This window comes from Pimephales promelas, chromosome 4, assembly GCF_988280905.1.
Source record: "Pimephales promelas chromosome 4, fPimPro1.hap1.1, whole genome shotgun sequence".
NCBI classification, from domain to species: domain Eukaryota; kingdom Metazoa; phylum Chordata; class Actinopteri; order Cypriniformes; family Leuciscidae; genus Pimephales; species Pimephales promelas.
The window spans coordinates 11099075-11171163 of record NC_142772.1 but is presented as its reverse complement, the minus strand read 5'-3'; the positions used below and the strand labels follow the sequence as shown (position 1 = coordinate 11171163).

Genomic DNA, 72089 nt, shown 5'->3' with positions numbered 1-72089 from the left:
AGTCCACGAGATATTCCAAGCGGCCGCCCCGTCGTCGGGAGTCGAGGATCTCATGGACTCGATAGATGTTATCGTCTTCGGGATCTGCAGGAGGAGGGGGCACCTCCGCAGCACCAGACCCTGGGGAAGAAGGAGAGAGAGGGTTAGTGTAGGGCTTCAGCAGGGAGACGTGGAAGGTGGGGGCGATGCGGTAGTGAGCGGGGAGGACCAGCCGGTAGGTGACGGGGTTGATCTGCCTCTGTATCGCGAAAGGTCCGATGTATCTGGGACTCAGCTTCCGACAGGGCTGTCGGAGACGGATGTCCCGGGTGGAGAGCCAGACCAGTTGTCCGGGAAGGTAGTGAGGGGTGTCGGCGCGGCGAAGGTTGGCCTGGTTCTGGTGTCTCCGAACAGCCCGCTGGAGGTGAGTATGGGCTGAGTCCCAGACTCTCTCGCTCGTCTGGAACCAATGGTGGACTGCTGGGACGTCTGATGGTTCTCCTGACCAGGGGAAGAGTGGAGGTTGGTAGCCGAGTATGCACTGGAATGGGGTGAGTCCGGTGGTGGTTTGTCGGAGAGAGTTCTGTGCATACTCGGCCCAGGGCAGGTAACGACTCCAACAGTCCTGATGATCGTGGCAGTATGACCGCAGGTACCTCCCTATCTCCTGGATCTTCCGCTCAGTCTGGCCGTTTGACTGGGGATAATAACCCGAAGTGAGGCTGACGGTCACTCCCAGAAGGTTGAAGAAGGCCCTCCAGACACGGGAGATGAATTGGGGTCCTCGATCGGAGACAACGTCCTCTGGGATACCGAAGTTCCGGAAAATGTGCTGGAACAGCGCCTCCGCTGTTTCAAAGGCTGTAGGTAGGCCAGGAAGGGGGATTAGCTTGCACGCTTTAGAGAAGCGGTCTACTACTACTAGGATGCAGGTGTGATTGTCAGACACGGGCAGGTCGGTGACAAAGTCCACTCCGAGGTGGGACCAGGGTCGAGTGGGTATGGGAAGAGGGACCAGTTTACCTTCTGGGAGATGACGGGGAACTTTGGCCATGGCACAGACTGAGCATCCTTTGACGAACCGGGAGACATCCTGGGCCATACCCGGCCACCAGTAGCGCTGTTGGACGAGCGAGAGAGTGGACTGGCTGCCTGGGTGTCCAGAGCCCGGAGAGGAGTGAACTGAGTCCATGAGGGACAGGCGTAAACGAGTTGGGACATAGACCCGTCCCTCAGGACCTCCCGGCGGAGCAGGTTCAAGCTGTGTGGCTTCGGCGATGTGATCATCCATGCTCCACTGAATGGGGCTGACCACCACGGCTGGAGGGAGAATGGTTTCGGACTCAAAAGGAGGGACCTCGGGTTGGAACTGACGCGAGAGAGCGTCTGCTTTCACATTCTTATCTCCGGGGCGATAGGTGACTGAGAAATTGAAGCGTGTGAAGAACAGGGCCCAGCGGGCTTGACGGGGATTGAGTCTCTTGGCCTCGCGGAGGTACTCGAGGTTACGGTGGTCCGTGATCACTGTAAAAGGGTGTTGGGCTCCCTCCAGCCAGTGCCGCCATTCCTCCAGCGCGAGTTTGATGGCCAGTAACTCCCGGTTGCCGATGTCATAATTCTGCTCCGCCGGGGACAGTTTCTTGGAGTAGAAGGCGCATGGGTGGAGTTGAGGTGGGTTCCCCTGCCGCTGAGAGAGGACCGCTCCTACCCCCGAGATGGAGGCATCCACTTCGACGAGGAACGGTAGGGCCGGGTCCGGAAGGGCCAGGGTAGGAGCGGAGCTGAAGGCGAACTTAAGGTCTTGAAAGGCGCGGGTGGCTTGGTCGTTCCAGGATAGAGACTTGGCCCCACTCTTGAGAAGGTTGGTGAGGGAAGAGCTGATGGGACTGAAGTTCTGGATGAACCGGCGGTAGAAATTGGCAAACCCCAGGAAGCGTTGAAGCTCCTTACGGGTGGTGGGTTGTGGCCAGTGGAGTACCGCTTCCACCTTCCTCTGGTCCATGGTGATTCCGTGGGGAGTGATGATGTAACCGAGGAATTGGATGGTGCTTTGGTGGAATTCACATTTCTCCAGTTTGAGATAGAGGTGATAATCTCGGAGCCGGGTGAGTACTGTTTGAACGTGATGGATATGAGAGGTCAGGTCGGGGGAGTAGATGAGGATATCGTCGATGTAAATGATGACAAACTGGTTGAGGAGATCGCGGAATATCTCATTCATGAAACCTTGGAAGATGGCGGGTGAGTTGGACAATCCGAAGGGCATCACGAGATATTCGTAGTGCCCCGCGGGGGTGATGAAGGCGGTCTTCCACTCATCTCCTTCCCGGACGCGGATGAGGTTGTAGGCACTACGAAGATCTAGCTTGGTGTAAATGGATGCCCCTCGGAGTTGTTCCAGGGCGGCTGGGACCAGAGGAAGAGGATAGCGGAATTTGACAGTAGCTTGATTGAGGGTACGGTAGTCGATGCAGGGGCGCAAGCCTCCATCCTTTTTCCCCACGAAGAAGAAGCTCGAAGCGGCAGGGGACACAGATGGTCGGATGAATCCGTGGTCGAGGGCCTCCTGGATATACTCCACCATGGCCTTCTGTTCCGGGATGGACAGAGGGTAGATCTTACCTCGCGGTAGGACCGCCCCGGGCAGCAGATCGATCGCGCAGTCCCAAGGCCGATGTGGAGGTAGGGTGGTCGCTTGGTGTTTATCGAAGACATCCTGGAACGCCCGGTAGGGAGAGGGGATCTCGGGAGGATGTTCCACAGGTGGGCTCTCCACGGAGGTGGTGGAGAGGGGAACGAACGGAGTGGTGGCAGGAACGGAGGTTCTCGTCACAGATGGCAGGCAATGATGGAAGCAGTCCTTACCCCACCGTAGAATCTCCCCGGTGGACCATTGGACATGCGGGGAGTGGATCTCCAACCAGGGGCGTCCCAGGATGATCTCGGCCGTGGAGCCCTCCAGCACCAGGAAAGATATCTCCTCCTTATGGAGCCAGCCGATCTCCAGTCCCAGGTCGGGGCTACGATGTCCTACCCGGCCACGCCCCAGAGGTTGACCGAGGATGGTCTGTACCTGCAATTTGTGAGGGATGGATCGTTGCCTGGTTTGCAGCCGGTCTAAGGTGGACAGAGCGATGAAATTGGCCGCTGATCCGGAGTCGATCAGCGCCTGAACTGGAATGGAACGGTTCATATAAGTGATAGTGGCCGTAGTATATTTCAAGGAGGAAATGGGTAGTGGTAGGTGGACTGTACTCACAGCGGGTCGGGGTGGACGTATGGGGCAGGAGGCGAGTAGGTGGCCGGAGGCTCCGCAGTACAGGCACAGACCGCTGGTGATGCGCCGATTTCTCTCGGACACGGGCAGTCGCGAGGCTCCAATGTCCATCGGCTCTGGTGCTGGAGGACTGTGATGACGGGGCGCTGGACGAGGAGGTGGAAGTGCAGGGCTGTCGAGCTGGCATGCAGTGCGTCGCTGGTCGATGCGAATGGATCGCTGAATGATGCTCTCTATTCCGACGGTGTCGTCATAAATCGCGAGCTGGAGGCGGATGTCAGGATTCAGGCCATGACGGTATGCGGTGATGAGCGCGCTCTCGTTCCAGCCGAGAGTGGCGGCGAGGGTGCGGAACTGCAGTGCATATGAAGCGACGGACGATCTCCCTTGCCGCAGCCGGTACAGCTGATCTTGGACCGAGATGGAATGTGCAGACTGCGAGAACACTTCGATGAAGTGACCGGAGAAAGCGGAAAACGTCCGAGTAACTGGACCTCGATCCTTCCAAAGGGCATGAGCCCAATTGAGCGCTCGGCCTCGCAGGAGCGAGATGAAGAAGGCGACTTTAGATCGTTCGGTGGGGAAGGCTGATGGATTCATCTCCATGTAGAGCTCGCACTGCAAGAGGAAGCCGCTGCACTCCTCCTCCTCGCCAGAGAAGGGCGCTGGTTGGGCCATGGGACTGACAGAGGCAGATGGGGAAGAAGTGGTGACGGTGGATGTGGCGAGTGCTGGAGCGCTAGTCCGGGGAATGGTAGGAGAAGGTGGGGTCGGTGTAGCGCTGGTGCTCGGGGTAGCTTGCAGCATGTTGTTGGTCTGGTCTTCTGTCACAGACTAGAAGGACAAAGATGGATGAGGGTACACCAGGTTTATTGAAACAGGTGATATGGTAGACAGCAGGTGAGTAGATAATGGGAAAAGTTCAGTAATGGAACGGGAAACAGTCTGATGATGTATATCTTATCTTGAGCAGGACTGGAAGATGGAGAGCTGAGGCAGCGGACAGATGAGCAGAGGAAGACCGGGGACCAGGAGCAGATGAGGAGCAGTCAGGACGAAAGTCAGCGGGTAAGTATTTCTCAAAGCCAGGGAGTAGAGTAGCGGGAGTCTGTAGCCGATGTGTCGACGAGACCAGACGGTGAGTGACTGTGAGGAGTGAGTTTATAAAGGGAGGATGATTGGGACGGTGATTGATGCGGGCAGGTGACGGTGATTAGAAGGCTGGGGAGCTGGAACGAGTGGGCGGAGTGAAGGTGTCTGGTGCTGACGCAGATGGATCCGTGACAATAACAAGTTGTAAAAATCACTGTTTTGGCATAAACAATAAAAACAAAATGGCTGCCAAAAAACATGCATTTATTGCAGTTTAAACATTAAACATTAGAACTAAACTGTGCATTCTCAGAATATTTAAATATGTAAACAATGAAAAAACAACATTAACATGAAAGGGACGGTTTTTAATGTTTAAATGGCTGCTGGAACTCTGAAATTTCAACAAAATCAAGCAACAATAGTGTGATCACAGATATTCCAAATGTTATTCGTACATACAAGTATCATTGGACTTTCTGCATTTGCAGTATGCAGCGCATGGATTAGGCTTGCAGCCGCATCGGGTTTTCTTTCACCCAGTGGTGCAGGCACAGGTGATTAACTCCTAACAGGCACTTGGATCTGGGGGTAGTGATATGAGTTGGGGAGTAAGGGAATTCTACATAACTGGGTTTCGTTAAACAAACATAATTTGTTCATGTATCTTCAACATCATGGAAGTCATTTTAAGCCATCCAATCAAACTCTGAGATGAGTGTTAAATGAACACTGAAGCAGTGTTAAAGTTAATGAGATAATTAAGTGAATAATTGAGTGATGATTGAGCGTTTTTGAAGACACCTGATGATAACAAGCAGAATCACTGAAGGAGAAAACGGGAATTTAAAGTCACCATTATGGAGATGATTGTTTGTTTTAGTTGGGCTCTTGACCCCCACATTAATAACTGTAGTTTATGTTTGTCTACACGAAAGGTATAACAGCCAGATGATCACATAGAAAAGGTGATCTGATGATGTTGGATGTGTGTTTTAACATATTCATTATATATTAAAACATGACATCTTGACACTTGGTCAGGTGGAACTGGGGATTGAACCACCAACCTTCCGGTTTGTAGACAACCAACATGAGCCACTGCCACTGTTAAGTTTACCTTATGGATCATAGCATTTAGCCATTTCAAAGGAATCTAAATCATCAAATCAATGAAAAAGAAACTTCTAAAAAAATAAATTAGTTTATGTAGGCACACACAGACATCAAGAATCAGCCTGTGAATGTCAACAGTGCAGACTATTATAAAGCATGTTGCAGTGCATTCTGGTTGCCACCAATCAAAACTCATTTATGGCTCCCATCATGAATTGCTGCATGAATACATAATTATCTTATGTTCAGAGGTGTTCTGTTTGTCACCATTGCTGAGGTCCATATGCTAAATATTGATGTCTGTGTGTGCATGCATACAAATAGGCTACTTTTTGTTTTTAGGGTTTTTTTGATCGTTTGGATTGGCAAAAAAATGTATGCTTCTGTATGAGTTCAGTGATTTAGGTCAAATGACTGTGATATAATGATAATGTCAATACACAACCAACATCCACAGATCACATTTTCTAGTTGATTATCTGGCTGTTATAATCAGATTCAGATACAGCAGCCAGACAAAATATAAAGTTAATAATGTGGGGGTCAAGAGCCCAACTAAAACAAACACACATCTCCATAATGGTGACTTTAAATTCCGATTTTCTCCTTCAGTGATTCTTTTTTTTTTTTTTTAACAACAGAATCCTCCACATGACCTGAAGAGTGATTTTGTGGGCTCAAATTCTTTTGTTGTAACACTTCCCTGCGATAACATTTCAATTCTGATATAAAAGTTGAACACATATTTTAATACAAAGATAATGCCTCATTTGCATATGTAAACATGCCATTTCAGAAAACTTGCAATACAAAAAATGTCTGTCTCTATATAACTGAAAAACTGGAAAAGTTTTATGGTTGTCCCTATAACTTCGGGACAACCATTGTTTCGGCTGTGAATAATGCACCTATTGTTTCGATAACAATTACATGAAAAAGGGACCCTTATTTCAATGTTTTATGTTGGATCCTAATTCAGGACACATTGAACTTTCTAAAAATATGGTATAACAACTTTTCCTCAAAAATGCCTACAGGGTTACACAATCTTGGAGATTTGGACCTGACTACTTGGCTGGAAACTGAGAACAAGGAGACAGGAAACTGACGAGTGCAAACTAAAAGTCCATGAAAATGAAACTAACTGAATATGGTGACAAATCAACAGTCATTGTACCTAAAATATACACTGCTCCTTTTTTAATTTTAACAAAATGTACATGCTATTTGTCAACAACCTATTGTCATGTGGATGCAGGTGATGAACCCAAGGTTTATTGGTGACAAATAGGAAAACAAAACCCAGGAGGGGGCAAAAAAAGACAAAACAAACGGGAGATAACTAAACTAGAACACACTTGACAAGACTATTAACTAACAACAAATACAAGATCAAGACATTCTTCAAAGACAAGGTATTCACAGGTAGATACTCACAAAGAGAAACACTCAATGAGAAACACAATGAACCAACACAGGACAGCAAACACAAGGGGATAATAAAGGGAGAAACTAATGAGGGGAACAGGTGACACAGACTAGGTAATAATGACATGATGAGAATAACAAGGGGGCGGGGTATTAAACAAGACAACACAAGCACATGGCCAAAACACAAGGCCATGTGCTTGCACACAAAACATGGTTCTGCCATGATCCTGCCACTAGACTAGAAAAGTCAATGACATGATGGCAGAATCATGACATGCTTCCAGATGCTCCTCAAGGGGACATTAAAACATGGGACATGACAGACTGTGACACACACGAACCAACAATACATGACAAAAACTAACAAAGACATACAAGAAAAATCAACAGGGTTGGGATGGAACAATAAACATGGTAGAGGAGGTGGAGGAATAACAGAGTTCATAGGGGGTGGTCCAGGGTGGATGGGTGTGCTGGGGGTCCTAGGTCCATGGCATAATAGCAAGGAACGTGTAATCCGGGCAGGTTTGGAGGAAGACACACAAGGACGGGACTTGGGCGAAACAGTCTGGGGTTTCGTGGTGACAGGGGGAACAGTCCGGGGATGAGACATGACAGACGAGACAGGGGAAACAAACGGATGACCGGAGACAGCGGGGACTGCAACAGCAGGTAGTGGAACGGAGACAAGGGGATTATCAGACAGGGGCAGTGGGACAGGAACAGTGCTCCCAGAGGTAGAGCAAGAATCAACGCTCCACAACTCTGAGTCGGTGACTGCCATAGGCTCTGGAACTGCACCCCTCGCGGCTGCAGGCTCGGGTGCAGCGCTCTCGGCGGCAGGCTCGGGTACTGAGGACAAGACAGGATGGACAGGGACTTCGAGGATCTTTGCTAGACATGACAAATAATCAGACAGGGTCCTGGCAGCAATGATAACAGGCATTTCATGTTGTGACGAAACAGACTGCAGAATTGCATCAGCCGTGGCTCATAGCAGGCATCCCTGTAACAGACTTCACCCTCTCAACCGCAGGCTCAGGAATCATGCTTCCAGCAGCAGGTACAGGACAAGCGCTCTCAGCTGCTGCCTCAGGAACAGCGGTCACGGTTGCAGACTCTGGAACAATGCTTACTGTTGCAGCCTCAGGAACAGCGGTCACGGCTGCAGATTCAGGAACAGCGCTTACAGTTGCAGCCTCAGGAACAACGGTCGTGGCTGCAGACTCAGGAACAGTGCTTACAGTTGCAGCCTCAGGAAGAGCGGTCATGGCTGCAGACTCAGGAACAGCGCTTACAGTTGCAGCCTCAGGAAGAGCGGTCATGGCTGCAGCTCCATTAACAGCAGTCGCGGCAGCAGACTCAGGAGAAGATGGCGATTGGAAACAGGAAGCTCCCCTCTTTCTCCTCGGCCGTGGGGCAATGGTCATCACAACAGGGCTCACGATTGGCTGGCCAGGCTCAACGGAAGACGAAACGGGGACAGGGAAGACCACTTCTGGTTGGGTGAGCTCAGATGACGATGAGTCCGAGGGGGAATCCCAAGAAATACATTTCCCCCATTTACCACAGAGGTCTGCAGGTGTGGAAGATGCCTCTTGAGTCGAAACGAGGGGAGCCTGGTTCTCTTGCGTGACCACCGCTAATGCACGACCCTCAGGAATCATTGGCAGCGTGTGGGTTGAAGATGACATGGTGGGAGCCTGAGAATCCTTCCTCGACAAGCAGGCCACCATATCCGGGAACGGGCGGCGAACCAGACTTTCCGGTTCAGCCAGAGGCAGAACGATTTACCAGAATCTCAGGCAAGAAGAACTGTCTCTCCTCCACCACCCGAGCATACTGTCTCAAGGTCCGCTCACCCTGGGAAGGAAACGGAAGCTTTCCATTCCTGGAATCGGAAATCGGCTCCTGCCACCAATGTACAAGATCGTCAGGCATACTGTCTGCTGGGTTCAGTTGTGGTTGGTTCATTCTCTTATGTGGATGCAGGTGATGAACCCAAACGCAGGCAGAATGCAATGAACGCAAGGTTTATTGGTGACAAACAGGAAGACAAAACCCACGAGGGGGCAAAAAAGACAAAACAAACAGGAGGTAACTAAACTAGAAAACACTTGACAAGACGATTAACTAACAGCAAAAACAAGATCAAGACGTTCATCAAAGACAAGGTATTCATGAGTAGACACTCACAAAGACAAACACTCACAAAGAGAAACACTCGAGAAACACACAATGAACCAACACAGTACAGCAAACACAAGGGGATAATAAAGGGAGAAACTAATGAGGAGAACAGGTGACACAGACTAGGTAATAATGACATGATGAGGATAACAAGGGGGCGGGGTATTAAACGAGACAACACAAGCAAATGGCACAAACAACAGGCCATGCGCTTGCACACAAAACATGGTTCTGCCATGATCCTGCCACAAGACTAGAAAAATCAATGACATGATGTCAGAATTATGACACCTATGCACAGTGTGCTTATTTTTAGTGATTTCTTTTCCAGTACATCTGTCATGTTTGTATTTATACTGTAGAAGTATCAGTATCAGTATTTCCCGATCTTGCCTAGAGCCCCACAAATCCATGGGCTGGCCCTGCGAACATCAATGCTTTTATAGCAGAATAGCAGAAACCAAAATCAAAATTACAAAATACATTGTTCCAAAGGTCAATAAATAGAGCATTTCAACCAGTGGCGTAGCAAGTCATACCCAATATATATAGACATACCAATATATATATATATATATTAGGGCTGTGCAAAAATTAATTGCGATTAATCGCATCCAAAATAAAAGTCTGTGTTTACATAATATATTTGTGTGTGCTGTATATAATTATTTTGTATATATAAATAATGTATATATTTAAGAATTATTTGCGCTTAAATTCTATATATATATATATATATATATATATATATATATATATATATACAGTATATACAGTATATATATATATATATATATATATATACATAATCTAAATATAAATATTTTATATATGAATAACACATTTTATTAAATACATACATGCATGTGTGTGTATTTATATATACAAAATAATTATATACAGCACACACAAATATATTATGTAAACACAGACTTTTATTTTGGATGCGATTAATCGCAATTAATTTTTGCACAGCCCTAATATATATATATATATATATATATATTATATATATATATATTGTGTGTGTGTGTGTGTGTGTGTATGCTGACATTAAAAATGTTGGCTGACACTGGATGATGTACTGCTGAATTAAAGTTAGTGTTAAAAGCTTTTATATGCTTTGGATTGATCAGGTTTTTTTCAAGCTAAGTGGAGAGTCTGCCTTCTGAAAGTAGGTTGAGAGCTACCAGGAAGTGCAAAGTCTCGAATGAATATTTAACAGTGAGAGATTACAGCTCGACAGAATGATGTTTATGACGCTCATGTAGATCTGAGCCTCTCAGCTTTACTAACAGATCAGCAGCTTAGTTGAAGATACATTTCACCAACCAAACCGTTAAAATGAGATGTAGAATGTGTTGAGACCTCCAGTTTAAATTTGTCTGCTTTGTATTTACTAATTTAGTACAAATTAACAATACAATTTGTGTTTAATTAAGAAATGAACATGAATGTTTCTTTTTCTTTAATGAAAGCAGCACTCAAACTGCATGAACTCCTCAAGATTGTGTACAAACCTGATCATCATGTTGTCAGGCATGATTTAAGAATGATCCAAAGCACATCTTGTGCTTCAATGGAAGTAAGAACATCTGACCATCTGTACAAAGTTCACATGGTCAATACCACAAATTCGATCTATAAATGATGCATTGATATATATATATATATATATATATATATATATACAGTTCCATTTCCTTGAACCTCTTTGTCACTAGGCTGGTCCATTTCCTCAACACAAACAAAAACATTTCAAGTTCTCATCTTAATTAAAAATTTAACTTTAACAATGTTAGTTATGTTTTTAACATTATATTTTAACCAAATAGGATTAGACCTAATAGATTTTTAATGGGTTTTAGTGTTTTTAACCTTGTTTGACTTGTGTACAAGGCCCTATTTGGTCTCAGACCCAAATATATTGACCTTTTACACCCTGACTCTCCAACTAGAGCACTCAGGTCTTCTGACCAAAACCATGCGTTTTCGGCAAAAGGTCCGAAATTATGTAATAGTCTTCCTTTCCATTTGATGTCATCTTCATCACTATTCATTTTTATGTCTTCTTTTAAAACATCTCTGTTTTATTTGGCTTTTGATTAGATGAAATGGGTTTTTGAAGCTAACAGAATATGATGTACTTAAATGCGTTTATTTAGTCTTGCTTGATCTGTGAAGCACTTCAACTTCTTTTGTTTTTAAATGTGCTATAAAAATGGTTGACTTGACTTGACTTAAGCCAAATAATAAAGCCTGCGCACTCACTGACTGAGTACAATGACAAATAAAGATATTAAAACAAACTAATACAGCAATGTTTTTTTTTTTTTTTTTTATTTATTGATTAATGCAAAAGTTCAATCTATAAGAGTCACGTGTGGCATAAATTCTGGCCATCGTGGCAGAAAATGCATGGCATGCATCCTTATCAGAAAATTTGATTTAATGATCTGAGAGTACGAGTGTACACTCTTCTCTTTTTTCAGCATTTGACACTGCTCATGTCTGTGGTTTACTGTTTCCGTCTCACAAACTCTTGCTACAGAGTTTGTAAAGAACTGCATGGTCAACCAGATCCTTTAGTACAACAGAAAATAGGTCACAACTTTCAAAGCCACTTCTCAATCTTGCAATATCAAAGTAATTCTTTTTTTTCTTGAGCAATTCAAAGGGTAAGAGCTGCAGTAATTGTTGCTGTTGTCAATCACATTTGAAAACATCTGACTTTCGGTTTACACACTATTGTAAGAGGGGGATATGAATGCAGTGTCTGTGCTATTTAAATCGAAATATTTCTAATAAATCTAAATAATTGATCCTCTTTCAGCAGTTCATTAACATGACTTTGGAGTATTTCAGGGACACAAGAAGTTGGCAGACCATTTTTGCCGTTATGAACGTGTGGCAGATTAATGTCTTTTGTATGCATACTGTAATTTTTTTTTCTCTCATCAGAACAGTAAAAAATAAAAAATAAAAACGTTACGCAAACAAAAGGCATTTAATCATTTGTATTTTCTTTATAGAAATGTGCATTACATTTGTTGTTTTAAGAAATTGTATATATTTTTTTTTGTATCATTTGATCAGTTTATAGAAAATATTGTCTTTATTATGTTAAATATCTTGAATATGTACAGATATTTAAAGTAATAATGGTATACAATGTGACTTTTGTGTACATATTAAAAAATACCTTTATGTAATTTTAGCCATAATTGATTTCTGTAATTGCCTCTATAATTACACCCATGTAGACCCATACCTTTCACGTTAACCTACCCTTAAACCAACCATAAAAGAAACCTTTCCCTAACTGCAGAAGTTTAACATAACTAATACAAAGTGTTACTGAAAATATTTCAACCCAGTGAGTTTCAGTTGGAGGGTCACAGGTAGCAAATATAAAATAAAATATAAAATGACGTTCAATATATTGGTCCTCTGTCAATAGTATATATATTTTAATGTTTCCTCATTGATCAATATTGGATGTTCTTTCTCCTACTTTTATGTTTAGATTACCATTGGCGTTGCCATCCTCTAACACTCAAAAGTTAATAACAATTAAAAATAATTTATCATACACTGTATCAACTATTTATAAATATTAAAGTTTGATTCAGTATTTATTGTTTTTATTTTGTTATATTTTATTAAATATTTTAATATTGTCCATAACACGAAAAAAATGATCAGCTTATCCAACCAGATCACTTAAGTCAATTTAATTGCGTCACTTCTTTACATTGCAAAATTAAGCATTTGATACAATGTACTAGTTCACCTGTCACTTGTTTGAAGCTAGTCACATTGTTAATTTTCCTGTTTTTCTTTTATTATGTAGATAATTATGCATTATTGGGCTAATGTAGATCATGTTAATATCAACACACTTTAGTATTTCAAAAAAGATTTCAAAAATGAAACACTGAAGTTTGTTGTTGGATTGTCACCATTGAAAATATCGGAAGAACCAGTAAGGCACTTTAGTGAAATAACTTCACGAATTGTTGGCCAGGAAATAACTGAAAAAAGTAAAAAGCAACTGTGAGAACAAAATGTTCTATAACCTTCAGCCTATTTGGTGACTGGTGAAATCAATGTTGTGCATCATAGCACACCACAACATTTGCATAACCTCAAGTCTCTTAAACTGGTGTTCAACAGTAAAATGCTATATCTATAGAATCAGACAAAAAATTATCATAAAACACTTTTTTTTTCTAAAACATATTTATTTATCTTAAAAAAGCCAATACAGATCTGAAGGTTTTTTTTTTAGAACTGTAACACACTGGGTTAATCTCAATTTCAACATTGTGTTAACAATGACTGTAAATCAACACTATACAATTTTAAAAAGAAAAAACTGGATTCACAAAATGAACAACTCTTAGAACAGGGGCAGCAGAGAGAAGACTATCGCGATAATGTGAAACATGGAAGTTTGTTGGCTTTAGCGTGAATAAAAAAAAATAGCACAAAACATTGAACAACAGAAAAATGGGAGACAGAAAAGGAAAAAGCCCCAGTTAAAATACCATGAAAGACACTTTTTTTTCATGGAAATTGAGTGTAGGTTTAGAGGGACATTTGCAGAGATTCAACTGAAATAAATTCAAAGAATTCAATTCTTAGATTTTATAAATCACAAGCTGTAAAAGTTTGAAAAGAATTGGCATGTGAAGTTTCAATATTTACCTCAAATCAAAATCTAGTTTACTTGGTTTAATAACCTTGTCATTTGAGAACTCGTTGGGAAAAACATAATAGTGTATGACTATTATGCGTATAGACGTGCCATCAAAAACCATTACCATTCCATCAATTATTTCAATTTAAGAAATTCAAAATGGTGGAGTCAACAGTCATGTCTTCTTAAACGTATAACTGACTAATTTTAAGGCAATCGGGCCTAGTTAAAACAAGGAGTCAAACGATTTCAAAATATCTTAATGAAATTAATTACTGACGTCACATTGATGTTTAGTTATGCAAAACATCAAATGCATGCCAAGTGAGATGAGAGCAGACGACAAAAGCAATACCGACGTCGCTGATAATAAAGTGAAAATACTGTAGCTAGCCGTAAATGTCAAGCTGGTAGGCTCCCCAGATTTTGCAGCAAAATTTTGAGTTTTAGAGATTGTGGCACAAACTATAACGTTGGGTACTAGTCGAACTGAGCTGATCTATCTATGTAAACACTATTAACGATTTTCTGATACAGAAAAAAATACTGTTGACAAGTAAGGAATGAGAGGGAGTCATGTCTATCATGAAATGATAGACCCCCCCACCCTCCCTATCCCTCTCCCTCTCATCACTCCAGAAGATCAAATCAATACGCTGTTGAATTTGTGAAGAATATCACGAAATAAATGTCTTATTTAAATTGGGAACCTGCAGTATTGATCATTCAGTTGCAGTTATTTCAGATGTCATGGTTTATTCATTAATGTTTGCTCTAGTTCAGATATATATCACTATTAATGAAGACAGAAGCAGCACTAATGTCCTCCAGGCTCTGCCCAAGAGAAAATTAGCTCCAAGTGAAAAAGACTAATAAAATACTCTCTTTAATTTTACCAGCGGCTGATAAAGAAATATGTAATAAAGTACTTTTTCCTCACTTCTTCTGTAAAACTGAAGTCACCTTTCTTGGCATTTTGAGACTTAAAATATCATCTTAGATGCATACAAAAAGACTTTAAGCAATAAAAACAAGTTTATATTATGGGTAGCAACATGTAAAATAAAATCACAACTCTGCAGAGAAGACGGAAAATACAGAATTTGCATAGCAGATTAGAATACAACTGAGAAGGAACTGCATTTTTTGGTACAATATGGTGTCGTCACGTAGCTTTTGATGTATGTACAGCGTAAAATTCCTTTCATGCCAATACATAAAAGCAGAAATGGATTTAGAGTCCGTCACTATAATGCTTGCAGAGGAAATGCCAAGCATCTCATTTGCTTCTCGTCACGCCATTACAGACGAGACGTGTCATTTCAAAGGTTGAGTAGAAGTCTCTTACAGGAAAACTAGTAGATACTGTTTCGAAAGTGCCATCTTGCTACATTTGATCAGCTGATTCCATGGTCTGTTCGTGAAAGTTTAACACCAACATGTTGAACATCCCGATAGCTTTCAGATACTGTGAGTTTTGGTCACATCACATTCTCTCGTACACACGCAAACACACACATACACACAAAAGGGGACCTGAACTGTGCAGGTAAAGGTGTAGAAGAGGTACAAAAAAAGAAAAAAAAACACTCCAGAGGTTTTAATCAATGTTCCACATTCCAGCAGCGGGTAAAGCTTTGAAATGAACAAGCACCATTTGGAAAAGGCCTCCGAAGTCCTCCATTTTGGGAGAGTGAGTTTAAAACTACATTCAGACTGGCAAAAAGTCTCAGTGGCTGAAATGTTCGTTTTGGGTTTTGCTTTCTTGTCTTTCTGACAAGCCGTTTCAAGGCAAAAAGCAGCCCTCGGTAGCAGCCTTTCTGGAGGCATCTCCATTTGAAGGGGAGGCCCTTCCTCAACTCCCGTGTTTGTAATGAGTCCCAAGGGTGTGTTCACAAGTCCTCACCGCCTCTGGTGTGCGTAGACTGGGTATGCTAACGTGACATTCAAAGAGTCATTGTGCTGAACCAGAGATGTGTGCTGGTAGTGCAAGACCAGTTCTTTTAGAGAGCTGTAAAGGTTGTAGGGCTCAGCGAAGCCATATCCTGTTGGTGTCTTGTTGATGACGCAGTGCTTGACCTCACCATCCACACTGTGAGAAGACAAAGAGATGGTTTTAGTCATCATTGCCTTTTGAAATTTCCCTTTTCAACAACTCTCATAGTCTCAGCTTAGTAGTCAATGAATTGCAAAGAATGTCAACAGATGTCGGTAATAACAACCAACATATGTTCTCTCCAATAATTAAAGCCTCAACATCAAACAAGCTAAAAAAAAAGTGATACATACACAACACTGCAGGCGTAACATCCAGGTTTGCTGCTGTCCCTGACCAGGAATGTTCCATCTCTCTTGCCCCGCAGAAGAGCCTCAGCCTGGTTGCGGTTAATGTTACCCAGCTTCCAGGCGCGTTCATCATGGTGTGGCAAATCCTCATCATCATCCACCATTGAGTACTGACTGTAGGAAAGAAGTGAAAAATTACATTTTTGAACGCAGGAAGACTTGAATATCTAACAGCTATAATGTGATAAGAATACTTACTCGTCCAGGTTTTCATTTTTGATTCCCAACCATTCATTGAGTTTCTTCTGTCTGACCCCTTTCTGTGTCAACCACCTGTGCAGAAACAGAAATCGTAATGAATGCAATGAATCCTGTGTGGTATATTTGAAGTGCAGAAACTATAGATGAGATACTTACATGAGGTACTGATCCCTGGTCTTTCTGAGCTGGATGAGATCAGGCTTAATGCTGTTCATCCGCTTGTCAATCTCTCTGTAGTCCGCCGCCTGCTTCTTCAGATCTTCCTCAAGACGTCGCTTGCTATCCACAATTTCACTGATACGCGATTTCAACTTCTCATAGTTGACCATGATCCTGCAATGAAACATTGCAGAGATGTTGCATTACATTTCTAAAAATGTTCTCCAAAGACTACTTTAGAGGTTTTCAGCTTCAGAACTCACCTTTGGATTTCCTTCTCGTTGCCTTCTCTTCTAAACTTCTCAATATATTCTTTGCTGTATCGTTCTTGCGTCTGGCACTGCTCTTCAAATATTTTTATGGTCTCATTAAAAGCTTCAATAGCAGTCCTTTTCATTTGTATTTCCTAGTGAGCAGACAAAAACCATGTCAGAATGTACACACTTCACAGATTGCTTTACTGAAATGCATATAGTCAAGTCATCAAATATATTTAGGGAGAGCAAACCTGTGATGTTCTAGTGTATTCCTCATAGAGTCTGTCATACTCTTTGTTCTTTTCTTGGAACTGCTGGTGGTATTCGTGCAACTTTTTCCCAACAGCTTCAATGTTATCCTCCTTTACCACTTGATCCTATTAATAATTAAATAAACATATCCAATAAAATGTTTGTTATAAACTAGATGATCCAGAGTAAAGTTCTGCAGGAGGAAACTCCATTACCTGTTGGTGCTTAGATACAGGATACAGTAGCTTCACATCTAGTTTGGGGTTGTACTGGGCAAGAGACTCGTGCCGATAGTGGTTGATCAACTCAACCACAGAGTTGAAAGTCAGGGGGTCTGAGAAGCCGTATTTCCCATCCCGGTGGAAGATTTTGATTAGCTTGTTGTTGCCTCCCTTCCTGTATGGTCAATGAAAATAAGGATTTAGAGCAATCCTTAAAGTTGGCAATGTCAAGGCAAGCACCCTAAATAAAAAGAAATTCAGAGACACACTAGGGTTTACAAAGGAGAATGTACCTCAGTGTGAGCGTGTAATCCCCATGCATTTTAGTGGAGGCATCTCGAACCAAAAAAGTACCATCAGCAGTGTCCCTAAGCTTTTCGTTGACCTCCTCCCTGCAACAGAAAGAGGTTCAAACTATTACAAGAAGGAAAATTATTTATTAATAATAATAATAAAATCATGCTTCTGACCAAACACTAGGTTTGATGAGTACTTGCCTGGAGATGTCCCCCCAGTACCATTCAGCATCTTGCAGAGCCATGTTGTTGTTCATACCGTTGTTAGTGACAGACGTTGGTTTGGGTGGCTTGGGAGGTAGTGCTGTAAAGAGAAAAGAGAGAAACTGATTGAGAACTTAATTGCTGATGAACTAGCAGCACTCAAGGTCATTTACATATAAAACGTGCAGTCATGCCAAAATATCCTGACATTTCTGTGTTTTCAATATGAAAATACAAAAAAAAAAAAAAAAAAAAAAAAAACAGTCCAACCTAAGAATGCTAATCTTCCGAAGAAAAATGAAAACCCTCAAAACATCCTTTGTGTTGAAAGTGATGCAGGTTTCCTTTCAATGCGACAGTCATGTATTAAAAGCATGACACAGTTACTGCAGTTTCCCAGATCTCTTGCCTCCTCCCCTCCCAGTGTCTTCCATTTCATTAAATGCAGCTGAACACATGCCTCTTGAGCGCTCAGCAGGGAGTCGGACTCTTGACTCAGGGAGAATGCATTTCATTTCCCCTTCAAAAAAACCCCCTAATTTCATCACCATTTCCTGATCTGCTCAGTATTATACCACATAATCTATTCGTGAGATTCACCGAATAATTCAGGGAATAATTTGGATTTTAAATCAGTTATTTGATGCATCATTTCACTTTTACAACAAGTGTTTCTGAACTGAATTAACACTGTTTCTAGAAGCAACACTGGACAGCAAGATACAAGATTAAACACACTAATAGGTTTTTCAAACCAATGCATTGTGCACAATCATGCAAGAATCCTCAACCATTGAGAACATGTTGCTTCGCTGGATAGAGGCAGAGAATGCATTTGATTGGCTGCTAGGCCGTGTGACGGGAAGCAGCGGGGGCAGTGCAGTCTCCGTGGAGCATGAGGCAGAGCTGAAGCGGTGGGCTATTTTTAGCTTCCAACCAACCAACCCCCCCCCCCCCCCCCATATACCATATCATGCACACTCACTGTCTCTTCGTTTGTTCACTTCAGTCACTATCATCGCTAAGCGTTTTCTGCCTAGTGCAATCACAGGGTATAAAACTCGAGACAAAGATATTAAAACAGATACAAGAATCTAACCAACAAATCATATCATGCTTTGTGGTACCTCCATTAAAACATACACAATATTCTGCCTAGTGCAATCACATGGTATAAAACTCGCAGACAAAGATATTAAAACAGATACAAAAATCTAACCAACAAATCACACCATGCTTTGTAATACCTCCATTAAAACATACAACGACTAATGTATCTGTTACAATAAGGAATCATCAAACGGTAAACCCAATTTGAGACCAACAAATGCATCCAAGACCACAGACAGAGATGTCACCAATCACATTTAGACTTATGAATGACATTTGTAACGCACCAACTTCAACAGTTACCTGGCGCATCTATTTCTATGTAAAACAGGAGGTCTGATCCAGATCCTGATCCAGTGTCAAGTCGTGGACTCTCTAAATCCGCCATGCCTAATGATGTGTTGCATATCTGGAAGGATACGCATGCAGTTCCTTTGCAAACCTCCTTTTGAATGTATACTATAAATCCAGGTTCTTCGCACTCATCAGTTTGAGACCAATTTTTGAATAGCCTTGGAGAGTGGGGTCAGTGAAAGCCATTACATCACTTACCCCAGCCAATGGTGCTGCAGGACTGTTGCTGGCCACTCCTGCCTCATCACCTGCCTCTATTTCTTCCAAGTCGTAAGTGCAATGATGTCATTGCAACAGTGCTTTGTCTGTTCTAAAGTCGACAACGAAGCGCATCAAAAGAAAGCTGTATCTGCTCTTTTTTGTGTGATCCAGCGATATCCTTTATCCGTGGGGAACAAGTGTTCTCAAAGCCGTTTTGATGCTGCCAAACAGAGGGAGTTATATCACAGACAAGGTGCACTGCAGCACGGCGTCTTTCGAATGAGAAAAAGAACTGAAGCTTTACGGTCTTTCTCCATCACCCCCTCCCTTCCTGTATCTGTGATGCAGCTTTGCTAAGCCCCGCCTCACTGAGCATAAGCATTCAGCACGGCCTCTCTGCTGGTAGGCAGACAAAATCGCTGCTGCAGAGGCACGTAAGCAGTCCCTACGTCAAAGACAAGGCCAGGTCAGGAGGCAGGCACGGCTTGCAAATACTTCTTATAATCCCCACATGCAACTCACAGAGGACTGTAGGAGGGTAGATCAGCTATACAAGCTTGAGAGGGTATCTGAAATAGCCACATTTCTCAGTAGGGTTAAAATGGTCACAGGAACGTGGGCTATTGTCATGCTTGGTACTCTAATGACAGGTCAAAAAGGCACTTCAGCTGAGGTGCTTAACAGGGGCTCACTTGGACAGATTACTGGGAAATAAATTAAAACATCAATTTTTAATTTTAGTGGACTTTAAAAGTGTTTTTTAGAGGATTTTAAAGTAATTCTATACCCTAACTTTTATTGGAGCCGATGAATAATGCAACACATTCACCTTCGCATGCTCAGACATGCCAGTGTCAGTCAAACAAGTTAACCCACTTTTCGTAGAAGGTCGCACTCCGAGTGCTAGTCTTGATAAACACAAGCATCAAGTACACACTCATACAGAAGAGTAGCACTGATATTCAAGACTGTCAGAGCTTTAGTGGAAGAGCTAGAACAGGACACAAAATAGGACCTTCTAAAAGAACCACTATCATGCGCTATGAAAAACAAAGTAACTCCCAGAAGTGATGACATACTGCTTTAGTTTGATACATTTTCTGTCTACCTAACTGCTTTTGATAAAAGTAACCCAATCATTACACCAAACTTCCTGAGACACCAAAACCACACACTTACATTGCAAGTTGTGCATGTTCAGCAGAAGTCAAGCAGCCTTTAGTTCAGCAAGTCTGTCTGGTAAGCATTACTCGTGATTCTTGGTAAATCCAAAAAGATGGTACTCTTGTGGTCTTGAAAATTTTTCCCACTTGACTGGTGCAGGAGTCTCAAAATCACTGCAGCAGTCTGAAGAAATCCAGCACAATCCGAGTTGGAAAAGAAAAGAGTTGGTGTGAAGGGTTGCTAAAGAAGGTCTGAGAGGGGTGGAGAATGACGCCTGCTCCAGGACTGCTAGGTAAATGATTGGTGGGGTCGCACTGCTGCTAACTGACTCTCTCTCTCTCTCTGCTCATTCACTCTCCCTGGCTTCAAGGGTTCAGTCTCATGATTAACTCGCTCAGGTTCAAATATTTGCTGAGCTGTGCACCCGTATGTTTTGGGAGGGGAATGTGGCACAGGCCGGAGGGGGCTAAGGGGTGGAGTAAAGTCCTCGGAAGTGATCGTTGAAAGTGTGTGTGTGTGTTAGAATGCCTGCAAGACAGAACAGCCGCCGCAAACTAACAAGAGAGCTCTGTGGAGCAGACCGCACTTGAAGCCAGCCCAATTCCATGTGGGCCTTTTGCCACCTGCTTAAATTAGCCACCTAGTAACATGTGCACACACACATTCACACACTCATATTAACACACACATCAACAGCTACACACTGCCACATGTGCAGGAATCAAGTATGGGCAGGTTGGTAAGGCAACAAGAAACCGTAAAAGGTGGCACTTGTGTGACCCATGTTTGTGTAAAAGCTTGTACAGGAAGAAACTGAGCTGCCCAAGCAGTAAGGAGGCAAGTGTGCTTTTGAGTCTGGACTCGTCTCGCCCAACCCAGCCTCCTGCAGGTGCAAATTACTGACAGCTGAGCTTGCTCCATGCCAGGGTAAGGTATAAATAGGCCCCAACAGGTAATAAAACATTTAAACGGTCACACAGCCAGACTTGGGATAGAGATTGACAGATAAAGACAGGGAGAGAAGCAGGGAGAGAGACTTTACTAGTGCTATAAAAGCCCAACTAGACAACTGGTCTGTGTTCAGGGCAGCGTGCGTACACACACACAAATACAAACACACAGTCCGACACAGCAGAAGTGTCTATGTGGTCTGTCCCATCTCTAAATTAATCTGACCCAGAAAAGCAAGGGAGTGGAAAACAGATTTTTCGACAAAACACTTTTTTCGCCAAAGGTACCTTTCCCTATAGAGCATGGGAAACTACGTCATGGCGCGGTGCACTCTGGGTAGCGGTGGTCATATTTTATGAGACGGTTGTCGTAACTAAGGTAAACAAACACACATGGACTGTGCGAAGATCAAGCACAAGGTTATCTACCGAGATGACCTGAACAAGGAAGCAAAGGAGCGCTACTTAGAGAAAATAAAGGCAATTAACGGGCTCGATCCGTACGAACACAAAGAGTGGTCGACTGATCTGAACAAGCTACCGCAAACAACATTTCCTGACGTGTTTTCTTACCTTGTTTTTGGTGTGAGCGCATACACATTTGAACCAGACATGCCTCTCTGTCACCAACAACAACACTGCAAGTAAACTCTGCGTCGTATATATTTTCTTTTTTACTTAGGCAACATTTTAGTTAAGTTGTTTACTTTTACTAAATGTAATTTCCAGGCGAAACGCTGTTGTTTTTGTTGTTTCTGCAATGTTCTAGATAAATGTTCTAATAAATCAGAATCCGGTTTATTTCCAGGTTTTCACATACGAGGAGTTTACCTTGGTATATTGGTGCTTAACCATACACACATAAACATAAATAAAGAACTAGTAAATAGATCAAAAATACATGTCTACAAAAAATATACTGCAGATTTGACTATGATTTGACGTTTCTCACGCAACCTCCGTGTCCTAAAATCCCACAATGCCTTGCGTTTCTGGGATCCGCTGACGTCACGTTCCTGTGGTCTATTGTTGCCATCTACTCCAATACATAATTAAATGTGCAAGTGTGAAAACGGTGCTTATTTGGACAACACTGGTTTGAATCCCATTGCCTAAACTGTATGCAAAGCTTTAGAGAAATGTTTCTCAACCCTTTTGACTCCATGACCCGGCATTATTCAAATAAGACATCGGTTAAATGTTGTACTTTTGTCTTTTTTCTCGCCAGCATTAAGATTCTTAAAGGGTCACTTCACCCATTTGCATTAAGCTTTGTATCTTTAGAAACCCAGTCATATTTTTGAATGGTCATGGTTTATTCCCTTATTTTCCCCTGACATGGGAGAAATAAGGATTTAAGTGTTTTACTTCCTGCTTATAGAGCTGGTAAGTCCCACTCCTTCCGCTAACCCCCTTGGACCTCTAGGTTGAAAAATCATCAATGCAAGTAAATGAGAGAAAATAATTATTTTCTAATCCCGTTTGAATTTTGCAATGAATGTGAACATATGTTGTCTGTGAATTTTTTATATAATTTCTCATATAACGATTTTGACAGTTTATTGTTCTTTGGCTAGTAGTTGTGGAATAGACATAATGAGAAAGACTACACGTCGCATATGTAACATCAACACAACACATTTTATATAATTTTTCGTGTAAAGAAAGCTACAATTTAGCAGGTAGAATTTGCATACGGTTAGACTTTGTGTGAGAGCACTTTGTGGACTACAACTCTTCCTGCTTTCGACGCGTTTGATATACGTCACCACCACTAGCACACGGATCCCGCTAAACAAACCATTGTTTGAATGGTGACATTTGGGTACAAAACACACAAGCATCTCGATCTAATTCCTAAGATTATCGCACTGTGATTTGTGGAGGGAAAATGTGTTATGTGTTGACGTTACATATGCGACGTGTAGTCTTTCTCATTATGTCTATTTCACAACTACTAGCCAAAGAATCATACAATAAACTGTCAATAAAAAAATTCGCATACAACATATGATCACATTCATGGCACAATTCAAAAGTGATCAGAAAATAATAATTTTCTCTCATTCACTTGCATTGACGCTTTTTCAACCTAGAGGTCCACTTGGAGTTTTATGGATGGGTGGGACTTACCAGCTCTATCATGACGTAAAAATCGTCATTTTGCGTCACGATAAGCAGGAAGTCTTATTTCATTAAAATCTGTATTGACTACAAACATTAGCTCATTATTATTCAAGGTGTAGGACCCACTCACCCTACAAGCCTATTACAGATCAGTGGGTGGGACTTCACTTGCAGAAACTGAAATCAATATCCATCTTCTTGTTTGGAACCTAAGCTAACAAGCGCTGTGGAGATAGTAAGTTATGACAATGACGGAAGAAACTAAACATGATATGGAAGAAGAGGATTTTGACGTTCTGCTGGTGGCTATCTTTACGAGCCGCAGTATAGTGAAGAGCAGCTGTAACTGATTGAGGAAGAGGAGGCGGCAGCCTTTCGGTCGAGGACCCCGGACTGGGTCGAGCAAGGCGGACTGCTGTTGCCTGTGCTCTCGCTGCGTGCTACGGCCTACGGACACATGGTCCGTCTGCTGCAGAGAATTTCAACGATGGCAATTTCTCCTGGAGGAAATATCTGAATCAGACTAGCACAATGACGTTTGTGTTGAGATAGTTTCGCCTGACAGAACATCAAGGTATCATGCAGTAATTCCCCATATAGAAATAAATACAAACGGGGAGTAATTCACTAATGTGTTTGCCAATGTAACGTTAACAGGGTTTGTTGTTGTGGGAAGGAGGAGGCGGGAACCGGCGAACATTTAAACATTTTAATAGTATAATGAACAAATACAAAACAAAAGTATAAGCCAGCAGCCTCTCATTGACTGCTGTAACGTTACACACAACAGAAACAAAACGACTTAAAATCAGGCCTGTTTCTCTCTCGATCTGCCGTTGTCGATGCTCATTTTATGCTTTCGCTCCTCCGTGAGAGACGCGAGACCGGCGCGCGCCTCACAGGTGTCTTTCGTTATTACTCATGCCACCGGCCTCCTCTTACATCCCTCGCCCTCGATCGTTCCTGTTCGTCACAGCCAACTAACTAGACATTTTGTGTGAAATGAATTTCAAACTCTAGTGACAGCTAATGTTAGCCTTGTAGACGGAAGAGTGAATTCTCTATTTGCGCTGTTCCGGATTAGTGGGTGTGGCTTGCGGAGCTGTGCAATGTGGTGGATTGTGGGACTTGTAGTTCTTCACACAAATGCAGCCCTTGGTTATTTTCTGTCTTTTCTCGGTACCAAATAAGACGGTACCAAATAAAAAATGATTTCGACTACATACATATGATCCACTTTCAATAAAGATTAATGTTGCAATGGGTGAAATGCTCCTTTAAGATAACTAAATTTAAATAATTTAAAGGTTGGTTGAGAACTGGTTGACTTACCAGGAGCTGCCTGACTGTCACTCCATTCGCTAGTCACCAAGACTTCAATTATCCTGATGTGTGCCTCTGGGCTGGGCTCACAACTGGGAAGGGAAAAAGAAACCGTTTTGTTTTTTGTTTTTTTTGCTAGCAGGCTAGCTGGCAGTACCATGATTCATTAGCATATGTGTCGGGAAGTACCTGGTGGGCTGATGTCTGAAGAGTGCCGGACTGAAGATCTCAGCTAGGGCCCGAGCACTGAGCAGGTTAGCTGCTGAGGCCTGGCATATACGATAAAAGTGGCGCAACAAACACTGCAGGGTCAGCCAGTACTGGGGGGGAAGTGCAGAGGAGCTGGCCACCAGCCGCAGGTGATGTGCGCATTCGTCTGCACCCTGCACTTCTGAAGAGACACATAGACAGAAGAGTGTAAAACAAGGGCTCTTTAACACCCCCCTAGAAACACTAAAAGTAGCGTCATGTGATAAACATTTATAGTGAGCTAAACATACCAATAATCAGTTAGGCCATATGCAAAAAAAGTGTGGAAAATTGCACTCGTGTGCAACTAACCGCACAAGATCTTAAGCGAGACAATGACAGAGTGAGTAAGGCATTCTGAGAGATGATTGGTTGACAGCCCTGATGTGGCAGATAAGTTTTCAGGTTTGCTTTAGGTCTATTAACCACAGATATCCTGTTTCCAGCCACGTGACTTGACACTACCCAAAAGAGAAGTGCAAAGCAAGAAAAAAAAAAACCAACACTGTTCTCTCTCAAATTCGATACTGAACATTCTGTACATATGCAGAACAAACTTTTGGCAGACACACAGCGAGAGCAGATAAATTCAACGGCCAATACAACACCTGGAATACTTTTCACAGTTTGTGAATTGGCTGGGGTTGGTGGACATAAAACCAGATAAGTGTTGGAACATGTGTACTGATAAAAGTATGTGCTGTGATGATTCAACGATACAATCTTAGTGAGCCTTGTCTGCTGCTTTTAAAAGGTCACGGGACCTTGACACCTTGTGTTACTTTACTACCATTGTAAGAGGCTCACCATCTGTCAAACAAAAATCTTGGGAACAATAGCACCATCCTGTGGCTCTTATAATGAAATGAGATCAATGAAAAATGCATCATTTGGTTTTAATGCCCTTCAAGGGATACTCCACTTTTTTGGAAATAGGCTCTTTTTACCACTCCCCTAGAGTCAAACAGTTGGGTTTTAACGTTTTCAAATCCATTCAGCTGATTTTAAAATATTTACAAGAATATCAGTAACCAGACAGTTTCTGGTCTCATTGACTTCCATAGTAGGAAAAAATATACTTTGGAAGATCAGTGTTGGGAGTAACGCATTACAAAAGTAATACATTACAGTAACATATTACTTTTTGCTGTAACACAGTAGTGTAAGTCATTACTAATAAATTTTCAGTAATATTTTACTCGTTACATGTTCAGTCAGGCTTGTATTACAGTTGTATTACAGTGTATTTTACTTCTTAAAGGCAACAGACTATGTGAAAGTTTTAAAGCAGTCTTTTTGTGCCAGTTCAGAGCGGTCTCATCTGTAACATTGTTTTTTCCTCATAAATGCGAACACGAAAACTAAAATGCCAACCCCTCCTCATCCGATTTGCGCAGTGTAATTAACAGAATTAAAAAAAATATATTTTGCCTCCTATTTTTTTTTTGTCACGCATGAATGTGTGTCTTTTCCCTAATATTATATAAATTATAGAAGTAATGCATGTTTATAGTCTTATAATGTCTGTTAACGTTGCAATATATTTACCAGTAGGGCTGCACGATTAATCGAATTTTAATCACGATCACGATTTTGGCTTCCCACGATCAAATTCGCATGATCGAGCAAAATATTTAAAATGCGTCATTCCATTCACAGAACGCTCCATATTTCTCAAAGGTTTTTTTTTTTTTTTTTGCAAAGCCAATCTAGCACTCCGTAAACCACTGTCTGATCACGTGCCTCCACGAGTTCCAGTGCGCAAGAGAGACCGAAGCTGTGTCCCAATGTGAAGGCTGCATCCTCCGAAGGCCGTATTTGAAGGCCGATTGCATCACAGAGTGTGTCTGCGTGCGAGCTACAGTGAACAAGAGAGACGAGTAGGGTTGGGTATCGAGTATCGATTGGAACCGAGACTAACTTTTCGTTTTTCCCGGAATCGTTCAAAAGTTAAAATTTCGATTCCTAGTTTCGATATTCACAGTCCGGCAAGCGGAAGAAGAAACCGTTGAACAACACCAACGAAGAAACGTCTACCGGAAGTGTTGGCATAACCACGCGAGTCGAACATGAGTAGCTTACGTCGGCGATCCAAAGTGTGGCTTCACTTTTCTAAAAATAACGAAATCTCGGCAAAACGCAAAATTTGTGACAAAAGGAGTATTTTTACAGAAGTGGTATTTCCTTCAGAAAGGATTATTTCCTTCAGAAAGGCCATTGATTAGCAAGGTTAGCTAAACTTTTTTGACCCTGCCTCTTAAAAGAATCTGAATCGAGAATCGTTAGGAACCGGAATCGAAACAAGGAATCGGAATCAGAATCGTTCAAATTCAAACGATACCCAACCCTAGAGACGAGTGTCCAAACGCGCTCAATAGTGCGCGAAGGATAGCATCCTCGAAATGAATTCCGGCTTCCGAGGATCCTTCCTTGACATTGAGAAACACCTCGAGTGTATCTGCGTGCGAGCGACACGGACGCGAGAGATACCGGTTGTGTCTGAGACTGAGTGACAGTACGCGTGAGAGACCGAGTGTGAGCATTAGTAAATTGGTACATACATACTACATAGTAATATATAATTACTATATAAGAGGCATGAAAGTTCGATTAATGGACTCCAATAATCAGTAGGCTAATACAAACATCTTGTTTTGAACTATTGTTTAACTATTGTTTAATAAATAGAAATAATTCGACCAGATAAACTTTCATATGGAGGATTAAATAGATTAAAATGTATGCAGGAAGATTTCACAACTAATGACTGACACATTTTACTTTTCTTAAGTGTCAAATAACAACTCTGAATTTCATCCATTAATCGAACTTCCATAGTGGATAGTTCTGCCTTGACATGTTCTCATTTGGTTACATTCTGTTATGGAATATTTGTGTTTTATTGATTGTATATTTTGTATAGTTTTATTCACATCCATTATGCAGGTACAATGCAAGTTTATATTTTGCTTCCTAAAATATATTTACACACTGTAAAATGTAAAATAGTGCCCTGTTGAAGTTTTGCTACATTTTATTTATTGTTTTCTCTATTTTTATTTATTCTTTAAAGAGATGCACCGAATTTTGGTGAATGAGAGCACCTGTTTTATTTGAAAGCACATAGTTGTACATTAGCAGGAATGTCGCACAATATGGATGTGAAAGCAGTTATAATTAGCCTATGTGACAATAAAATTAGTTTTGGTTAAAATCAACAAATAAGCGTGATAATTAATCGTGATCTCAATATTGATCAAAATAATAGTGATTATCATTTTGGCCCAAATCGTGCAGCCCTATTTACCAGTATTTTACATTATTTTTGAATGTAATTATAAAATGGTGACACACACCACTCTCTCAACAACGCAAGTTTGACCTGCTGCAAATTATTTTCTGGAAAATAATATAATTGTGCTGTATTGTTTATAAAAAAACAAAACAAAAAACAAACAAAAAAAAAACTTTTAGCACCAATAAAACAAGCATATTGTGTTCATTACTCCCACCCACATTAACTTTGGTCACTGTTATTATTATGAGGGGGTCCTAGGAAATGTATCTCCCCTGTAAGAGATCCCAGGCTCCACAAAGTTTGAAAACCCCTTACTAAGAGATGACAACTGAGTGAAACGATTAAAAAAAAAAAATCTTGATAAACAGACTTGATAAACAGCATTTCATTTCAGTTTAAACAGTTTAGGAACAAACTGAGAATGGGAAACTAATCCCAGTGTAAATCCAAAGATTCACATGGCAATACACATGGCAATTAACATAGATTAATACTACGTCATAGAAATCCCATGAGAGTATAGGGCTGTTGACCTAATGTTGATGTGCAGTAATCCTATGGAAACTCACCTTGAGCGATGCGCATCATCTCAGTGTAAATCATAGATGGGATGACAGGCTGAGGTAGATCTTGAAGATACCTCCTTAGACCATCACACAACATCTGAAGGTCCATCTGCTCAAGATCCACCATGGCAGGGTCTGATTCACAGAACACAAACATCAGTAAGACAGGAAGGAATGAAGCTAGCACCGTATACTATCTTTTGGACCAAATATTTTTTTCCTAACCAGATTCATGTGATAACCGATTTCGACAGAAGTTCAGTTTCTATTTGTAGCATCACTTTGAAAGTGGTGCTCAATGTTACAATGCTAGGTTGTTCTGGGTGGTTGCCAGGGTGTTGATATGTGGTTTCTAAAATAATTCTGAACGGCTGAGAAATTGTATGAGACAAGATGTCACTTTTAATACTTTGGGTTGGAGTATTAGTACAGTTTACTAAGGAATTTAATTTATTGTACTAAGGAAAATTAGTACAGTAGGAATACAGACATGCTGGATAAAGGCTGTGATTTTGTTCCATTTTGCACTCAGCATGGACAGAACAGTCAACAGTGGTTACAGCTAATGGATTGCGTCACTTACCATTATCAAAGCATTGTCTGACATCCAGCCCTCCTCCAGCAGTGAAATTTCTATAGAGAGTAGGGTTGTCTAGACCTGTACAGAATTTAAAAATGCGAATTACATCAGCACAAATAATAAATAAATAATTACGACCAAAAAAAAAAAAATAATATATATATATATATATATATATATGCATAAAGGATTCACCTTTCCTTTCGATGGCCTCAAGGAGCTTGAGGAGTAGAAGCGGTGCCATTTCTGGAGGAGTAAACTGCTCAGTCAGGTCTAACAGAGTGCTTGAGGCTAAAGGAAAGAAAGTTAAACAATCATACCAAAAATGCACCAGGTACCTTTGAACAACTCTACTAGCTTTTCATTAAGCACCAAACATCATAATTTCAAAGCCTCCAAAGAAAACAAGAACTTTAAAGCATGCCCCACAGTCACAGGACGCATAGATCAATAGTCATCTTCATGCATTTATGTGGTGCAGCAAGGAGCACGTTTGGACGGAACATCTAAGTGTGTTTAAGGCTGGTGCTGACCGGTAGGATATGATTAAGTGTGCAATGGAGGTGGACGAGAAGGATAAAGTAAACAGACCGAAATATGCAGCCTCTGGTGTTGGGTGGAGGATTACGGAGATCTACAAGTCCAGGTGTGAGCATGAAAGGGCTGCGGGACTGGCGTGAGCTTTATTTGGATTCGGTGCACAGCATTTTAAAAGGCTTGGATTTCTAAAAGGCTTGACTGTTAGCAGCGTTCGAGGCCACAGATCCAAACACAGCATATTATGAATGGATTCCCTTTACACAGTTTTTTTTTTTTTTTTAACAGGAGGTATCAAGAGGATCTTTACAGTTAGCAGAGTATCTTAGAAGGAATTAAGTTAAAAGCTTGGAGGTTGCCTAAATGAAAAAAATAAAAAATAAAACACACACACACACACACACACACACACACACGAGGAAATGGGTGTTTAAGCCATTGGAAATAATAGTCTTGTTTAGTCCAAAGGATCTGGGAATTTTTTCTTTTGCTAGCCTGAAAGATAAGTAAAAAAAGCTATCTTGGTCATATCACACCCCTTCTCTTGAACTCAACTTTGAAAGGCAACAGCCATCTGGAGTCCATTATTGGCAAAGCAACATTAAGCATAAAGAGTTATTCATTTTCTGAGAACTCGAGGCAGGGGGAGTGAACGACAGATTCCTCATATAGAAATTTAGAGAGAAGTGCCACTTTGGTACGCCGCACTGAGGGGTAACCTTGTGCCCAGACGGACACCTTATCCAGCCAGCTACTTAGAATCCAAATTCAAAGCGCTGGGCTAATTATACATTAGCTCAAAATGTTCTGGTCAAAAGTGACAAATATAGTTCTGGAATATAATGGATTCTTCACATTTACCATATTAGTTTGGTGAATTAACTTAAGTCACTATGCTGTCTTGCAGTTGAGACTGCCTCAGTTTAAGTCACACTATGGTGGTCTGTAATAACAAAATAATTAGACAATTGCATCATAAGTCATAATGCACACCCCATTTCATCATAGAATTGAATATTCCAAGAGTCTTGTGTTTATTTACATGGGCATTTCCACAGAGGGTGGCAGGCTGGAAGGGGAGGGGGGATTGAGTTGCTTCTAAGTAACTCAGTGTGACTTGATAGCACTGGCCTTCCATGGGGCTATATTCAATGACATTCAGGATTGATGATAGTGGAATAGTGGAACCATCTCGAGTAAATGAAGAACTAGACTAATTCCTAGGTGTACGACAATGCAAAATACACCACAGTAGAAGGATGAGCCTATCCTAAAGTTATACCCAGAGTCTGTTCTTCATTTTAAGTCAGGCTGAGGCTACGTAAACACTCTCCTTAAAAAGCTGTGTGTCCATGCTAAGTATTAGCAAGCAACACTATCAACTGGGCAGTTTATCAAGAGTGTTGTGATCACACAACATTATACTCTCCTCTTATCAACCTACTGCGAGTACCAATAGTGGTAACTTAGTGAGTGTTATTGTGAACAATATTCTAGAAACATCCTAAAACACCTTTCCAACTACAATGCTTAATTTATCCAAGCTGGCGATCGACGATCGATTAATTGTCGATAATACATTTAATCGATAAAACTTAGACCATCGATTAAGCAGGATCATGCGCGTGCGTGCTGCTCAACCGCGAAACATGTAAGAGAGCGCGCAGGTGTGGTGAAGCGTTGAGTCCCACTGAATGACACACACCGAAGTTGTTTGGGACTATTTTACACCTTCATCATGACTAAGTTTACGTGTGAATTCGCAGCCTTTTGTTTTGTACAAATGTAAGTTGTAATAGTTTATTTTGTGTAAGCCTATCAAGATTTGATTTATCTCATATTGGATGCATCTGGTTAAGAATTGACATGATCCTTAGCGTGCTCAGCTCAAATGACAATGCACGACTAATAATGACTATTGGGACTGTGATATTACACACGATTATAAAGAGAACAATATTGTAATAAAACATAGTGAATTATTTGGGTTTAGATAGATGCCATGTCGCGTTGTTCCAGGAAGAGCGCGTCCACCACAACATGAGTCATTCTGAATGGCACATTACTTAGTTTAAGTTCACTTGTGCATTCACATCATTTTGTGCAGATATAATTTTGAAATATTATGTTTATTCTCAATATATATAATTAATATCAAAATAGGATGTGTTTCTTTGAGTTAAATAAACGCTAACAAAGAGCTCAACGGTTTTTCATTCAGCGTGCACCGCTCAAGCAGAATGCACAACTAATAATAACAATGGTTAATTTGGGACTGCCATATTACATAACATGAGAACACTATTTTATTAAATGGTTGTGAATTCATTGGGTTTAGTTTCCATTTTCAGAGTATGGTTCCAGCACGTCCACAAGTCACACATTCTGACAAGCGTGCATCTGAGGTGGCGTAGGTGACACATTGTTTGTATTTGTAGATATATTTATATATTAAATAATTACATTTATCAACCACATCAAAATATTTTACAATCCTACTAACCCTTTATTTAGATAAAAAAAACATTCTTATTAATTTGGTGAGGAACATAGCTTTTTGAGCAGCATTTGCAGACCCTGTTATGCTGTTTGCCATTAATGCTAACGATTAATCGATTAATTGATCATTAATTTAAACGATGATCAATCATGGGAATTTGTGAAAATTGATATCCCTAGTTCAGATCACACAATCAACCAGGCAACGATTAAACGGAAACGCTTAAAGATGCATTCATGTTCAAGCTCAAGTGCAGTAAGACTTTATGGGTAAAGGGTAAAAAAAAAAGCTTAAAAAGCCTCTAGTTCTCTGCAAGAAAATTAAACAAACAGGCCAAAGAAAAAAAAAAAAAACAGCTAAGATTCAGACAGCCAATCGGTGACTGAAGATTTTGGTTGCCACAGCAACTCTTGGAAGAGGAAGAGAGGGTCCATGTGCAAGTTTGAACATGCATAGTAAGGTCTTAAATGTGTTGGTCCTGTTTTTCAGTATGCCATGGGATGCAAGGAACCACAGGTTAAGGAGGGAAAAGCAGCTGTCTGGGTTTTGTGGAACAATCTCAGCAGCATGTCTGAACCACAAGAGCCAGATCAGAGGAGTTGCATACTAAAGATAGTTTCCTCAGCAGTTATTTTAGGGGTCTACTTGTGTATCTGGGCGTTAAACCTTCTGGACAACGTGAGCGACAGTTTAGCCAATCACAACACACCGGGCCAAACTAACCAATCTGAGCCCACTACGTGTTTCTGAGGGAGTGTTTTCATAGAATCAGGAAGTCAACCGCTCGTTCAGGGGACAGAGGAGTGCGCGGCTGACAATAAAGCTGAAGTTAATGAAAAATAAGACTTTAAAAAAAAAAGAAAAACCACGAATACATGTTATATTGCACCCCATAAATACAATTATGCAAAGAAAAAAAGCAGTCAACCCCCCCTTTAAAATGTTGGTGTTCCAGTAAAATAAATAAATAAATAAATAAAATTAAAACAAATCAACTGACATTAGTTTAAAGGAGCTAAATGCAAGTATCTGAGTTTTTGCAGAACTACGTCCCCTCTGGCGACAAGTAAAACTGCGTGCGCGCTCACACACACATCACGTACGTTTGCACAAGCTGTTCATAACCAAAGGAGCATCAGCTGCACACTGTGTGTGTGTGTGAGAGGGGAAAACAGGGGTAGTAGAAAACTTCGGTTTTTGTTTCCATCTATCTCTATATTGAACTGTTTTATGTGCTTACTGTACCTATCCACATATGATTGTATAATTATGGAAACACGTTCATGAACAATATAAGTTATTACTTTGTATAGGACCCGTTTGAGCCCTAGAACAGACCGGAGATCTCTCAGTTTGTTGAAAGCTTCCCGATGTTGACTCCCGTCTTATTCCGACAACTGGCACTGGACAGACAGAAGTTGTATTTTCTTTGTCTCACGTGGAGTTTGCGTTGTGATTTGGAATGAACTACAAGCCGGTCTCTTTGGGGCTGTTTACACCTGGCCACAATGCGTTTTCTCAGATCCGATAGCTATCTGATTTATCAAAACGATTTCATTACACCGCTCACATAAATGTGTTTTTGCAAAACGGATATAATTTGATCTTCAATTCCCGCGCTATATAGGCTACAGAATTCATGAAGTGCACGTCACCGAAAGCAACAGAAGAGCTGCATTTTATTAATCATCGGCTAATTTCAAAATCAGCAAAGACAGCAATAAGAGAGAGCGGCAACAGCCCTGGTTGCCTGGTAAGATCATTTAATTTCTTTACTTTTAATGAAGATGGTAGTGTTAAGCGTCTGCGACTTAATTTCACTTGTATTTGCGATAGATTGCGGCGCGCTGGCTTTATGAATAGACGCTCAGCTGCTCATCTGAGGTGATGCGCATCGTCATATATGACTAAAATAACATGACATAACCAATAGCCTGCTTTCAACAACCAGATGCATTTACACTTGTCCAGTTTTGTCTGGAATACGGCCCAGACCACGTCCTCAAGTGATTTGAGCGATCGATTCAAATCCTTCTCGAAAGCATTTCGGAGGGCAACCTGGTCTTTTCATGATCGAATAAGCTATCCAATCACAGAAAACACATGAAGTGACCAGGTGTAGGCTAAACAGCTCCTTTGAATCCATTTTCTACTTTTGTGGAAAGTTGACTAAAGTTGTGTCGCTCGAGTTGTCATATCTCTGATACGGAGAATGGCGGCGAATACACTACCTGCAAGACATAGGCACATAGCCAGGCGAGCGTGAACGCGCATGACGTCACTGCCAGTCTCAGATTCGAGTCCGAATCCCTCTTATTTATTTTACTGTACAGGATTATAGAGGCGATCTGTGCAGATCTGGGCATTTACAGCCAAGTTACTACAACTTCCTGTTTCATTGCGAATCAGACACCACGGACATGTCCATCAACGAAAACGCGCAGATAGCACAACTTTACATCGTCAATGCCTTTAGAATGTACAGCAGAAATTTGAAGTTGATACGACTAAATCCCTAGGGGGAGTTTGTTAAAGTACGGAGTGTGTAAAGCATCCCAAATCGGTCGCCAAATTCAAAATGGCGGACTTCCTGTCGAGTTTAGGGTATGGGTCCTTGAGGCTTTTTTGTGCATCTTCAAATGATACACATCCCCACCAAATTTCGTGCATGTAGGTTGAACGTGGACGAGGGGCTAATTTTTTCCAATTTTCTAGGTGGCGATAGCGAGCCATTTTGCCCCGCCCATCCGCGAAACCCACAAAATACAAAATTTTTCACCAGTCCTGACATGCGTGCCAAATTTGGTGAGTTTCTGAGCATGTTGCGGCCCCGAAAATGGCGCTTACTTTGCAGAAAAAAGAAAAAAATTATATAGCTGTGAACAGCGATTGCGGGCCCAAGCCGGTGGCACCGAAACCCCGGCGCCTTTAGTTACCTAAAGGCACCGGGATGGCGGTAGCGCCAGCTTTGGCCCTTCATCGCTGCTCGCAGCTATAGGTGCCTTTAGTGTTATTCTGCATGACATGCAAAAACTTAACCCCCGCTTTTTTAAGTATATGAAGAGTTCAGATGCAAAAGCCTCTAAATGGCATTTTAAATTTTCTTCAAGAATCATAATTTTTATCAAGCTTGTATATTTAAATTCAGTAATTTCACTTAAATGGTAATGAAGATTACCTATGAATTGCCATTTAAGTGAAATTACTTATTGCCATTTAAGTGAAATTACTGAATTTAAATATACAAGCTTGATAAAAGTGATTATTCTAGAAGAGAATTTCAAATGGCACTTAGAGGCTTTTGCATCTGAACTCTTCATAAATATATATATATATATATATATATATATATATATATAAAGAGGGTTATTCTGCACGACGTGCAAAAACTTAACCCCCGCTTGGACTGTCGAAGAGAAGTGTGCTGAAGAGCTGGCATCAGTGAGGGCTTTGCAAAATATATATACAAACAAACACACACACATAAATGAGGTTAGTGTTTTACAATATTAAGGAAAGCAAATATATTGAAATATAGCACATGAATTTTAAATTCATTCAGCTTCAATTACCAATTTTTAGTTTACCAATTTATCTTACTTTTATTTAAAGCAAACTATACATTTAAAAGATTAGGGTTATATGCATATTTTGTCATAAAAAAAGGACTTGGAGGAAATATCTACAGTCAGCCACACACACACACATAAACACAGACACCAGCACCCCCCCCTCCTCCCCACACAGACACTGATAGAGACAAGATACACATCCAAACTGCAATATCTGACTTTCTTTTGGTCTGAGCTTCTTACTGTTAATTAGAAAGTTGATCGGCTTGACAAGAACAATATACGTGACAATATACGTAATATAAGTTTTGTAACTGTAGGTAAAACGAGCAAAGTTAACACATTTTATGTGTCCTTTTTTAGTTAATATTGCGAGTATTTGTCGCGTTGTACAGTAATGCTGTTGAGACGGAGGTGACAGGACTGCAACTGACTGAATGCACGATATAGCTGCTACATATTTTTACAAAAGCAGTCAGCAGCTTGCTTGGAGCAAGGATCATAGCGCAAATTTGAAATATATCGATATATCGCCCAGCCCTGGTGACCTAACTGTGATGTTCTTGTCAACTGACAACGATACCAGCGCGAGAGCGACTGAGATACGAAATTGAGCAGGTGAACAAGCTGAACCAATTAGACATTCTCTGGCTGAACGCAAATACGTCCTTGCTGATACTTTGAAAGGGACTTTCTGTACGCACGTCAGCCAGTTATGGGTTATGTCCTCATATACTCTCCTTTTCACTCCGGCTGCCGACACCCGTCCCCCTCTTTTTTTTTTTTTTTACAGATCTGGATGATTCACGCAGGTCACATTTTCAGGTCGGAAAATCCGGAATTCCGGATTAATCCGGAAAAATCACATCCCTGATATATATATATATATATATAAGCCAGTGGCACTGCCACCATGGTGCCTTGAGGGTTATTGTGCACGACATGCAAAACGTAACCCTGCTTTGACTGATGCAAGCTCGACACCACAGTTCTTTTCGACAGTGTGGGTGCAAAAGTGCGCATCGAGGGCATATATAAACCACAAAGTATGCGTGAGTAACCTTCTGAAACCTAAAATGAAAAATGAGATTTAACGGACACATGATATAAGTACACAAGACTGAAAATGCATATGAAGTTAGCCATTTGGGACAGGACCTATGATTGTGAACACAGTTCAATTCCCTTTAATTTTTTTACTTGCGGAGATTTTTTCTATTTGGCTCACATTTTTCGCCACCTGAGCAAAAATACCTGTACAGCACGTAGAAACACAATGGTTTCAACATTCAGTTTTAACTTTTAACTTGAATGTGCCATTTATATTTTATTTGACCCTTGATGTAACTTATTGGTATTAAATCATATTTGTGAAAACAAGCAGTTAGTTAAGAAGTCACTAAATGAAGCACATTTTAGGTTATCTGATATTTTTTTCCAGTGCTGTTAACTGTACAGTCTTTACCAATAAATACTATGAAAAATGATTTACATTATTTAAATCTTTTGCAGGACAGTTCAATTGTTTACAATAAAAGAATATTGTAAGAAAGAAAAGTAAGCAGTTACACTGAGATGGTTTGGGAAAACCATAAAGTGTTTTTGTACAGGAAGCATTAAACCATCAAAGTTAAATGATTGTTTGTTGCTTATGAATTTCCAATATTTTCTTTAACAAGGGGTTTAATGGCAATGAGCCCTAAACAATACCCCTGTGAGGTTCTTTATTTAGCCTTAAAATATAATAAAATATATGCCTAATTCAACCTAAACAATACCTTTGTTAGATTCTTTATTTAGGCTCATAATATAATACAAAAGAGACCTAATATAATATAATATAATATAAAAAAACGAAATTGAAGTATTTGAAGTGATATAATATATCAGTTGAAATGCTTCAATTTGTGCACATATTACATTATTATAATATGAAAACAAACTGAAGCATTTAAATAGATCTAATAGCTTAATATGTTCAAGAAAAGTGAATTGCGAACTCTTTAAAAGTAATACAACCATACCTAAAACTCCCCCACACACAAAAACATATTAAACTAATGATGTATTTTGACTTCACGTGGGTGGGTGTGTAATTTGTACTGTTCTGTGCCCATCAACCGTTATTTCCACCACTTTAATCAAACCACTCTTCTTTAAACATTATGTTGTGATTTTATTTCACGCCTTTTTGTTTCTCGTTGCCTCTCACACAGGACTCACTGCCAATCACACGTTCTCACATCATTCTCTTTCTATGAAAGCTGTAAACTGCACCAGTTTTCACTCTACAGTGGTTAACCAGAGCACTGAAATTATTTCTCACTTAAACTACAATCAAATGGATTTCCACACCTTCCGCGTCGGTCCTCTGCGTGGCATTTTCTTATTTTCTGCGCGGCAGTGGCTTCAGAAGTGCACACGCTCAGAGGGAACTTTAACACACACACGCTCAGTTCAATCGCCCCCCCTCTCTCTCTCTCACCCACACACTTCGACGCGCGTGCCTCTCTCAAGCCGGAGTGTGTGTGTGTGTGTGCGTGTGTGTGTGTGTGTGTGAACAGTGGAAACAGGAAACATAATCCGTTATTTTGTTCATACAGGACAACATTCAGACTGCAAACTGTTTACCTATATTTGTGTACACTCGCAATAAAACAACATCCTCTGTCACATATGTAATAAATATAGAAAAATAATGACACAATAGGGCGTTATAGCCCTATTTATGATTTTGAGTTTAACCACTTAACTGTCACCGTCCCACAGGTGGGACGTTTGCCACTATATTTTTAAAACAATAATATCTTAGTAAATACCTTAAATAATATTGACAAACTATATATCATTTGAAAGCTTACAATCTCTAGTTTCCATATTTGGTGACTGATTTTCAAAATATATTACAGAGGAGCCATAATTTATAAATATAAAACAAGAATATTTTCATACTCATAAGGCGTGTTCAGACCTTTATTTTAAAATAACATTAAACATGAAAAATCATGAAAAAATTGTAGATACCTCAGTTTGTTTTCATGCCAAAAGTTCAAAAGATAGAATCCATTCAATTATTTTGGGAAAAAAAAGGTCTGAAAAGTTTGAAATATCAAGAATAAAATAATAAATTCACCATTTGTGACGTGGCAGCTATCTATGACTTACATGCGTGTTCTTTGTATGTGTTTCTTAGAGGTTCAATTCATATCAAAATCTGCCAAACTTCCCATGCTACTTCTGAATAGGATCTCTACTTCAGAAATTGTATGAAAATTGTGAAAATAATGGTTCATATCACTCAAAACACGAATGGAAATGCAGGCGCCCTTATATGGGCAGTAATGGAGTCTGATTGTGCCCTAGTGAAAAAGTTTGGTACTGCGCTCAAACAAAATCTTACTGAAAGCTCATTTTTTGAGATATCAACCTAAAATTTGAAACACAACTTGTTCAGATTTTTGGCTTTGATTTTTCTGCCATTTTAGAGTAGCCCAGGTTTCGAAAATATATATTTTATGTAAAATATGAATTATTAGTATTTTTGCATTGTACATTTCCATAAACTCAAACCTCTATAACTTTTTTTCTGTTTCACTTTCTTAATTTATTTCACTTCTACAAAAATCTGCCAAATGTCTTCTTTAAAACAAGACCAATCATATGTCTATATTCCAAAGCATTCTTGAATTACAACCATTTAAGTTCGAAATGTGCATTTTCATGTCTATTCAAAAAAGGGGGGGTGACAGTTAACAGGTTAAACTATCGCCCGAAGTGATTCTGAAAGAATGGTAAAGTTTATGCCACGACAACAGTATCAAAGATATCAAGAATCCATTCACAGGGCTTCATCTGCCATGTATTTACATTATACAGATGAAGTTTGAAGCAAATCGGGTAAAAATAAAAGGGTGATTTCAAAGGATCAGTTAATGTATGCAGAAGTTATAACACTCTTCCTGTTTCATGTTTCTCGCCATAATTTTGTTTCCTCGCCACGGCCAAACCGTTCGAGATATCAAAAATCCCCTGGCAATTTTTTATTCTCAATGTCTTGACTTCACGCTGATCGAGTTTTGTGGCATTTCTTTGAATTCTCTAGAGAAGTACTATAAATTATTCCATTGCATGTTTTTTTTTTTTTACAAATAACCCTAAATAGCCAACTTCCTGTTGGGCTGGGGTAAAAAGTAAGAGTGAGAAGTATATATGAACCGATGAGATCCATATGTTTACCGAGTTTCATATTATTACAAGCAAGTGTGTTTGATTTATGGACCAAATTTTCAGACCAAGTTTACGGACCAAGTTAATCTGATTAATAAACTAATTATATAAAAAATATTGTCAATGCACTACAATTAAACTAGTTATATGCCTATACTTATAAAAAATAAAAATAAAAATAAAAAATACCAGGCTTAAGAAATGTATTTTCTTTATGCAGGTCATACACAGCAGTGAAATGGTTAAGCCCCCTCCCCCTGCACACACACACACACACACACAGACAGGCACACACACACACACACACACACACACAGACAGCCAAAGACACAGAGACACAGAGACATGCAGGCTCAGAGTGAGCATGACCATATTCAAACAAAAATATCTGACTTTCTGTGGGTCCTAGCTAATAAGTGTAAATTAGAAAGTTGTCCGGCTCGAGGAGTACAATATACATACCAATTTTTGTAACTCTAGTTAAAACTAACAACCCCACTTTTGTCAAAAGGTGGCGCTACTGAGCCCTCACCACGCCCGTTTCTGAAACTTTGCACGTCTACTGGCTAATAAATGTGATGTGTCTGTCGAGTTTCATGCAATTTGAAGCATGCTAAGGGTCTCAAAAGCATCCTAAAAGAATGGTAAAGTTGGATGCGTTGCCACGGCAACAGTTTCAAAGATATCAAGAATCCATTCACAGGTCTTCATCTGCCGTGTATTTACATAATACAGATGAAGTTTGAAGAAAATCGGGTTAAAATAAGAGGGTGATTTCAAAGCATTTTGAAAGTGACACACTTACTGGTCCTAATAATAAATAATCCTAAGGAAAACAATAGGGCCTTCGCCCTTTCAGGGCTTGGGCCCTAATAATCCTAAGGAAAAAATAGGGCCTACGCCCTTTCAGGGCTTGGGCCCTAATAATCCTAAGGAAAACAATAGGGCCTTCGCCCTTTCAGGGCTTGGGTCCTAATAATAAATAATCCTAAGGAAAACAATAGGGCCTTCGCCCTTTCAGGGCTTGGGCCCTAATAATCCTAAGGAAAAAATAGTGCCTTCGCCCTTTCAGGGCTTGGGCCCTAATAATCCCAAGGAAAACAATAGGGCCTTTGCCCTTTCAGGGCTTGGGCCCAAATAATAATAGAAAAGAATAACCCTAATGAAAACAATAGGGCCTTCGCCCTTTCAGGGCTTGGGCACTAAAAAAAAGAACCCTAACAGTTTCAATAGGGTCCTCGCACTGTTAGTGCTCGGGCCCTAAAAAAAAAAAATAATAATAATAATCCCAACATTTTCAATGGGGCCTCGCACAGTTAGTGCTCGGGCCCTAAAAAATAATCCCAACAGTTTCAATAGGGCCTCGCATTGTTAGTGCTCGGGCCCTAAAAAATAATCCTAACAGTTTCAATAGGGCCTCGCACAGTTAGTGCTCAGGCCCTAAATAGGCAACCAAAAGCTAATTAAAATAGCCTAGATGAGGAACATTCAGAGTTGTCCCCTATTGGTTACAAAAATATAACACTTCAAATCAAAAGAAGAAAGGTTTTAAACAACCCATACTTCAACAGTGACTTTGACACTGAAGACAAAAAGGCACTGCTGTAGTGCTTATGGATCGAAACATTTACTCTATTGGCAATTTGACATTTTACAGTAATTTAACTGAAACATTCAATGTAAAAGGAGGAGGACAGAGTCTCCCCCAGAGCAGTGTGTGAAAATGCTCGATCTCAGACATCACACACACCAAACAATTACAGCACACATGACATATCTGAGGCTACTAATCCAGTGTTACATAACGCAGTGAAGCAGATGGGTTAGGTTTTCAATATTTATGCCCTGAAAAACAGAATAATGATCTTGCATAAAGAAAAAAAGGCTTTATGTTTTTCCAGTTGCTTTAAGAGCTGTATTTATGGTTTAGTTTGCATGCATGGTTTACCTGCTCAGTGTTTGTTCACGGATGGCAAATCAATATTATATCAGTCAACACAACACACTCCTGTTGCTGCTAAAAGGGATGGGCATCTTTGGTCACAGGGCCACTGTTCTGCAGAGTTTAGCTACCTATAGCTTTCTATTTATCCTTAAGACATTGATTACAAACACACCTGAACAAGCTAATCAATGCCGTCAGGTAAGGCTGGGCGATATGACGATATATATCGTTACCGCGGTAGAAAACGTCAGTCGTTTTTATTCCGTGTATACCGCGAAATGTAAATAAGTGGGCGTGGTTAACTCCCATGCAGCGCGCGTGAGACTGATGCTGAGATTTGTCAAAGAAACCTGGAGAAAGCAGATCACGAGGATCCACAAAGGAATTACGTTTTCTAAAGGGTTGTTGTTAACGTGACATGTTCGGGGGGAAAGGCAGCCGTCAACTAGAGCAGAGCAGCAGCACCCAGGCTATAGTTTAGAGGAGTGCACGTTCGCAACGGTGAAAGTATGAAGTTACTTGATAACATTTCATAGGCTATATCAATATCATTACAAATAGAAATAACCTTAAATAATGTATAGTTATCCGCATCTTTCCTTCTGTTATGTATAGTTACTTTTTAAACATGAATATCACATTCAGCATGAATGAACATCCTGCTTGTTAAAACGAATATAATCCTGTTTCTGAGGCAAAATTACTAAATATGCAGCACAAGTTATATATTTTTTTAACTCCAAACAATTGCTCATTAAACCAGTTGATAAAATTTTCCTTTGGTTCGATCCGTGATTACAACTTGACTCTCAAATTAATCGATCACATTTTGTTGATGCAAAAGACGTACGCGTGTACGTGCACTGAGAGGGAGCGCGCGGTGTTCACCGAGCTATGGTCTAATAATGACGCACTGTTATAAGGTGTGTATAATTTAAACTACTTAGTCAACACTAACAGTAGCTGCTGTTTGGTTTTCATATTGCTGCTCTCCTTCTAGTCACTTCTTGATGAACTTGACACTTCTGAACTCCTCTTGATTAAAGCTCAGGGTGACGGGTTGCCAGATATCACGAAGAGAGCAAAACAAGCCCCTTAAAAACGCAGCATAATAACCATATGTGGTAAAAATATATTATAATTATATATATATATATATATATATATATATATATATATATATATATATATTATAATTATATTATAAACTGATTGATGACTGATTGCAATGCATGATATTGAAAAATTATTTAAAGTTGAAATGCACCTATGAGTTGTATTTAATATCAATCTGTTGTGGGAAGTTCATCTAAAAGTTGTTATCGGGAGATATTTATTTACCATATAAATAATTTACCAAATAAAATACAAATAAAAGAAGGTGACATACTATATAACTATATAAATAACTATATTGTGAAATATATCGTTACCATGAAATAAAATTAGTCATATTGTGAAACACAATTTTGGTCATATCGCCCACCCCTACCGTCAGGAATACTAGAACACTTCAGACAGGACCACAATTGCCAATAGCAGTAGTGCAGGCATTTGGAGTATGTCAGAAATAGAATGGGGCATCATTTTATTGTCGGGAACTTGTGTTGTGTTCCAGTGTAGCCATCCAGTGTAGCATCACTGATTACAATATTCGATCTGCTTTTGTCAAGCCGGATGCGTCTGTGTAGACATGGTGTTATGCTACATAACAGTTGTATAATTTGGATTAGTTCTGTAAAACATTGATGTCCAACAATTTGATGTCCTTTAAATTTGTAATGCATTAAAATCATCCACAACTAATCTACTCGCAAAGTGTTAGTAAATCATTGTACTGTAACGCCTGGTTCAGATTACACGATTTTGGCATGATTCGTTTGACGTAGGGTGTCGTGGGGATTCGTAAACGACAACGGCCATCGGGACGCAAGATTTGATCGTATCATCTCGTATAGTGCGTCATAGTGGGCAACAACCTACATCGCATCTGCGATGCTTCACGACATCACGACAAAAACACTAGCATGTTTAATTTTTTTAACGGTCATCCACGACGGCTCCGTCACATGTATGAGGTTGACCAATAGCACAAGCTTTTCCTTATACAACTTTCAAAAAAGACAAAAACGAAAGAGAAACGATGGTGCTAATGTTAAAACTAGAAGTAAAAATATATAATAAAACAATATTTTACCTCAAGTTCTCTTTGGAGGATTGACAGCCCATACTGTCCTCTTCGAGCAGGGTTCAAGTCTCACGCAATGGCCGTGAGACACGCAATTCAACCAGTTCACACACTCACACGCCACACCGTGTATTTCTCACGCTGAAAAGGCAATGCCGGGCAATCCAGGAACACACTCGCTACGAGTTTCGCCTTCTCGATGACATCACGCGCGCCGTTAAACACGGCATGTGATGACTGGTCAGGAAGTAACGTGTAGTCTGACATGTGTCTTGTCCACGACAAGATTTTAGGAGCCAAAATCACGTAATCTGACACAGTGACTATCGTAACAGACAAAAAAAAAATTTTGTAATCTGAACCAGGCATAAGGGGGGACTTTGCTTTTGAGAAAATATACACCGTGTAATGTGTCAGAGAGAGTTATAACCAGCGCAAATTTTTCTTAAAACAATCTAAAAAGAAAGATATACAAAGTATACATTTCCTTAAACATACTGTACATTTTAACCTAATAACTCTTGAAATTTTGATATAGGAGTATAAGGACATGTCAACTACCCACTAAAAACCACATATTTAACAATCCAGAGAAACAGAATTAAACAAGTTGGACTCTACTTTATGCTCTTGCTCCACCTCTTGCAATGTGTTGCTAATCCGCCCAGCAGACATGCTTGTCCTTCAGTAAGACGATTTGCCAATTCAGCCCTGTCTCTCTGAAGGCAGCCATTAATGAAGACCACATACACGCTCACACGCACATCTCATTAAACACCGGCTTTCACCACAGCACCACCTTCAGATCACGTCAACCCTACTGAAGTCCATATCTTACAGTTTGACAAAGGTTTTGTTTCAGGTTTTGCTCCACTTCAATTTTAACTTTTGACCCAGAGGCTTCAACAGATCTGATCTCTTGTGAATTATGCAATGCAGCACTTAATCCTTCAGAAAGTGTTATCTGGGCTCAGAGAAAGTCAATTTAAAACAGTGGATGTTTAATGGCTGCTCCATACCCTGGAAAACATGGTCAAACCGGATCAGCATTCTTTTCGCTATAGAGCACTTTTACGTTGCCTACTGCACCAGTAAAGGCGATTGTAGTGATTCGTCATGATGCTAAATATAGTGACCGGGAAAAGGCTGTTCAAGCTAAGCCACAGGAACGTGCACCATTACGCTTAATGACACAAACCAGTTCTGCCCTGGTTAGAACCACCACAATCTAATGAGTGCCTTTACCCTGCATAGGGGATGAAGTCTTAAACAGGGCAATAAACCTGGCTGGGCTTTGTCTATCATTTGTTGTCCACCGATGGAGTATATAATGGAGTGTGAGTGTATATTCAACGGCTTACAAAAATTGGAAAATGACAGACTAGAAAAATGATGCCTGGTCTGATGAGTGTAGACTATAAAGACTCCCCCCTCAGTATCAGCAATATGGATAGTGCTATTTGTTAGTGTCTTATTATTCTAACTGAACTAGTCAAAATAAAATAAAAAATAAAAAAGACAAGAAAGAAGACATTTAATAAGGTTAGGAAAAAATTATAAAAGGTAAAAAAGTGCCCCCGAAAATGTATTTAAATGTGGCAAATGTATATTCATATTTTTTTATGTACTTTGGCATATATATTGGCTTACTGCTTGGTTAGGGCAAACTGCACATTCTTTACAAAACCCAGCAACAATTCCCTCTCAAGCCCCTTTTCCACCAAAGCATTTTGAGAGCCGGTTCGGAGCCGGTGCCTGCGCGCAAACCAGTTCTTTGTGTTTCGACAGCCAAAGAACCGGTTCTCGGCCAGGAGAACTGGTTCCAAAGCGGCACCAACTCTTTGCTGGACTAGAACCGTTCTTTTACCACAACATGCTTACGTCGGGGGCTGGGGCGGGTTTAGATGTGTTCCAAACATCTTTTCTGACCATAATAAAGGATCGCAAAGCCAGGAGAAACATTTGCAGAAACACGATGGAGTCCGCCTTTGTAATTGTTATGCTTGAAGTTGGCGCAAGTGTTTCTATTTTTATTTTTTTATTTAAAATATTATAAGCAAAGAAGAAAACAGTCACAATATAGAATAAATTAATGGAAATAAAAAAGACACAAGACAGGGGTAGCCTACATAACTAATCAGAAAAGATTACATATCAAAGGAAAAGATTAAAAGACTTACATATTTCAATTGTTTTTAAAGCCTTCTTGGTATACGAGATAGAGATAATTCCAAAGTAATGTTGTACTTGCAAGCGTTTCTAGTTAAGACGTATGGAGACGTACACACACTGACGTAACGACGTCGTTCCCTGGGCGCTCTAGTCAGTGGAAAAACAAAGAGGTTCTCAAAAGGTTCGCAAGTTGAACCAACTCCGAACCAACTTTGAACCAGCACCAGTTCCGAACCAGTTCTTTTTTGGTGGAAAAGGGGTATCAGAGAACTGCTCCATGCAGCAGATGTTCCACGAGTGCTGAAGAGGCCCCTCAAAAAAGGAGTAAAGCACATTATCTCAAACACCAGCAATGCCTTCCCCCAACCATGTCAAACTCTTAGTTAACTGTCACAGCTCTCCCTGACAGTTTTCATGCGCACTATCTCGGATAACTTTTGTTGTTTGAAACATTTGTATGGTTGATTCATTTGTTATGTCCTGCATTTATTGCTGGTTTTAATTTTGTGTGTGCAATATGCATTATTCAAACACCATTGCATAGCTAAAAAAACCCCCAAAACAACAAAAACAATCCTGCATTCAACGGATATGAAGAGCGCTATAGCCCCTTTTCCACCAAAGCATTTTGAGAGCCGGTTCAGAGCCGGTGCCTGCGCGCGAACCAGTTCTTTGTGTTTCAACAGCCAAAGAACTGGTTTGCGGCCGGGAAAACTGGTTCCAAAGTGGCACCAACTCTTTGCTGGACTAGAACCGTTCTTTTAGCATGTCATGTTTACGTCGGGGGCTGGGGCGGGTATAGATGTGTTCTAATCTAAACATATTTTCTGACCATCGCAAAGCCAGGAGAAACTGCAGAAACACGCAAGCGTTTTTATTTTTTTATTTGAAACATAAGCAAAGAAGAAAACAGTCACGAAATAGAACAAATAAATGGAAAGAAAAAAAGACACAAGACAGGGGTACATAACTTATCAGAAAAGATTACATATCAAACAAAAAGATTAAAATACTTATATATTTCAATTGTTTTTAAAGCTTTCTTGGTACACGAGTTAGAGATAATTCCAAAGCAATGTACTTGCAAGCGTTTCTAGCGACGTGCACAGTGACGTAACGACGTCGTTCCCTGGGCGCTCTAGTCAGTGGAAAAACAAACAGGTTCTGAACGGGTTCGCAAGTTGAACCAACTCCGAACCAACTTTGAACCAGCACCAGTTCCGAACCAGTTCTTTTTTTTGGTGGAAAAGGGGTATATGTAGTGTGTACCCAGTATCAGCATTGGCTCCGATTCAAATTTTTTTTCTGAATATGGTATTAGTCAGATGGGAACGATCGAAATCCAATACTGTACAGACTCATTGTACTGTTAAGCTCTACCAAAGTCCTTTTAAGCAAGTCATGCCACTTGGCCACCATCTTGGCAACACCTCCGGGCAGCTATTTCGGAATTTTGGTCACCAGGACATAACAACTGCATGTATAGTAACAGCAGTAAAATATGATTTAAAAACAAACAAACAAACAAACAAAAAAAAAAACGCTGAAATAATTTGATGACTTTGCCCCAAAATAAGGTTTAAAACACCCTTTTCCCCACAGGTTATACTTTTACTACGCATGCGCAAGGTTCTCTCGCTCTCTGATGTGCGCACGCTACACGGTTTGAAACACAGTATGTGCGAGCATCTTGCTCGCTCTAGATTCTGGGAGATTTGAACTAATTTGCGGGCATCAGGGAGCTGCTATCAATCTGCGAGAGACTCCCGGAACCTCAGGGAGACTTAGAATGTCTGATATTTACACAACTCACGCACTGCACATCAAATCTGCCGCCTTTTCAAACAGAAACGTATTTTCGACTGTTGCAAACCTCAACTGTGCGCATGCGTCAGTGAAACCAGAGGATAGGCTTAAATGTTTCCCAGCTTGACTGTTAAAAGCAGACGATTGGCTTTCCAGCAGGAGGGGCGGGACATGTGCATACATCCGCCATCTTTGGTGTCATGGGTTTTCCCTATATAGTTGTATTAAGGATTGAGGAAGTGGCATGTCTCTATATAAATAGGCTCTGGCTCTACAAAAGGCAAAAAGGCATTATGAATCACCATGTTTTTGAAATCTGCATGTTCTACGCATAGATGTGGATGCAAACCTCACAGTTTCGTCTACTACACACATAAACTGAAGCACGTGTGACGCTCATGTTTTTTTTGTTTTTTTTAAGCATCTGTCGTCTCATTATGGTCCTCATAATGAGATGATATGCTAAAAAAAAAAAAACAAAAAAAAAAAACAGGCATGAACTCCACATGAACTTCATCTCCAGAGTTGCTCTGAGAGTTCACTTTATAAACATTTACCATTGCATTCAAGAAAATCTAATCACATAATACATTACTAAAAAGTCTTCATGACAACTCATCAAAATAAGTTTGGTTTAACTTAAAAAAATAATTTTTGAAAAAACAAATAATTTTGTCATACCACCCAGCATTACCAGTTTTATCTAAATAAATTCTCACTGCATTACATGGACCTATAGCAACAACCACAAGAGACATCTCAGATTAAAGGTCCAATATGTAAGAATTTTGTAATAAAATATCCAAAAAATCACTTGCATAGTGTGATATATTTCCTGCAGTTGTGTACTTACAATATCCCAAAAGTCTCCAAAGTTATTTTATTTCAGAGAAATTCCAATTTTAAATAAGTGGCCGTCCCGTCCCGGCGTCCCGCCGCCCGTCAATGACACAATATCCGCGCTATCCTCGGCTATCCTCGTTTCCGCTCGTATTGCCATAGCCATTACGTAACCATGGCGACAGACGCAGAAAACTGCGTCAACTAGTAAGTAACATTTAGCGGCACCCAGTTCTTGTTTCGTTCAAACATAGACCATGGCAAGCAGACTTTGGGAAAAACAAGGAGAACTAGAATGAGGATTAGGGCTGGGTAAAAATATCGATTCATCAATGCATTGCAATTTTTTGCTTCTCAATTCAATATCGATTCATCAAATCCTATGAATCGATTCAGCCATCCAGGCCAGTGGCGGCGCTGTGGGCTACACTCTAGTGAGAGCGTTCAGCGTTGTACAAGTCGCGCTTTAGCCCTTAGCAAAACAGCGCGATGACGGACAGCAGCTTCACTCCGTTCAAGCCTGATTCAAGCCTGCACCGCCAACATTAAAAGCCGACGTTTAGGCTCATTTTGGATTCCACTGTAAGCCGGGAACTATGGAAGCTTGTTTCCGCCACAAAATGGAAAATAAAAAAGGTAATTGCGACTTTTTATCTCACAATTCTGACTTTTTTTTCTCTCACAATTGGGAGTTTACCTCTCGCAATTCTGACTTTATTTCTCAGAATTGCAAGATATAAAGTCAGAATTGCGAGATATAAAGTCACAATTGCGTGATATAAAGTCGCAATTGGGTGTTATAAAGTCAGAAATGCGAGATATAAAGTCACAATTGCGTGATATAAAGTCGCAATTGGGTGTTATAAAGTCAGAATTGCGAGATATAAAGTCACAATTGCGTGATATAAAGTCGCAATTGGGTTTTATAAAGTCAGAAATGCATGATATAAAGTCAGAAATGTGTGATATAAAGTCAGAATTGCGTGATATAAAGTCAGAAATGCGTGATATAAAGTCAGAAATGCGTGATATAAAGTCAGAAATGCATGATATAAAGTCAGAAATGCATGATATAAAGTCAGAAATGCATGATATAAAGTCAGAATTGCGTGATATAAAGTCAGAAATGCATGATATAAAGTCTATGAGATATAAACTTCTGAGAGGGAAAAAGGTTAGTATTTTTCCCCCTTAGAATTGGCCTGTGTGATCAGCTATTAAGTGTTATTGTTTACAAAATTATAATTATAATATAATATTGCACTTTTTTGAGTATGCACATTTTGTGCTTCTGTTTACATTTCTTTTTTTAACTTGAATGTAGGAAGAAAGAAATATACTTTCTACTACTTAGTTACTTGCACTTTAGAGGTGTTGTTAAAGCACTGTACAGTGCTCGTCACAGTTCTGTTTGAATTCAACACATACAATATTGTACATTTTTATTCTGCTGAATAAACCATGACAGGAAACAAACATGCTGGGGTCAATTTGTTCTTTAACATTGGTAAAACTGCGCACATTACTTAAAAATATACTCAGGCACTTAATTACTTGTGTATTTACTTATTATTGAATCGATATCGAAGCTAATAAGTCAATATTGAATCGAATCGAAATCGAATCGAAGCCTCAAGAATTGAAATCGAATCGAATTGTGAAATACCTAACAATACCCAGCCCTAATGAGGATCAATATCAGCGTGATGTTTTTGAGATGCCGAGAGCTAGCGTCCGAGACTGACTCCACTCGACAGAGAGCTAGCGTCCGTGACTAATTTGGACTTGACAGAACTTCACGAATCACGACTTTACAGCTTTATTAGACAAGTGAGCAAATGTACATAAAAAAAATCAATGTTATAACGTTAGCTTGACATGATGAAATATTAGAATATGGTCAGAATGTTATTCTTATGTTGATCTAGCTGGTAGTTTCGTATAGAAAACAAACTACAGTAACACGTTAGGGTTGTGCCGATGACTATATCATCGTCCATCGTGATGGCTGACAGACAGCACGATGTTTAGATGGCATCGGCAAATTCATTATTTGAATGGGTTGTTATTTCTGCTTCCATAGACACCATTGTGTATTTTACAAACTAAAAATGTATTGTTTTGCTATAATATATTATATTTAAATTCTGAAACCTAAAATAAATATTATGTGGTTAAAAACACTGAACAGTAGGGCTGCAACGATTAGTCGACATTGTCAACAACGTCGACAATAAAAAATTGTCGACAAATATCTTTGTTGTCGAGTAGTCGTTTGATCTCACGTGACCTAATGTAAGGGCGTGCAATATCGCGATTTGGCGCTTGAGTGTAATGTAGCCCTTTATAAATGCAAGTGTGGTAAAAGAAAAAACAGCGCGAATTATGACGGAGTGCAAACGAATCCGGACTAGCAAGGTTTGGCAAAGTTTTACAAAACTTAAAACCAACAATGCTGTCATGTGCAATACATGCAAGGCAGAGCTTGCTTTTCATGGGAGCACAACATGCATGTTGGAGCACTTAAAGAGGAAACATCCAAAAGAAGAGCCGGTGAGAACTGAGTGTTCTCGAGCTGGAGCTAACTAACTGTAGTGGTACAGCACCTCTTTATTAGATCATGCAATACTATTAATAGTAATAATATCATCAATAATAATATAATTACAGTAAAGTAATGATTTATTTTGCATAGAATAAAGCTTGATTGAGCTTAGGAGTCAGGGCTGTTTTATTATTGTAACACTATTTGGTATTATAGTCTTATTACTTGCCTGTATATAATCATGGAAAGGAGATGTTAGGAATAATATCATGGCAGTTACTTTTTCTTTTTCATTCTGTAAATTAAAAGGTGAATGAGAACATCTCTGTCAGCTCAATTCTCATGTAAAAACTATTGTAATTTTATATCCATAATAATTGTTTGCAGAGTAATATTTTACTCTTTTTGTGTCCTGAAGTAATGACCCTTTTTCTGTTTCAGTTCTATGTAAAGTAGTGGGCTTATTAATGCTCTAAAAAAGCATTTGTGTGTGATTTGAGTTAAACTTAAAGAGAATGACCTGTTTAGTTGGCTATTTCAAAAGCTGAACTGATTTTCTTTTTTGTAATATTATAACTCTTAACTCAATTATTATATTATTAACTCAATGTTTTAACTAATTGAAAAAAGCTAAATAATTGTTCCAAACTTAACGATTTGCTGGCAAAATAATCAATGATTAGTCGATTAATCGTTCTAATAATTGTTAGATTAATCGATTATCAAAATAATCGTTTGTTGCAGCCCTACTGAACAGTTGTGATAGCCTATGACAAGCGCTGCGCACGTCCGTCTTTGGCTCAGCGCCAGCCATAGCGCAAGCACGCAGTTTGAATCTGGCAGTTATGTCACTGTACATTCACTCCAAAGACTCGCTCTGTGCTCAGCTGCAGCAGAGCATGCCGAATTCGAAATTGCTGATAAGATATAGAGGAAAATATGTAGTAGAAAATGAGAATATTACGAAAATAATATTCGTAATATGAATATTTTCTGAAGAGCGCGTGATCTTCAGAAATGCGCTCTCCTCTATGGAGGAAATATCACCACTCTGCTCACATTCTCTGGTGTGAGACAATGTGCATCTGCAGTTTTCTATTAGTTGATTGACAGCTTTTAGATGCATTATTGGACTCAACACTCTCTGGTTGAACGTGTCACCATGTGTGATGCCGTCTGAGCCTTATCTCTTAATTTTTAATTAGTTACGCGGTAATACCGTATACCACGGTAAAATAGGGAGGAGGTTTTACGGTATCAAAAATTTGGATACCGCCCAAGCCTAATATATATATATATATATATATATATATATTAGGGGTGTAACGATTCACTCGTTTTCTCGATGCATCGATTATAAATCCTGGCGATGCATATGCATCGATCCTGAAACATGTATTTTGAATCGTGAATCGTTTATTTACGTGAATAATCGATTTAAAAGGCTAAGAATCGAATTAATCACAATTTTATAGCGATTCAGTGGTTTAAAATATATAAACACAACCTTAAAGTGTTCCTGGTACAAGCTGCCTCACGCATTGGCCGTCATACGACATCCGCATTTGATTGGTTTCAGGCGCTCACACACCCCTGATTTCTCACGCTGAAGCCCGGTCGGTCAAATGCCTGAAAGATGAGTTTATCTTTCTACCTGTTGAGCTACTCATGTCGTGATCAGCTTGTATTACCGCAAATTAGTTAAAATCTCCCGGAATCTAAAGCGAGCGTGCATACGAGACAGTTGTGCTCCAAACCGCGTATCGCGCGTTCACACACGGCTGCACGCACTCGGCAGAGAGGGAAAGCGAGCGAGAGACCACCTTGCGTGTACGGAGAGTCCATGTAATAAATGAATAAAAGCGTTTTATTTCATAGTGCCCACGCAATGGCATGGCAGCTTTATCAATGGCTTGAGTGGTTTGCCTCAAAACTATTGCTTTCTCGACAGAGAGCTCAGCTGGAGATCGAGCTCAAACATGGACTGCTCAAAAATCTGTAGTTAACGTTATGAAAGCATGAGAGCTATGGGACCGAGCGCGAGCAAAATCCAGTGAAAAGGTGATAACGAGTGCACTGAGAGGAAGCAAAATGAAACTAATGAAAACGTCTCCATTAATTTGTGCATGTAGTCATTTAATGCAATACTTTAAAAGCCTTTTTCAAAATATTTGCTACTTGCAAATGCTAATTTGTAGGCCATTGAATTTTTTTTTATAATAATATATTCATTAAAATTAAAAACAAACATGAACTAACATTAACAATGGACAAAATCCCCACTATCTGACCCCCGAAGGCCGCTGTGTAGGCTAATTCAAATCCAGACAAAGACCCATTGGGTGAAGCATTGAAATAATACTATAATGCATATAAAAAATTAAGAATCGAATCGAAATAATCGAATCGCATCGAATTTGGATGTGAATCGCATCGAATCGAATCGTTCTGAATTTGCACAAATCGTTCATGAATCGAATCGAAAACCTATGTATCGTGAATCGAATCGATTCGCTGTCTACCCAGAGATTCACAGCCCTAATATATATATATATATATATATATATATATATCTCAGAGTTTCCGCTAGAAAAAAATGGTGCCGGTCAGAGTGACCGGCAAAGGTTTAGTTTAACGGACATTTTGATGATATGCCGGTCAAATATCGCCTCTTAATTACTCAAGTTGAGGAAAACTGGAGGCAGGCTATGCAACTTAAAAAATGACATAATCGGGCCGTATAGAATGCAACATGTTTATTAGCATAACTTTCAAATAGACGGAAAACATGAACGTCCGATTGACGTCAATCAACACCAAATTCTTTTTACTATGGTTTCACATTAGTTTAACAAACCAATCCCCCTTCCCCACATACAATATCTGAATAGTAGTTTTTACTCAAGCGAACTTAATTATATACACTCTCAGCGTCCCATTTAGCTGGTAAATAAATTGGCCACCGTGAAATGACTCCTTGTCAAATTAATTGGAACAAACGAATGACTAGGCCTATAACACTGTCTCGCGTAATTTTAGGCTACTTTTTACACTGTTTTGCAGTGCTGAAATGTGCAGCTGCCGATTTAAAATCAAAACGTCGCAGCGTCTCTCCACAACTTGCAATGCGCATAAGCCGCGTAACCTTGTTCTCTGCAAGGCGACTTCGCTGCTTCGTCTTGATCCGATTCTGCAGTGAGAACCCCCTCTCTACAGGAACACTCGAGACAGGGAGGCTATCTTGGCGAGCTTGGTCCACTCTGGATAGATTTCGTTGAAATGGCGCCGTCTGAACTTGGGATAACTTACATTCGCAGCAGAGCATGTGAGCGGAGTGGAGCGTCTCCACGTCTTTTCCCTGCCTGACTAAAGTTGCTTGCATTGTATTCAGCATCCCCAAGCGAGTCTGCAGCACAGAGAGGGTTTTCTCCGCTGCTGGCCTGCGTTCAAGAAACCACCGCATTTGTCTGAAGCCTCAGACATTGTCCAAACTCGTGTTCTTGAAGGTGAACTCAAAAGAACTGTATTCTAGATAAGGAAAGCAATTATTTCTTCTTCTTCTTCTTCTTTTTTTTTTAAGTTTGAGACAATTTAAATTGTCATCCACGTGCTCTCTGTCCAAAAGTTCAGTTAGATATAGCCTACACTCTAAAAAACGATTCGTTGGCCGAACAACCATTACTTATAAAAGTAATTGGATCAAACATAAAAAATTAAGTATTCATAACTTTTCAACGTTTACTTAACATATATAGTGTGTGTAACACAAAAATATAAGTTACTAGGTGCACTTAAATGTATGTATAAATAAAATGAAAAATACATAAGGCATGTCAACTTGCGTCAAAATTAAGTAAATCTAGCATATCATTTTAAGTATATGAGCCACGTGATATGCAATTTCCCGTGATGCCTATCCAGACAAAAATTAAGCCATTTTATTTCACAGCACATGTGAAGACGTTGAGAAGAGGTAAGCTTATTTTTTGTACTTAGGCCTACACATGATCATTTATTGCATTTTTGGTCAAGAAATTTACTTTTAACTGAATTTCAGAATTGCTACAAATTTTGCATCAACAATTAGAAACGTGTTACTTACGAATGTAAACGTTTGTAGTCTACATGTAAATGAATGAAATAAGTGTTTTGCACGCGAGTATTTGAAGAGTGTATTGTGTTTTTTCAAAATATATGACCATGATGTTGGCTTATGCATTAATGGTGTGTTCACACAGAACGTGAATTTAATTATTTGCGATAGCAGATTACATTCATAGTCAATGCAAAGACGCGAAGACGCATCATTCGCGCCGGGCGTCGCGAATTGGGTGACTCGTTTGCCGCAAACGTCTTCCTCGGTAGAAAAATTTGAACTTAAGCGGGCTGCGGAAGATTCAAGCATCTAACTAGACGCGACGCGTTCGGTTACCAATTCGGACGGCGCTTTCTCCCCCACGGATAGCCTAGATTATAGGCCTACTTTATTAGCGAGTTGTTTTTGGATAAAACAAATGTACCTTGCATATTTACAAATTCCCATATTCTCTATCTATACATGGATCGCGGGGAAGGGGGCTTTGGGCGCGGGTTAGCCTACTTTTGGTAACGTTAACATAAATATTATATTCAAAAACACATTGCCTACAGCTCCGTGTGCACAATTTATCATTAAATAATGGCAATCTTGATTCTAGCACAATATTATTCCTAAATGACAGCGACAATTCAGTAAATTAAACCTTCAAAATTATTATCAAAATAAGTAAATACCCTTTAAACAAAAGTTTAGCTTCAAATAAAGATAGATCTTTACTGTTCTCCAGTAGTTACTGTTAAAATATTTTTGAATAGATTCGTTCAAAACCTCTGGACAAAAGTCATTAATTAACTCCTATTTTGTTTAAATTAATAGATATTAATAGACTAATTTTTATATTTATATGCATTTAATAATGGACTAATTTGTTACATTTAATTGTTTTTTTATTGATTTTTGAAAAAAATAAATATATAGGCCTATACTGTATATCTTCTGCCCACCAAGCCTTCATTTCTTTGATCCAAGAAAAAACTGTAATATTCTGACTATTATTATTATTATTATTTTTTTTAATTATTATTATTTTAACAACTATTTTCTATTTTAATATATTTTAAGATGCAATTTAAAAGTTTTGGGTAAAAAATAAATAATAAAGTGAAATGCTTTATTGTGTGTGATTTGCATGTTTAATTTATTTTAAGACATGCAAGCTGAAGATCTAAAATAAGTTAAAATGGTTGGTTCAACTGATTTAATTGTCTTATTTTTATATATAAATGAGCTTAAATGTTAAGTAAACAGAACTAAGATTTGTTTTGATCTCACATGGCCTGCACTGTGTTGGATTTACTTAAAAGATATATGCACCATTTTTGCGTCATACTTTTTAAGTAATCCGTAATCATTTAATTAAGTAAATTTTTAACTTGGAATAATTTTACATAAAATAAACTTAAATATTTTAGTTCACGTGACATTCTTTACTTAAAAATATATGTAACGTGATGCATACATTTTTAAGTAAAGAATGTTGCGTGAACTCAAATAATTAAGTAGATATAACAAAGATTTTCTTGTTAATTTTAAGTAAAAATATTCCAAGTTGGGATTACTTAAAAAGTATGATGCAAAAATGGTGCATATATATTTTAAGTAAATCCAACACATCATTTTTTAGAGTGTATAGGCATCTTATGGCCTAATAGTTAATTTACCAAAATTTATTTAATATAACACATTGATGTTGCTGTAGATGATTTTTATTTATATAATTAGGCCCATTGATTCGTTTAATTTTACTTTTTTTTTTTTTTTTGAACAGATGATATAGGCCTAAGCCAATTTAAATTTTAATAGTGTGTGCTGCACAAAAATCAGTTAGGCTTATCAAAATCTGGCCTAAAAATTAATTAGCCTACTTTTAAACATTTATGTAGGCCTATACATTTTTTTTTTTTACATTTTGGTTCATATTTTTATTTTAGTTATATTATTAGGCCCATTTATTCGTTTATTTTTACTGCAGTTTGTGTGTACAATGGTTATTAATCCATTTACATTTTTATCGTGTGCGTTGGGCAAAAGTTCAGTTATCAAAATTCTAGCCTATAGTTAATTTACTTTTAAAACTTTTATGTATATTTTTGTTTATAAAATTTTTATTAATATTATTAGGCCCATTTATTCGTTTAATTTTACAGGACTTTTTGAGTATGCTACATTCCTGTTCTTGCTAGTCCTAATTTGTAATTTGAAATGAAACATTTCTGTTTTGAAAATGTTGTTGTTGGTCTTTAGTTTTTTGTAAGGTAAGGCTGAGCATTAGGTAAGGTAACGCGGAGCGTTATTAACCAATTGATCCATATATAAGGCGCTCCGGATTATAAGGCGCACTGTCGTTTTTTGAGAAAATTGAAGGCTTTTAAGTGCGCCTTATGGGGCGGAAAATACGGGTACATGCCATCTTTAAATAAATGCACAAAAATATACATTTTTATTTAGCCTATATTTTAAATTTTAATAATGTCGTGTAAGTTTAAATGTTAGAAAAATAAATAAATAAAGACATCTTGCCATAATGAAAGGGGACCGACGTTTCTGTAGAATGACCGTATAATAAATCAACAGATCCTACTTACCACTATGTCTGCGGATATCTAGGGATTCAGAAGGGCATAGAGGCAGTGAAGTAGATCCATGCAATCCTCGGGGAACTGATCTTGCAAGGCATCTATCAGATGTTGAACATAGCATTCCCTGGCTTTTTTGAAAGCTTGAATGTAGCGGTCGCTTGAATTGGTCACTTTGACATCCTTGTATGTGCCGTCTTTAATAACATTCAAACGGTAGAGCCTGTTCCTTTATAACATAGCCAAAGGTCGGTGTATTTTTGCTTTATATATTTTAGGCTTATTCTCTAATTCAGATTGTGTTAGGGGGGCTGGATTATTAGGCAATTTTAATCGGACAATTTGACCGGAGAGATTTAATTTTGTCGGACATTTCATTTTTTTCCCGGCCAATGTCCGGTAATTACCGGACAACGGAAACCCTGATATATATATATATATATATATATATATATATATATATATATATATATATATTATTATTAGCAATCGCGACCTGCTTCATACCACTGTAATGTTAAAAAAACATGAGTTTTTTCACTAATCCTCAAACATTATTAGATCCATCAGCTTGACAGGAAGTCCCATCATTCAGCTCGTAACTGCGTCACATACACGCCTTTGTTATTGTTGGAAATGGCGCCCTCTTGTGACCAATAAAGTTACATATTGTAGCTTAAACTGTATTGTAGCTTACGTATTGTAGATAAATATTAATAGCAGATAAGCATAGCTTCTCTAAATTTAATGCACAGACTGCATCACCCCTGCAAACTGCATGCTAAAATACTGCCATGTCACACGAAGTACAGGAATGTGGGCCTTGCATGGACTTGTGGATCAAAACTGGTTATGCCAAGTTCACACTACAGGATTTTAAGCCCGATTTATGCCCGATTTGCAAATCGTTGAGCTCGCCGACAGGTCAGGGTGCTATCGATTGCAAATCGCGGGGGATTCGCGGACGATGAACGCTTGCCAATCTGTTATGAAAGAGCCAACAACACAGCGAAAACGCTTGCAAACGCCTCGCAGACGCGTCGCCGAGCTCAGAAAAATAACTAGCCTGCTAGATATCCAGAGCCGTCGCGCGACTGAAACTCAGTGATGTCATGAGTACAGCCAATCATAGCAATGCATGGGTTGAGGACAACAGGTGAATCTTAGTTTCTCTTTTTTTTTTTTGCATTTTTTCCCTCAGAGCAGATCGTCGCGCAAACAGTGTGTGCAGCACTAGTTTCTGTCTGACGTCCATATTCGCGTGTTGTGTTCTTCTCTTCTTTGCTGGGTATTGGCGCAATATTTATTTATTTATTGCGTGTTTTTTCGTGACAAAACGTGGTTTGTAGACAAGATAGAAAGTTGTTGTCAACTCGTTATTTATTTGATTATTTTCAGGATTTAGACCGTAACATGGTACTGAAACAGCTCTCATTGAATCACACATGATTTTCTCTTATCATCCAATCGTGGTTGTATCTCTATGTAGTGCGCTGTCAACTCGTGTAGTGAGTTACCTCCTGTTGCGGATCAATCACGTTGTGTTGTGTGATATGAACAGCTAAACAACTTGAACACTCCCGATTTCACTGAGAGCAAGTCATGTAGTGTGAACCGCACAGTTCAGACTGACGTTTTAAAATCATTTAATGTGAACAAGGCTTTAGTCCATACAAGGTTTGATCACATCATATACTTTAATTGCCCATGGAAATTGGAAACAGAATCCTGAACTCCAGAATACCGAAACAAAGAACATTTACTAGCTTTACGGAATGATTAATATATAAAGCAGGCAAATACTGAATGAGCAGCCCCATATTTTGAACATATTCCTTGGTTATTCAATCTAAAAGATCCCTAAATCTAAGTGACGTATACTTAGAACTATTAGAAGAAAGTTTAAAATTTCAAGGATTTTAAAATGTAAACCGCTTTACTAAAGAAGGGAATGCCAACTAAAGCACCACTACTAAAAATAATCAAACCTAAAAGAAAAATATCAGAATAACTTATCACTGGTTGGTTTATGGATGACTTGACAACTTTCATGACTATTGTGGCCATAATTTTTTGGCAATGTTATTGTATTATACTATTCTGATTATTGAAAAACATTCAAAAGTTAAGAAGTAGGCAATGTTGTAAAGAATTCATGAACACAGTGTATGTTTACCAGCTCAACTCATTCTCCATGCAATAAAACAGAACCGTTTCAGATAAAGAGGAACTCTAATTTTCATAGTACAGAAAGAGTTAAAGCCATAAAAGATCTCATTCCCTATTTGGTGTCACGCACAGAAAAAGTCAACTTGGAACCGAAGTGAAGGAAAAACTACGCAATACAATTTGTGGACCCAGAATGCAGTTGAAAGCTTCACATCAGGTTCAGGTTTATTTCTTTATTGTCATTGTTATAAATAACATCAAAGAGTCCTACAGTATAAGTGCAGTAAAAAGTATAGAAAAGTGCAAAGTTTATCACGGCTATGCTGAAGTGTCTCTCCGTAATGACTGTGAATGAAACAAGAATCGTGCACAAAGCTGGGCTGGGCACATACAGATCCTCTCACTCTACTAGAGGCCCACAGAAAGGAGTGTGTAAATGTTTAAAAAAAAAAAAAAAAAAAAAAAAAAAGCCTGGGAGCCAAAACGGACAGAAATTCCACATCTGCTCTTCTCTTGAGCTGTGTGAGTGTGTGAGTGAGTGAGTGTGTGAGTGGGAGGTTAGCTGGGGGGAGGGACAGAGAGATGTCCCATGCTAAACACTCCCCTTCAATCTCCTCAATCATGTCTGACCCCAGAAGAATAATCCAAAAATTCAAAGAGGAAGATGTAGAATTAAGAGAGAACGAGAAAAATCTGAAACACAGTAAAGCAACGAGAAGTGCGACCTGGGTGCCTTAAATATACAATGCATTCACGCTCATCTCAGTAATGCCATTTAAAGGCCTGTTCACACCGGGGCGATTTCGTGCGCGATATTCGTCGACGTTTAACGCCTCGTGACTAAACAATGGGCGCCAATGTGAGTGTTCACACCGACGCGAAAAACGCCACGCGTAAAAGTGTCATTTTTAAAAAAAAGCTTTGGGTTCATTTTTTTGGTTTGTTGCGCCGCGTCAAAACCTATCCGATTAACGAGATTGGCGGGTTTGCTCACGTGTCTGGTACTTCTGAAGTTACAGTAAAACACAACTTGGGGGCGCCATACTCAAACACAAAACGGTCTTGCCGAGCACACATACGGCGAAGAAGAGATAAGATACCTATGGGCAAGATGAATGTTGAGCTGCTGGTCTCGGAGCATAAAGAGCTATATGATAATATTTATATTAGTATTTCTGTAATAATAGTATAGTATAGGGTGACCAACAGTCCTGTTTTCCCGGGACATGTGTAAAACGGTCACTTTGTGCTTTATAGAAATCTGAGTTGAGATGAGAACTGCACATAGTGTGCATAGTGTCAGTTAGATTTTGACACGTGAGAAGAGGAGATAACCGCTCTGCCGACTCTTTGTATTCTTTCTTTTATTTTATTTTTCTATTGTGACCAGATGTTTGTTTGTGGGGGTTTTTTTCTCGCTTGATCCCCATGTATTAGGATGAGTGTGTAACGTTTGACTGGTTTTATTAAATGCGGGGAAATACAACAACTCTCATCTCTCGTGCATCTGTTCATCCGACAACAACTGCTATGTTTTTATCTCTGGGCAACATCTCAACTTTGCGTTACACATGTCCTGTTTCCATGTCCTGTCCTGGCTGTTTTTAAGTGATGAAAATGTCCTGGTTTTCAAAAAAAAAAAAAAAAAACTGGTGGGAAAGATCAGTTCTACAGCAAAATATAGATGGGCAAACAAGGTGGACGAGGACGAGGAAGAAAAACAAGATAAAGAGAATGAAAATTAAAAATATAAATAGATTTTGTAAGTTCGTTTTTTTTGTAAGTTCGTGAGAGCTATTTTTTGTTACATTTGGAGGCATTTCTTTTAGTTATTTATTATTTATATATTTATTTTTCTAATACAGAAGACATTATTTCTATCATTATTTCATTCGGTTTTTTTATCTGTCATAATAAAACATTGAGACATGAATATGATCACCCTAGTATAGTATTCTATTATTATTTCTGTTTTACATTAAGCGCCATCTAATGTCAGGGAATGAATTTGCATGTTCACTCGGCTCATCGTCAACGAAAAACGCTTGGGTGTGAACACAAAAAATGCGTTGAAAACCGCTGACGAATAACGCACGCTGATATTCGTCCCGGAGTGTACGGGCCTTAACAATATGGTTGGTTGTACACAGTAATAAAAACAATGCGATTAATCGCATTAATGTCATAGTTAACTCGCGATTAATCTCACATATTTATCTATTCTTAATGTCCCTTGATTTCATTCTGTCCCATTACTTTCTCATTTTAATGCTCTAATCAACATAGAAAAGTGGATTAGCTTACTTTGTGCAAATGTTGTTTTATTGAAAACAATAATGGCACAAAATGAAGTGTTCAATTTCACACTAACATTCACACTTGACACATGTGACACTGCCCATCAATAAAAGGATGAAAAAATATTTGTCACACAAACAGCCCCTTCTAAGGGCTCAAACAGGGCAATACAAAATAAAATTACAAAGTGCACATGTAAGGTAAACTAGGCCTCAGCCTACAGTGCAGATAAACCATGGCTTATTACTTTCTTTTTCTCAAGTTTGAACATAGCAGTTCTTTACTAAAAGCTCATCAACCCAGCCTCTTATTACAGAGAGTATGAACAGTAGTGGTGCGTTCACACCAAACGCGTCTGGAGCAAGTGATTTCAATTTAAAGATGCGTTTACTTTGCTGAGTGAATGAGGTGTTTAGCACGGCGCGGTAGACGCGAATTCATCGCAAGAATGACTAATGATTTTACTTGGTGCATTAACCTGTTTGACACAAATTCAATGGATACATTTGGTAACTTTTTAAATGTAAACTTTCCATTTAGAATCTTGCTGTTGGAAAAAAAAACTGCTGTTTTTTCATCAAAAGGTTCTAAGAACGGTAAGGAATGGTTAAAGTTATATTTCCAGTTGAGCTTCGTTTAGCACAGCACAATTATAAATCGTTCTCTGCCTGGAATTATCCTGTGCTAGCCTAGTAGACCAATAAAGTGAACACTAAGAGGAAGCGCCAATTGCTAAATTGGTGAAAATCTGTGAGATTCGTCTTTAAGACATTCCAGATGTTTCTTATGCCATGAGTCTCTGCTTCAGGCCCCACACGGAAATGGCGCACAGTAAATGTCACACTGGAAAGCATTTTATTTTTGCCTATTAATTTATTTTTTCAATTTAATGTTTCAAATAATTTTCGAAATGAGCTCAGCTAGCTCTGGAGATTCATCAGGAATAACATAATACCACACACACAATGCCACATAATACCTCAAGCATCACTATCGAGTTTTCTGGCATTTCACTTCTCTCTGCACTGATTTTTTACGCAACAGTTCCCCAAATAGGCTAAGAGGATTTCAAGAGAAAAAAAAAACAAAAAAAACATACGGTAGTCATTTCAAATGAGGAAGAGAAACCAGAGATTTTCTAGCAAGGCTGAAAAAATCTTCCTACAGTGTAATTAGCATCAGATGTCAATTATGTCCTATGTAGATAAGAAAAATAAATCACAGCCAAGTCAAATATGTTGAGTTTGAGAACAGGAACTTTTAGTTTTAGTGGTGGATTGGGTTTGAGTCCTGGTTCTAGCATGTGAGCAGCATAATGCCAAGAGCTCTGGCAGTTTTCCAGATCTGCTTCTGGTTTACATTCCTTTAAAACTAGAATCTCCAAGTCTCAACCCCTGTCCAATGTAAGAGCTTCCTCTCCCTTCCCTTAACATGCACACAAATCAGAATAGTCGTTCAAAAAAAAAAAAGGCCATAGTATCAATTTAGCCACAGTTATGCAGCTTAAGCAATCTTGATTCTTGACAAAAAAAAAAAAAAACCCTCTCACTGTGCCCTATCTCTCTTACCCATGTTTCATAACCTGACAACATGAACACGTTTAGTTGTCACCATGACAACCGAGTTTGTCTTTCTGGTACTTATTAAGAACCTAAAGGCAAACACGCATCAAAAGCTATAGTGTGAAAGTGCCCTAAGAATCTGTATTGTATAATTCTCAATATAGGTCAAGCTTTTAAGACACTAGAAAATAAATGGCAACAAATTACACAAAAAGACAGCATAGAGCAAACCTACAAATTACGCAAACTGGGCGATTTTAAAGGAGCCATAGGGTGCTCTAAGCCCTCGTACTGTGGCTGTGTGAAAGATGCAGCAATGCAAGACAATTACAAACTCTTGTGTGCCTCCATCCAAATCTGGGCTTCCTGACATGTTTGCAATCACAAAGCATAACCCAGTGCAAACCTTAAACACCTTTAAATATTCAGGCGACATTTGTGTGCTGCAGTGCAGCTATAAATCCAATCTCTTGATGAAATGGTGGTGTAAAATCTGGTCGCTAGTAACAAAAATGGAATAAGTGGTGAGTGGGTATTTTAAGAGAGGCACGTGGGTTTGGCATCAGCATGAATGGATCTAGTTAAGTGGAAAAAGGGTTCGTTAAAAGTATGCACCAACCAAGCTAAAATGTTTGACTTTTTTTTTTTTTAAATACTGCATGAAGATCTGCTTTGTGACCACTGGTTAAGGTCAACTCTGGTGACCAAATATTAATCAAAGGGTTAACTATATAAAACTTCTGTGGAATTGAGAAACTATCTAATTAGCAGCTCAAACTGTTATAAAATTCTAATTTAAGATACTTTGATAAATACTTTGAAATCTACAGCTAATTTGTATCATATGCAAGACATGTTTTTGTCCAGTTAGCAATACTTTCAGATCCCTGGATGTGGCAAAAAGGCTGAAAATATAATTCAGGGGATTTTTTTAGCTTACTCACTTTGCTCAGAGTCTGAGTCTGGCCTTGCAGTCCCCGGAGCCACAGGTAGAGGCCTTGGGGGCCTTGGTTTGGGAGTTGGTGGAGAAATCTTTTTCTTGCCGATGAACTCAACGTAAGTACCAGGAAAGTCCCCCTTTTCTTGAGTGGTTTCATTAAAGCCAGGCAGCCATCCGATTTCTTCTGGTCTCTCCTCTATGCCCTCTACGTAGCCAACTGCAAGTAGTGCACCCTTGTTGACTGTAAGAATGTCCCCTACATGCAGGTTAATATCCTCCTCCCTTTCTTTCTTGTAATCATATAGCGCTCTGTACTGATATCCTTCTGCACTCATTTTGATGGTAAAGTTCTGGTGTCACAAAAATGATAATGATGGTTCACAAAAGTTCTTTAAACCTATATTTTTATATATAGGCGCAAGAGTCGAAGAAAACAAGGTTTCATCCAAAGACTTTACGCCTTTATTATCATTATCATCCACTCGATAGTCTGTCTGGATAAGTGGATTATGTGAAACTAATAGTCCAATGATTGGGTGCACCTTCAAGGTGCTTCTTACAGACTCTTCCCATCTGTGTGAGGCCTGTTCCTCTGGATCATACACAGTAACTCAAACCTGCAACACAGAAGAGAAGCCATTTTACACAAGCCACACAAAATCCATTTCAAACAGTAACTCAACTTCTATGGTGATAAAAATAAGTAAATCTACTCTTGTTACACATCATTTGATAGAATACTATACCATAAGGCAAAAAAAATATATATATATACACACACGTTTTATTTTTTTTTTGTAGTAGCTTTATAGCATAAACAACAATAGATTATAATGATTATAAATGTTCTGCAAGTAAATACTTTTATCCAAGTAGAACTAAACGAGCAAAATATTGAGATTATTTATTGCGTGATTCTTTGTTCTTCTGTCTTCTAACGATACATTGTTATTTAAAAATGTTAAGCACTGTACTTAACCAAGAAAGCATAAAACGTAAATAAACACTTTTTTGAAAAAGTGCAAATAAAAGAACAAACGGCCTAAAAGAAACGCCAAAGAGTTAAAATGCTGACAGAGAAAAACTCTGCTTTGAGTTTCATGTGACAGATTAACGTCACAATTTATTTAATCGGCGCAACATTAAGAACGAACAAACATAACCAAACATAAAATGAATTTATTCAAAAAGCAATTGAAGTGTAAGTTTATATAATTGAAATTCAATAGCAATACTAAAACGACAATTAAATTAGAAAAAAAAAATCACACACAGCAAATTAACTTAAATGCATTAGGCGTTGATAGAAGACGCATGTAAATAGATTTATATTCATTTTGAATGTTCGGGGTTAGCTTATTGGCTAAATGTTAGCCTTAAATAATATAACGGATTATTAGTGAACCATATACATGTATAACTTTTACTTTTATAACTTTTTAATGCACAAAAACATTAGAAAGAGTAAAGTTACAACTTAATTTAGGATGCTAAAAGCACAATGGTGGTAGTAAATAAACCGCCAGTGTCAAGTAGTTGAAGTAACGTAAGTGGAGAGTCAGTAGCTGCTAATAGAATTCTGTTTGGACACGCTGTACTGGAACAATCGACACAGCTAAAGCGATCCTGCCAAACCTCACATAATCTCAACAATACAACACACACCCATCCTAAACACATTGCATACTTCATAAAACAAGCATACATACCGAGCACTGGTTAAAACAGAGATAAACTGAAGAATATCTGCGAACTTTAGTAAGTTGTAAGGAACACGTTCATGAAAACCAGGGCCGAGAAAATCTCCTTCGCTTCCCGTAACTCCAGTTTAAGCAGCTCTCCAACAAATCCACCCACCACAAACGCTAAAAATAATCCACATACGACGCTTCTTGAGGGAAGTAACATACAGCAGTGGTACATTTCAACCCGCTAAATTCTTTTTTTTTATTATTTATTCTTTATCTCGATGCTTGAGCTCGTTTCCCGATAGTAAAGCCGACTCCGCCCGAGTCACCACACACTGAATCCCCTTCAATGGCAGAAACACCGAAGGCAAACCACGCCTTCTGTTCTGCGTCAGCGTCAGCGTCAGCACCAGCCCCCCTTCACGCCCCGCCCTCCTCGATGCATGTGCAGACCACCAGTTTCAGAACCTCAGCGCCAGAACCGGAAGTGAGGGGGGGGGGGGGGGATTATTATTATTGCATTATAGTTATTTTAGCAAGAATGTAAGGACAAAATGGCCCTGAGAGTGAGTTCCTCATTTGATACATTGTAAGTTAAATGTATACAAGATTGTTGTAATAAAACAGACCTAGGGTTGAATTGGTCATTTTGTGTACATTTTTATTGTTTCGCTTAAAACAATGCCGATTTTTTCTCTCTCTTTTTTAGATTTTGACATTATTATTTTACACGAAAAAAATGCATGCTGCACATGTTCTTGTGAAATAAAGTATATTTTATAATAAAAAAAATACCCATGCGTTTTTTTTATTAAACAATCAAAATCATCTTACAAATACATATATTCAATTTCAAAACAATTTAAGATTTTTTTAAACACAATAAATAAATAAATAGAACATAAAATATCACAGAGGTCTAATCAGTTATCGAATTGTGTATAATTTTGAAAACCTCCAATGCTTGTCTTGTTTTATATCTTTCAAAGCTTTATTATACAAAGTTAACTCCTTCATAAAAAACAAAAAAACAAAGGTTTTACCTTCGTAAATCTACACGTAGCCTATGTATAAACTGCTTCGCTAAAATTATTAAACTGTTATACATTAAAATGCCCATAAGGTTCAAGTATTATTTTTTCACCATCATGATGAAGTAGCATCGATCTAATACAAACGATAACTGAAACTATATACAATTATATTACACAAAATCAATGTTTTAAAATGCTTATTGCACTGTAATGTAGCATCATACATATGTATAGAGGTTTCATGTTTAATAAAAGCAACAAAACAAAAAAACCTCTAAATTATGTTAGGTGGCGTTAGGTTTCAAACATAAGCTCCGCCCCTCACTTACGGCCCTGGCGCTGGTGTTGGTTAGTACGTAACTCTGCCCCTTACTTCCGGTTCTGGCGCTGGGGTTCTGAAACTGGTGTGCTGCGGGTCTGCAGCTGGATGTGCTTGGAAGCGAAGCATTAGGTTTTATTCTTGCATACTACTTCTTCTGGGCAAAACTGTGGCGCGTAACTCGTCCCGCACTGTTTGTAGTCTCCTAGCCTAGTCTCCATGAATGAGGCGTCAAATCATGGGAAAAGTAATATCTTCAAATCTTAATGTCATGGCATTGGTATTGGTTTATCATGTGCAGCTGCCAAGCCATTCGCTAGCAACCAAACAGAGTACCCTTGCAACTGTTTAGCAGGACCTATCTCAGCATCAGAACATCGTATAGGGGTTGACTCTCTTGCAAGCAACTAGGATTTCCATCATGTTACACATGCTAGCAGTGAACTGCTACATGGTAACCGTGATTAGCTAAGTGCTAAAACACGATAAGAACATGCTTAAAACTCCATACAAACTCCATGGTAACCATCTATGACAATGAGCATCCACCCTGAACACCATATCAATGCCCTAGCATCCTCCCAGAATACCATAGCAACAGCCTAGAAACGCCTTAACCACCCACAACAACCATCAAGGAATCAACCATCAAGGCAACCATCTAGGAATACCATATAACAACTCAGAACACCAAACTGCTACCCCAAACACATTAACAACCACCCTAGCAACCACCTATATTGCAAGCACCACTTACATTTTCTTCCGATGGTTCTTCAAAAAATGTTCCTCTAGGTAATAATGTTATATTATTCACCTTTATTCTGAACAAGTCTCGGCCGCCTCATATCTTTTTAACAATGGGTTCAAATGGAGACCGGAACAGGACAGAGTGGAAGTTAGAATAATTGACATTTTTATTTAATTATTTTTTTTGTTTTCCAAATGTTTTGTTAATGTGTTTTCTACATTATGTACAAGATAGAAAGCATAAGAGTCTCATGCAATGTTCTCTCTGTAAGTGCCTGTTTGTTTGCCTAATTGAATCAAGCAAAATTTCTTCCAGTCACCCTGTTTCTCTGCACTGGAACACTAAGCCTTCTCAGAATAGAGCAGAAGGTGCACTAAGGAGGACACTATGAGGCAATGATATTACAAAAAAAAACAAAAAAAACAACAACAACAACCTTGAACTGGGTCACACTATTTAACAAGAACTAATTTTAATTTATTGTTTATTATTATTATTATTATAATTTTTTTACAATAAGGTCGCATTTGTTAACATCAATTAATGCATTGAGGTGAACTAACAATAAGCCATATATTTTTATAGCAATAATTAACCTTTTTAAATGTTAGTGATAGTGAATTTAAATGTTTGTCCTAATGTTATTTCACAGTGCATCAATGAATGTTAACAGAAGCAACATTTGAATCAAGAAATGTATTAGTAAATGTTGAGATTGACATTAAGACTAAATTCTCTGGAAGTATTCATTGTTAATTAATGTTAACTAATGTTGTCAACAAATAAAACCTTATTAAGTTGTACCATTATTTAATTAAAATTCATTTCTTAAAAAAAAAATCATTTCATAAAGAAAAATGTCATCTCACACATCTATGACCACTTGGCCTTTGATGTTAATTTTTATTTCTCTGAAAATAAATGAGATTTTCTTCAGCCTTTTCAAGCTGATAGGCGGGTTTTGTTCAACATCTATAAAATAAGCTTTAGTGGTCATATTCCAAGCAGGGGCCATTTCCTGTGTTTCATTTTACCGTGTCAGTCAGGATTCAATATGGAGTACACTGGACTCATTTAGAAGGGCCAATCCCAGGCACATGACTATAAGTGTGGGTGGCCTGATCATGGGGGAGGTTAACTTGCAGAAATTCCCTGTGAGTAGCCTAGACCTTCCAAAGACATTCTGTGCTAGAGAATGAGTTTGTCTGATAGCAGTCAACATGATATTAAAATGTAAAGCAGCATGTAAAGTGATCACATAATATGATGTGAAAGTTCTAAACTTTTATTATCCTTTTTAATCTGATATAAATCCTATAATAAAGATGTAGTAAGTAATGTTTTGTGTGTAACCACTTTGATGTAATTGTTCCCAGATTTTAAACCTGACAACATGAACAAAGCAAAATATATTTAAGATTTTTTTTAATCAAATGTGTATTCACCATCATACCATCCTATTTGGGGGATGCAGTGTTTATTTTCTCATATTGAGAAAAATATAATTTTCTTCCTCATCATGTTTCATCCTCATCATGTATCAAATGAAAGCCATGCATCTGGATCATCTAGGTCGAGTTTGGCAGATCTCAGACATGTAGTGTTTAGTTTGGATGCTGTGGTTTCCTCCTTGGTATCATCCATAGACTGGTATCCCATGCACACCACCTTTCAGTATTTTCTAAATGGTGAATTCATGGACACTAACCTTAGCCAGCATGATAAATGCCAGCAGAATCTATTGGATTATTATACTGCTTATTCTTTTTGAGTTGTTGTAATCAGATAAACATGGGTTAGCAATGGTTTTAAATGTTCTTCATTTGTACAGATTCCACCTAACCAGGGTTTTATGGAAAACACTTATTTTGGATAAGTAAATGACCAGTCCGTTCTCATCCCACATATACGACGCTTTTGCCAAAGCGTGGACATCCAACGCACATGGCACCCTTTAGCGTCAATATGAGACTGTGATACAGATCAGGTTCTGTGTGAAGTGTAGGTGATGGAAGGAGACACAGGGTCGGCGATATCTGGGGCTCGTGCACTTTTATTTTTCACTCTTTCCACAGCGCCCTCCGCGCTCACAATAACGTAACTCAAATAAACAAATCACAACCAGAAAGTAAATGGGCAAAACGAACTCTTCCCGCTGGCTACAGCTTCGCAATAGGCTCAATCTCAATGAAGACGTCACTCGTCGTGTCTGGCCGGTCCGTGCACGAGCTCCCAGTCTCTCTCACAAGTGCTGTCTGCCAGGGCTGTTTATATGCGGTCTCCTCACGCCAATTACTGCAATCACAGACAGGTGTTCGTCATTTGAACTTGACCCGCTTACTCACCGCCTGGCTCCGCCCTCGCTCTCCCGCTGCAGATCTCGCCAAACCACGCACCCCTCGCCACAGAGACGCAGATATATATGGGGCAAAAGGCGCCTCCTAGTGGCCTACCCTAAGCCTACCCCAGACATACCTACCATAACGTCTCGGTTACGGATGTAACCCTCGTTCCCTGAGTAGGGAACGGAGACGTTACGTCAGGAGTGACGGAGAATGGGGGTTTCGCATAGAAAGCCAATCCTCTTCGAGTATTTAACAACGAGCCAATGGCATGAAAATGCCTTGGGGCTGCGGAATTTGCATAGCGTACCTCCGCCCCACCCCTGTGGGTATA

At 39.3% G+C, this 72089-nt stretch overlaps 1 protein-coding gene across 2 annotated transcripts; it reads right to left on the bottom strand.

The window, feature by feature from the left end:
- Positions 1–14803: 14803 nt before the first annotated feature.
- Positions 14804–67651, bottom strand: pik3r1 (phosphoinositide-3-kinase, regulatory subunit 1 (alpha)). Of its 2 annotated transcripts, XM_089129941.1 has the most exons (16): positions 67331–67651; positions 65626–66238; positions 29841–29936; positions 29649–29723; positions 29069–29200; positions 25142–25343; positions 24962–25044; positions 17717–17823; positions 17517–17611; positions 17218–17398; positions 17002–17127; positions 16757–16899; positions 16491–16667; positions 16332–16406; positions 16077–16247; positions 14804–15879 (listed from the first exon to the last, which is right to left on the bottom strand). In XM_089129941.1, exons 2-16 carry the CDS (start codon positions 65954–65956, stop codon positions 15690–15692), a joined length of 2184 nt encoding a protein of 727 aa, XP_088986067.1. In that variant the 5' UTR covers positions 65957–66238; positions 67331–67651; the 3' UTR covers positions 14804–15689. The 2 variants fall into 2 exon arrangements, with proteins under 2 accessions (XP_088986067.1, XP_088986068.1); XM_089129942.1 differs by lacking the exons at positions 24962–25044; positions 25142–25343; positions 29069–29200; ... (2 more) ...; positions 65626–66238; positions 67331–67651 and adding an exon at positions 20568–20901.
- Between the last annotated feature and the right edge of the window lie 4438 nt (positions 67652–72089).

Coding starts and splice junctions, on each gene's coding strand:
- pik3r1 (XM_089129941.1), bottom strand. CDS start 65,956: ATGAGTGCAGAAGGATATCAGTACAGAGCGCTATATGATTACAAGAAA. Junction 25,045..25,141: donor TTCAGACATCAGCCCACCAG/GTACTTCCCGAC, acceptor TTCCCTTCCCAG/TTGTGAGCCCAGCCCAGAGG. Junction 16,248..16,331: donor AAAAATGAAAACCTGGACGA/GTAAGTATTCTT, acceptor TCTTTCCTACAG/TCAGTACTCAATGGTGGATG.